This window comes from Acomys russatus, chromosome 25 (assembly GCF_903995435.1).
Source record: "Acomys russatus chromosome 25, mAcoRus1.1, whole genome shotgun sequence".
NCBI classification, from domain to species: Eukaryota; Metazoa; Chordata; class Mammalia; order Rodentia; family Muridae; genus Acomys; species Acomys russatus.
Window position 1 is genome coordinate 33,326,591 of NC_067161.1, and position 70,287 is coordinate 33,396,877.

The 70,287-nt window shown below is 48.4% G+C and overlaps 2 protein-coding genes across 2 annotated transcripts; both read left to right on the top strand.

Moving 5' to 3' along the window:
- Positions 1-29,065: 29,065 nt before the first annotated feature.
- On the top strand, positions 29,066-57,836 carry Vdac1 (voltage dependent anion channel 1). Its single transcript, XM_051167445.1, has 9 exons — positions 29,066-29,204; positions 42,873-42,942; positions 43,457-43,506; positions 45,383-45,535; positions 45,688-45,740; positions 52,073-52,300; positions 53,844-53,994; positions 55,860-55,917; positions 56,874-57,836. The coding sequence occupies exons 2-9, from the start codon at positions 42,876-42,878 to the stop codon at positions 56,963-56,965; spliced, it is 852 nt and encodes a 283-aa protein (XP_051023402.1). The 5' UTR covers positions 29,066-29,204; positions 42,873-42,875; the 3' UTR covers positions 56,966-57,836.
- Positions 57,837-62,113: 4,277 nt separating this feature from the next.
- Positions 62,114-69,013, top strand: C25H5orf15 (chromosome 25 C5orf15 homolog). The gene is made up of 3 exons (XM_051167709.1): positions 62,114-62,280; positions 65,061-65,563; positions 68,636-69,013. Exons 1-3 carry the CDS (start codon positions 62,145-62,147, stop codon positions 68,765-68,767), a joined length of 771 nt encoding a protein of 256 aa, XP_051023666.1. The 5' UTR covers positions 62,114-62,144; the 3' UTR covers positions 68,768-69,013.
- The last annotated feature ends 1,274 nt before the right edge of the window (positions 69,014-70,287 follow it).

The window sequence follows — 70,287 nt, forward strand, 5'->3', positions numbered from 1 at the left end:
TTGCTCTTGCTGAGGACTCAGATTCAATTCCCAGCACCCACGTGAAGGCTCACAACCATCTGTAACTCCAGTTCCGGCCTTCATAGGCACCAGGCATGCACATACATTAAAGGCAAACACTCACACATAGAATACTAATCTTAGCCGGTTATGGTAGAACATTACTGTAATCTCAGAAGTTAGGAGGCAGAGGCAGGTAGATCTCTGTGAGTTCAAGGCCAGCCTGGCCTACAGAGTGCAAGCCTGTCTCAAAAAAAATCGGGGGGTCTCGGGAGAGATGGCTACTTGGTTAATAGCACTTGTTTTTGTTTTTATTGTTATTGTTGCTCTGTGTGTGTGTGTGTGTGTGAGAGAGAGAGAGAGAGAGAGGGAGAGAGAGAGAGAGAGAGAGAGAAAGAGAGAGAGAGAGAACAATTAACAAAAACTGCGCAAACTAAATAACTGAAAATAAAGAAGGTGCCAGTATGCCAGGGAGAAGGCTCAGCAGGTAAAGGTGTTTGTCATGAGAACCTGGTGACTGGATTTCAACCCCCAGAACCCATTAAAAGTGGAAGAAGAGAACCTACACCACAAACAAACGCATCCTCTGACTTCCAAGTTGTTGCCAAGGCGCATGCCCTCCCCCACCCGAAGAGAGAATAGAAACATTTGGGTGTGGTGGCTCATGTCTGTAATCTCAGCACTTGGGAGGCTAAGGCTACAGGATTACTGCTGAGTCCAGGTACACACATCAGTAACCCCAGCACTGGGAAGGCCAAAAGAGTTGGAGGCTAGCCTGAGCTACATAATGAGTTCCTGGGCTGCAAGTAATATCCTGTCCCAAGAAATAGGAAGGGGGGGAGGGAGGGAGGGAGAGAGAGAGAAGGGAGGGAGGGAGGGAGGGAGAGAGAGAGAGAGAGAGAGAGAGAGAGAGAGAGAGAGAGGGAGAGAGAGAGAAAGGGGTGTTGGGAGGTTACTTTGACCAGGAGAGAGAAGGTGTGGTTTTCGGTTTTCCTGGGTACATCAACCTTAGTGTATTTAGTTCTGTGTTTCCCAAGGACCTTCCTGGTGCTAGGGACAGTGTCAGGTACTGGAGAGTGGCTGGGCTGGTGGTTGCACTGGGATGCTTTGAACTGGGTATCCTGGCACGGAAGCCCTGGGTAAGCTGTCACTCAGTGGTGGCCTCATCATGATTATGTTCCTACCTCTACTGGTTTCTGAGACATGGCGCTGAACTTTCGGCTGTGGCGGTTTGGGGCCGGCCTCTCATTAGTCCTGCTTCGTTGTAGCCGAGGCACGCTCATTAGTCTGTGTTTGGCTGCTCCCTGCAGTTGCTAAGGCTACCAGCCCAAAGTGTAAACAAGTCATCACTAGCAAAGCCCTGGGTGAGAGGCCTTGGGGGGTTGAGAGGGGGCTTCTCAAGGAGACATACAGTCTCTCTGGGCCTCTGCCCGAGCCTGGCTTTGACCCTCATTTCTTGCTCCGTGTGCCTTTCTGCATTCCCCTCAGCCACCTAGACATTTCTAACAAAAAGAAAATCCAAAGAAGACATCGGATTTAGGGCGTGTGTAAATTTGTTGCTGTAAAGAGTGGGGTCCTGAGCTGAACGGAACTTGGTTAGGATGCACCTGGCTTCTTTATATCAGTATGAAAGTTCTCAGAACCTTCTAGAAGCCCCCGATGCTTTGGCTAAATCTGCCAGAGCTCAGAAAGCCTGCCCAATGTATTGTGCCTGTGTGGCCTCAGACGCATTGCATTGGCCTCTGGCCTCCTGCTCTTGAACAAGGCAACTCCAGGTCTTGGGGTATCTTGGGGATAGGGGTGGGGCAGGCTGACGGGTGATGGAGTGGCCCCTCAGAGGCCACCCACTGTAGCACAAAGCAGGCATTCTGGCACTGCACCCTCCATGGCTGAAGTGGGAAGACTCTGGCTTTGAAATTCCACCAGGCTCTGGTAAAGCCAGTTTCCTTTTGGTCGGAGGCCGAGGAAGTCCTGTGTCAGAGCATGTCCAAGCCTAGGCGTTGGCACTGCAGCCTGGTGGCTGGTGGGAGAGAAGCCATAGGAGTGCCCTACAGTCTGCAGGCCTGTCTGGGCCTTTCTTTTCCCATGGCCCCAAGCCTACAGCTCCTGAGTTCTCTGCCAGAGTTGCCGCCTCACAGGCTGGCAACAGCGCGCTCATATGGAAGGCCTATAATTTGTGACTCATGGCCTGTCCCCGACTAGGAGTTGGCAAGCCCAGTGCCTGGAAGTGCTGACTCACCAGGCTGCATTGTTTCCTCATGGGCACTGGGAGTGGTCAGGTCCACCCGGGCTGCTGAGGACAGCTGTGTTAGCTCCCGCGGAGGGCAATGAGAAACAGGACTGTCTGTGGGGCTCAGAAACCACTCAGGTTCTTATAGCCTGCAACATCAGTGCTCTGTTAAAACCATCTCAGGAAGGTTCAGGAAGGGCCTTTTAAAACCCACGTGCCTGTGTTATAATAATAGTAAAAGACTCATTAAAACAGTGGTTTGCAGCCTGAGGGTCACGACCTCTTTGGGAGTCAAATGACCCTTTCACAGAGGTCACCTAAGACATTGGAAAACACAGATGTTTACATTACAATTTATAACAGTAGCAAAATTACAGTTATGAGGTAGCCAATGAGATAATTTAATGGTTGGGGGGGCATGGTCACCACAACACCAGGAACTGTATTAAAGGGTTATTGTATTGAATGACTACTATTTCCTTATGGTCAAAACAATGGAATCTCTGTCCTGGGTGGAGACCAGACATTTAGATAGATAAATCACCTGGCTAAAGGGCCACCCCTTTGGAAGGTGAGGCTACCCACTAGGGAGGGTGGATTTACCCTGCTAAAGAGACAGGAAAAATAATTATCTTATTAATGAGATAATGTGCCTTTTATAAGTTTTACGCTTTTATTATTTGTATATGTGTGTGTGCATGTGCACTCAAAGAGGCCAGAAGAGGGTGCCAGATCCCCTGGGCTGTTGTTTATAGCTGTTGCCAGCAGCTTGGGTGCTGGGAGCCAAACTCAAGCCCTACAGAAAACCAGCAAGGGCTCTTAACTCCCGAGCCATCTCTCCAGCACTGACATAACATTGCCCACCATCCCTGCCTCCTCCAAGTGAGTGAGCAAGGGAGTGCATTTGCGCATTTGCAGGAGAGTGCTCCAGTTGGCGGGATTTCCTGAGAGTCAGAAAAAGCCACCTTTCCTTTTGACCCCTTCCCTAAGGTTGCTTTCCGTAAGAGCTTGGCTTTACTCTTTCTCTAAAGTTCCCCCACGGCCATTGGCTGTTTATCTGCCATGTGGCTGATCCTGTGTTAGCCAAACTTAGTGTCTGCCTCCCTCCTCTTGGCAGCTCCTGAGGTGCATGGCTTTGGACCTTCTAAACTCAAATGAAATTGTCCTCAAGACTTCTTACATTTTTTTTATTTTATTAATTTATTCATATTACATCTCAATGGTTATCCCCTCCCTTGTATCCTCCCATTCCTCCCTCCCTCCCATTTTCCCCTTACACCCCTCCCCTATGACTGTGACTGAGGGGGACTTTCTCCCCCTGTATATGCTCATAGGGTATCAAGTCTCTTCCTGGTGCATTATTTTATTAACACCTGGGAAGGGCACTTTCTTCCGTCTCCCATGCATCCCACGGTGAATGGAACGTACAGTCGAGGCTGCTATGCTGGTCTGCCCAAGACTGCTTGTGAGTCACCAGCCGGGGATACATAGTACACCTGAGCCCTCCTGTCACTCAGCCATATGCTCAACGTGGCCTTTTCCTTTGCCTTCCTCCCTCCTACTTGTTTTCCTGCCTCTCAGACTTCAACGAAATGTAAATTAAAGACAAATGATACCTAGTGTTGAGGAGGCTGCAGGCAGCTGAGCACTGTGGAGCCCAGCCTGTTCCTGAAGCACCCGCTGGCAATATCTGTTAAAATTCAAATTTATTTTTATTTATGTGTATATTTATGGATTCATTTATTTGTGTGTGTGTGTGTGTGTGTGTGTGTGTGTGTGTGCGCGCGCGCGCATGCGTGCTCATGCACTTCGTGCCATAGTGTGCATGTGGAGGTCAAAGAGCAACTTTGTGGAGTCATCTCTCTGCCCCCACAAAGGTTTCGGGGACTGAACTCAGATTGTCTAGCTTGGACAGCAAGTACTTTTTTTATCTGACCCATCTTGGCAACCCTAATTTATTTATTTGTTTGTTTGTTTGTTTGTTTTTGAGGCAGGGTCTCACTATGTAGCCCTGGCTGGCCTGGAACTCTCTGTGTAGAGCAGGATGGCTTCAACACGTGGAGATCCACTTGTGTTTGCCTCCTGAGCGCTGGAATTAAAGGTGTGTGCTACCACACCCAGCGCAGTTTTTATTTTTAGAATGAGTGAGTGTGCTTTATTGAGAGGATCAAAAGTTCAAGTGAGCATCAACTGCATAGCAAGAACCTGTCTCATCAAGGGAGGGGGCTGGGAGTGCTGCCCAGGACCCCAGCCCTGCACGAGGAGGGCTGAGGCAGGAGGATCAGGAGTTCAAGAGTCTCCCCAGCTATACAGCAAATTCCAGACCAGCTTGGGCTACATGAGATCCTATCTCAAAAAACTGGAGGACATGCGCACATGAGCAATAGATAGAAGATAGATAGATAGATAGATAGATAATTTGAATGAATCATACAGGAATAAAGGCTCATTCCAAGGGCATCAGACTCTAGTGCTATGCCAGCCAGAATCTGGAAGATGTACAACATGGTAAAAAGGACTGGAGTGGCCTGGAGAGATGGCTCAGTAGGACTTGCTGCTCTTTCAGAGAACCAGACTCCAGTTCCCAGCATCCAAGTTTTGCGTGGCTCACAACTGCTTGCATGCCAGTTCCAGGAATGACCTAATGCTTTCTGCCTTCTTCTAGCCTCCACGGGCACCTGCGGTTACATGTGCACACACAACTCCCCTAGACATGCATATATATATATATAGACTAGGCATGGGAAGGCACACCTTTAATTCCAGTACTTGGAAAGGCGAAGCAGGGAGATCTCTGTGAGTTCAAGGACAACCTGTGAATTCTAAGAAAGCCTGGGCTGCATAGTGAGACCCTGCTTCAATAATAACAAAGATACTACCTGGCGTGGTGGCGCATGCCTGTAATCCCAGCACTCCAGGAGGCAGAAGCAGGTGGATCTCTGTGAGTTCGAGGCCAGCCTGGTCTACAAAGTGAGACCAGGAGAGCCAAGGCTACACAGAGAAACCCTGTCTCAAAACAATAATAATGAGAAGGAGGAGAAGGAGGAGGAGGACAACTGTAGTGAGAAAGACAGAATGTGAGACAAGTACCAGGCAGCAGTCTTCAACCCCTCCCAGGTGTACTAGTTCTTAGGGTTACTGTAACAAACCGCCACAAACAGGTGGCTCCACAGGACAAGAATACATTCTCTGAAACCTGGATCCTAAGAGACTTCACCCCTGGCATCCATTAGGTGCCCACTAAGACCTTGTCGAGTCCCGGCAGGTCAGCCCCACCCTTGCCACCACATCGGGAGGGCACCTTAAGCATTAGAAACCAAGTAATTAGTACTTCAGGGTAGCTTCATTCAGGAAATTACTGCACCAAGGATGTGTCTCATTGAGAACCGAGTTAATTAAAAGACACTGCAAGAGATGAGGATGGCGCTTTCCAGAAGTGTAATGGAATGTTTTACAGCAGACCCAGTAGTTATTAAATCCTTAATATCCTAATTCCTGAAGAATGCCATTGTTAGGGACAACCATGTGTACAACAAAGGGGTGAATTGTTCCCTCTTCTTGGCTCCAAACGCCACAGGAAGTCAGAAGAGAGCGGGCTCCTCGGAGTGTCTCCTTCTCTGCCTCCATTCTGAGCAGAGGAAATGCCAGCTCTGTGGGGGAAACTGAGGTTTATGCAGGTGTGACAACACACTGCTGTAATCCTAGCACTCTGGAGACCAGAAATTCAAAGTCATCCTCAGTTACAAGAGGAGTTTGAGGCAAGCCTAGGCTCCAGGTGACCTTGTCTTGAAATGACAGATTAAAAAAAAATTTAAAAAGTTGTGTGTAATGTTCCATGCCGTAGGGGAATTCACTAGGTTCAGGACACCAACACGGTTTCCTCTTCCTTCTGTTCCTAGCCAGCTCTGGCCTTGACCTCTAACACACACGCCAGACTCCCCAGAGCCTGAGACGTTACCTTACTCGGCTGAAGGCCCAGAGAGAGGCCATTCCCCCGAGCAGGCTCAGTGACATCATGGGGATGACAGCAGAAGCCAGGCCTGGAGATATGCTGGCACAGGGACAGGGAGGAGGTCACCAGGCAAGGAATGGTAGCAGCTGCTACATGTGAGAAAAGGCACGGGCCACTGAAGAGCCAGGGCTCTGCTGGCAGCCGGATTAGAACCTTAGTCCTCTCGGGGGTGAGGGATGCACTTTTGTCTGCTTGTTACATTGAGATGTAAAGCCAACACGCACGCACGCGTGCATACACGCATGCACACACGCACGCACTTGGTGGAGGCAGCAGATGGTGCACATGTGTAAGGCAGAAGACAGCCTGCAGAAATCAGGTCTCCCCTCCTACCATGTGGATCCTAGGCATGGAACTCAGTTGCCAGGCTTGGTGGTGGTGCGCCATCTCGCTGGTAGGAGCCTGTAGTTTTATTCACTGTGGACTTCATGGAGGTTTGACCCATGATCTGACTGAAGAGGACAAGGCACAAGGCTTTGCAAGGTGGACTTCGTTGGGAGTTGCTGGATCTTGCCTTGTCCTGGCAGCTGTTTACCAAAAGCCCCACTGGTCTTCAGCCTGGCCCTGCCATCTGTCTAGAATGGCGGGGCTAAGGGTATCTCCCAGGATGGTGAGCTTATAAGGGCTCAGAGATCTGTGGGGCTGGTCTCTTGTGTGTTCTTAGCTCCGTCACAATGTCTGGGAAGGCAGCGCTGACTGGGTGGACGAAGAGCCAGTGACGGATGCACAGAATGGGCACCAGTTTCTTCTACACACACACACACACACACACACACACACACACACACACACACACACAAGCAGAGCTCAGGTACACACATGGAATACACACCCAAGAAAGCACACACTGTGGGAGGTACGCACACAACCTGCACAGATCATGTATAAGCACATAGCTATGCACCCATAAATGCACAGGTAGAGAGCCGGGCGTGGTGGCGCACGCCTTTAATCCCAGCACTCGGGAGGCAGAGGCAGGCGGATCACTGTTGAGTTCGAGGCCAGCCTGGTCTACAAAGTGAATCCAGGACAGCCAAGGCTACACAGAGAAACCCTGTCTCAAAAAAAAAACCAAAAAAAAAAAAAAAAAAAAAAAAAAATTCACAGGTAGATGTGTTCATGGAGATGCATACAGCCATGTGCACTCATGTGTCCCAGAGGCTCCTTGTTCATTGTAGGAGCTAAAATGGCATCTGGCTGAGCAAGGCCTTGGAAGGCTTTGTAGATTCACAGACTCCTGGGACTTCCCAGTGGGCCCAGCCGCTGAGGATGCATGCAAGAAAAATGGTTCAGGTCTCCCACTGGTGGGGAGCAGACACCCGGATGTTGGCTGCCGTTGGTGGGGCCACCGTTAGCACACACCTGTGGGATGGGAGCTGAGCGAGGGTGGGAAGGAACTGAGGCCCATGCAGATGTCACCCCAGCAAGAGGGGGTGAGCCTGGAAGCTGAGGTTCCAAAGTGCAATTCATGTCAATCCTAGAGCGAGCAGGCTCCCAGAAGAAAGGGGTGGGAATCTGGCACTAACATCACAGACAGGGTGGGAGGCAGACAAGCCCCTGCTGTGTGCTCGGAAAGGCCTGCTGCTTTAGCTTATTTTATTTTATGTGTTATCGTGTGTCAGGAAGCACACATGCCGTGGTGCATGTGTGGCGGTCAGAGGACAACTTTGTGGAGTCGGTTCTCTCCTTCCACTTTTACGTGTGTCTGAGGAGTCAAACTCAAGTCACAAAGTTTGGGCAGCAATCCCCTTCATCCTCTGAGCCATCTTGCTGACCTTGCGCCTTCTTCAGCGTTATCATCTCAGAGATGGGCTGATGAAGAAGGCAAGAGTGCGGGGAGATTAGATGGAGGCCAAAGTCAAGCGTTCTACTCAGCTCCTAATAGAAACACGGTAGTAACAGCTGAGCGGTAGTGACCCACGCCAGTAATCCCAGAACTTGGGGAGGCAGAGGGAGGCGGATCTCCGAGAGTTCAAGGCCAGCCTGGTCTAGAAAGCGTGTCCAGGACAGTCAGGGTTCTGTTTCATAGAAAAACAAATCAACAACAAATCTGCCCACCGTACCCTGTACTGGCAGAGTAAGTTAGTTCCTGACTCTGGTGTGGTCCAGGGCTGATCTGGTCTTAGCCTTATTTTGGATGCTGGCTTGCTGTGTGTCCTTGAGTAACTTGTTTGGCCTTTCTGAACCCCAACGGCCTCACCCTCTCTACCTTCACTAGTCCTGAAGCTCAAATGAGATTGTGCATCTAAAACCATTAGGAGAGGCCAGGGACCAGCTGGGAGCGGCTCTCGTTCAGGCAGGAATGGAATATCACTCCACAGGCGGTCTACCTGTTGCCCCCCTGTCAGACTTTGCTGCTCACAGGGGCCTGTGAAGGCCACTGATAGGCAGTCCCCATCAACCTGTTTCCCACACCCACACACTCTGTGTATAGACCATGGGAGCCCCCAGGGGGGTGCCCTAGTCTCTGCCCTGCTCTGTGCATTCTGCTGGAGGCAGGTACCTCACGGATTCCAATTTCACCAGGAAGCCCAATCCATCAGGGCCTGACCACACACCTTGTGCTAAATGAGCTTTCACCTCTCCCTTGGGGAAGGACACCAAGCCTGAGCCTGTAGGCCAAGAGATGGAATTGAATTTGCATAGGAGCTTGTACCAACCCAATCCACTCCTGCCAGTGGTAAGAAAGTCTGGAGCCATTGACTGAGAAACCTGGCCCTATGTGGGTAAGTGGGGGTGGCCATAGCTCCAGCCCCTCCAAAACGTGAGCAGACAGCCTTGTTGCCCGGTCCCCAGCCCTGCCTGACTCATCCAGAAAGCACGTGGCCACAAGGCACTCTGTCCCCTTTGCCTTTGGTTTCTGCTCCCGCCCCCCCCCCCCACTTGAGCAACTTTGTTTTCAAGTCAAAACCCACAGAGCGCTTTCCCCAGCTCTGATCCTCTAAACAAAGGATGTTGGTCTGTGTTTTGGTTTGTTTTGAAGCTGCAGAAGAGGGTGAGGGAAATGGGTCACCTCAGGAGCCCCAAGGGCGGCAGCTGAGGGGTGTGTGTGTGTTGTGTGTGTGTGTGTGTGTGTGTGTGTGTGTGTGTGTGTGTGTGTGTGTGTGTTGTGGCCAGGGTGGTGGTGCGTAGTTCCAGAGGACTGTTTGGCAAGGTCACCCTGGGTGGGCCCTAATCCTTAGGGAATGACTTACCCACTGACAGGATGCTGTGACCTGCGGGGAGGGGAGTTATGGGGGGGGGACACGGATGTCCTTGTGGGGATCAGGAGTAGGGCCACATGGAGAAAGCAGCAGGTGCGGATCCCAGGCAAGGCTCAGAGGCCCTTTGCTGGGTGGTATCTATCTCTGAGATTTGGTTTCCAGGCTGCCATGCTCAGTCCTGAGCCATGGGGAAAGCACTGTCAGGCCCTGTCCCAAGCCAAGAAGTTCCTCTTGCCTCTCCCCGTCTCCCCATGGCTCAGAGGAGGTGCCCACAATTCCTGGGGCCCATGCTCCATGCCTTTGCCCCATGGGGCCTGTGGCTGTTCCTCAGAGGTATACAGATCCTGGAAGCTGTAAGGAAGAAGTCTAAAAAGTGTTAGCTTTGATCTCTTACCTTCTTGGCCTTGCAGCAGCCCCAACACCTGCCAGACGTTGAGGGGGTTAGGTTTTGAGAAGATGTCTCAAGTAACCAGAACCAGCCTGAAACTCACTAGGTAGCCAAAGACAAACTTAACTGTCTGATCCTTCCATTTCCACCTCCCAAGTGCTGGCAACAGAGGCATGTACCACCACGCCCAGTTTAAACCTTGTGGAAGGGTGGTTTCGAACCCAGAGCTTTGCGTATGCTAGGCAAACAATCTACCACCGGCAGCATCCCCAGTCATTTGTTATTTTGTTTTGACAGAGGTCTTTCCAGGTAGCCTGGGTTGCCTTGAACTCATGGTGATCTTCCTGCCTCAGACTCCTCGGTGTTAGGTGTAAGTCCATGCTCCGCTCAAGTCCGTGTGTTTGGCCTTTTTTTTTTGGTGTGAAAGCCACCAGAGAGATACTTGCCTACCTTTGCATGTTGTGTCAAGAGGCTCATAGGCCTCTCTGTTTAGTCCTTAGCCAGTTAAAGAAATACAAGCAGAAGCCTCCCATGGGCCAATGTCTCACCTTAATTCTTTTGTTTTGTTTTGGTGTTTTCAGACAAAACAAAAAACTGTACCCTTGGCTGGCCTCCAACTCACAGAGATCTGCCTGTCTCTGTCTCCTGAGTGCTGGGTTCACAGGTGTGTGCCAAGGCTACACAGAGAAACCCTGTCTTGAAAAACCAAAAAAAAAAAAAAAAAAAAAAAAAAAAAAAGCTAAACAGACAGCGGGTGTGGTGGTGCACGCCTATAATCCCAGCACTGGGGAGGCAGAGGCAGGTGGATCACTGTGAGTTTGAGGCCAGCCTGGTCTACAAAGCAGGTCTAGGACAGCAAGGCTACACAGAGAAACCCTGTCTGGAAAACAAAGCAAAACAAAACAAACAACAACAACAAAAACCAAAAAAGCTAAACAGACAGACTGGGCATAGTGGTGCAGGCCTTTAATCTCAGCCCTTGGGAGTCAGAGGCAGGTGGATTGCTGTGATTTCGAGGCCAGCCTGGTCTACAAAGCGAGTCCAAGACAGCCAAGGCTACACAAGTGAAACCTTGTCTAGAAAACAAAACAAAACAAAAGCTAAACAGACAAACCACCTCAAGGAGCTAGAGGCTACTGCTGCTTGCTCCCCTAATCTGAGGACTCTCAGCTTGGTTCTCCTTTCTTACCTTTTTTTGAGGGGGGTGGGTGTGGGTGTGGGGAGCATCACAGAGAAGGAATCCCTTCTCTTTAGTCATCTTCTAGCGCCACCTGGTGGCTAATTCTTCAAACAGTAAAGAAGCTCTTAATAGGCTTGGCCAGGGGAGCGTCAACAAATACAGATATGCAGAGTAGTCTTTGGGGCAAAGGTCAGCTTTGGTAATACTCCCCAGATGATGCCAACGTGAATCTGGGTTGCAGAGTCACTATGGTACCCATCGGCTGGCTTTCTGTTTCTCTTCAAACCAGCAAGGAAGGGTGTGTGGGCTGGAGGGGAGACACCCCAGGGGCCTTCTGGAGAGCTTTACTTCCCTAGTGTCAAATCTTCCTTCACTGCCTAAGGACTCAGAGGCCTACAGATGAGTGGGCAGTGACTACCAGAACGGAGCATGGCGCAGATAACCCACTGAGCCCGTGATTGACCCTCACAGCAGTGTCTGAGTGTTTCATCAAGTCCCAATTGTCCTGTTTATTTTTGTGTCTTTGAGGCCTAATGTCCTGTGATTTAGTGTGTATGTGTATGTGTGTGTCTGTGAGAGAGAGAGAGGTGAGAGAGAGAGAGAGAGAGAGAGAGAGAGAGAGAGAGAGAGAGAGATTGGGGGGGTGCTTATTCTGTAGCCCAGGCTAACCTGTGCTAACCTGTGGTCTTCTCAGCTTCTTGAATGCTGGGATCAAAGGTTTGTACCTTCGAGCCTAGAGTGGGCGGTGGTGGCGCCTTTAATCCTAGCACTTGGGAGGCAGGGGCAGGCAGATTTCTGTGAGTTCAAGGCCAGCCTGGTCGACAAAGTGAATCCAGGACAGCCAGGGCTATTGCACAGAGAAACCCTGTCTCGAAAAACAACAACAAAAACATTGAGCCTAGCCGGGCGTGGTGGCGCACGCCTTTAATCCCAGCACTCGGGAGGCAGAGGCAGGCGGATCGCTGTGAGTTCGAGGCCAGCCTGGTCTACAAAGTGAGTCCAGGATGACCAAGGCTACACAGAGAAACCCTGTCTCGAAAAACCAAAAAAAAAAAAAAAAAAAAAAAAAAAAAAAAAAAAAAAAAAACATTGAGCCTATATAATCAGCAGTCTTAAAAAAAATTATTTGCATTTATTTGTGCACATATCTATTCTCACACCCATGCATGTTGAGATTAGACGACAACTCATGGGAATCAGTTTGGAATCAGGCTCAGTGGCAAGCACCTGTTTTTATGTCAACTTAATACAAGCTGCAGTCATGGCAGAGGCGAGAGCTTCAACTGAGAAAATTCCTTCATGCTGGTTGTCGACACTATTGGTGGGCATTTTTTTTTCCAGTTTTTCAAGACAAGGTTTCTCTGTGTAGCCTTGGCTGTCCTAGACTTGCTTTGTAAACCAGGCTGGCCTCGAACTCACAGTGATCCACCTGCCTCTGCCTCCCCGAGTGCTGGGATTAAAGGCATGCACCACCACTCTCAGCTGGCGGTGGGCATTTTCTGAATTCTTAATTAGTGATTGATGTGGGAGGGCCCAGCCCATTTTGGGTGGTTCCATCCCTGGGCCGGTGCTCCTGGCGTCTATAAGAGAACAGGCTGAGCAAGCCATGAGGAGCAGCCAGTGAGCAGCACCCCTCCGTGGCCTCCAGGTTCCGGCCCTGTTTGAATTCCTGTCCTGACTGCCTTCAATGGTGAACAGTAAAATGGAAGTGTAAGCCAAACACACCCTTTCCTTTTCCAAGTTACTTTGGTCATGGTGTTTCATCACAGCAAAAGTAACTCTAAGACAACACCTTTGCCTGCTGAGCCATCTCACTGGACCATAAGTACTGTGTGTGTGTGTGTGTGTGTGTGTGTGTGTGTACACGAGTTCAAAGACCCTGAGAAGGGAGGTGTGGTGTCAGTGTAATGAAGGAAATGACCACCACCAACTTCCTGTGAAGGCGATGGCCCCCGAATTGCTTGAGCCTCTTTGTATTTATGTCATTTCAAAGTCACAAAGCACACACTTTCCGTTTTATTTCCTCAAATATGTTCCAGGTTCTTTTGGGATTGTTCACCCACCTCCTTATGTTTTGCTTTCTGTTACTCTTAACTCACCATGGCTACTGATCCTGTAACGTATGCATTAGATCAATTATCTCCTGCTCTCCCGAGTTCTAGCCACTTTACGACCACTCTTATTCTCGTCGTCACTGCCTTAATAGCTGTCGTAAGGTTAGGGTTAGGTCGTAAGGTTCTGTGGCAGCCTCTACTACCGCACTCCCCCAAGTACATACTGCACGTCACGTCACGTAAATTCTCTTTCCAAAAATTCCTTGGCCTTGTTTACTCAAGAATCTATAGGTAGAGGATTGGTTGATAGAATTAATGTTTTGGAAGAAGCTATACTCTATATGGAAACTCGGATACAAAATATTAAGGTTGGACTTAACTGTGGTGTGTCACTCTCGTTAAAAATGGGCTGTGTAGCCGGGCGTGGTGGCGCACGCCTTTAATCCCAGCACTCGGGAGGCAGAGGCAGGCGGATCGCTGTGAGTTCGAGGCCAGCCTGGTCTACAAAGTGAGTCCAGGATGGCCAAGGCTACACAGAGAAACCCTGCCTCGAAAAACCAAAAAAAAAAAAAAAAAAAAAAAAAAAAAAAAAATGGGCTGTGCTACTCCTTTGCCATATAGTGGCTCTCAATAGATTTGGAACTAGATTCAGGCTCATATTAGAGGCGTTTGGAACAACACGGATGTGTGTGTGTGTGTGTATGTGTGTGTGTGTGTGTGTGTGTGTGTGTTTTATATGATTAGGTATCTGCTATTTCACATGTCTTCCTACAAATGACATTAGCAGAAGTCTCATCCCATCTTTTAAAGTCTATTATGAGTTATGTCTCTTCTGGAAATTCTTGGAATTTTTTATGTACTCTTGCTATTATTGGAGGTATTGTTCCTCTAATTTTTATTCTCTCTCCAGTTCTCATCCACTGTGTGAAGGCAACCCAAGACATTTGAGAGCTTTTTGCTTTACAAAGACATGATCTCTCCCTGTAGCCTGATCTCCTGGAAAGAAAGCAAGGACTTTTGCATGCTTGGTCCCTTCAGGGTCCGGCACAGAGGGCTGCATGTGCCTTCTGCTCAGCACTGTCCCCTGATTCCTCATGGAGGTGGCTGTGAGGGAAGGCTGTGGGGATGCTGAGGTTAAGGGACATTGTGGAAGGCCTTTCCTGTCACTTCACAGACTATTGCTCTTGAGAGTCTGGTTAACCGATGTCTTATTGATGTTGCTATTATGGGATAGACAATTCTTTGTCGTGGAAGCCTGTTCTATGTAGCCATTTGGCAGTGTGCCTGGCCACTGCCCCAATGACTCCAGCAGCTTAGTGACTTTTCCTGGTGCCGTTACGAAGTACCTAACACATGGCTTAAGGAAGGCAAGGCTTATTCTAGCTCATGATTTGAACGTACAGTTCACCGTGCTGGGAAAGGCTTGGTGGCAGGAGTGTGAGGAGGCTAGTCACACTGCATCCCACAGGCAGAAAAAGGGAAGGAGTGCTGGTGATCAGCCTGCTTTATCCTTTCCCCCTTTTCGACTCAGTCTTGAACCCCAGCCATGGATAGGATGGTACCACTTACATCCAGGGTCTTCCCTCCTCCGAGCATCCGCCCTCCCAGACACACATGGGTGTGTTTCCTAGGTGATTCCAAACCCAGGCAATTACAGCCTCCTACTCCTGACTTGTGAGAATCAAAAATACCTCTAGTGATTGCCAAAAATACTTCCCAGAAGCAGAGACCGAACTTCCTTCAGAACCAGGCGAGAGAGCCATCAGGACGTGGTAGTGGGATGGGCTGCAGCTGCCCATCGCTCTCTTACCAGCCCAACTTTTCTCATCAGTAAATACGGGGAACTGTTGCCTATTCCCTGCAGGGAAATGAATTTACTTCAAGAGATTGCATAAGCTTCCAAGGAAGCAACCTGGGGGAGTACTGCCACCTGTTGGTAAGTGCGTGGAAGTGCGTTCTTGGATGACCCTCCCAGGGAAAGCAAGGTGTTGCCAGGTAGGCCGGTAAGGGCCTCTCTTGGCCAGGGAGCCCCAAGCAAGGCCAGGCAGAGCGTGTAGAAAGCAGAGGAGTCATCAGAAACAAGACATTCTACCTCCTCTTGCTCAAACAGTGATGTTGAAAAGAAACCTGGTCCTGGTTTGTTTCCCCTTTTCCTCTAGTCACTCCGACCCTGCTTCCTTACTGTCTCTGCCGTAAGCTTGGCTCTTTGTGTTCACACTGGGGAGGGACCCCAAGCATTGGCGTCAAATCTCGCTACTTGCTTAGCAATGGCTGCGCTTGGCTAGACCGGTGGGCATTCTAGAGGCTGTTCCCTCCGCCAAGGCTCGACTCGGTGGAAGTCAGGAGGATGGCACAGCCAGCAGCCATACCTATAGCCACCACCTTTCCTGGAGGCCACGCCTCCTGCAGCCCTTCCAGCTCAGTGTGGCCGCATACTACAGTTGGAAACTGCAGTTTCCGGCCGTGAAGCCTTTGATTTGTACTTCGCCTAATCCATCCGGGGGTCTCATTGTATAACACTGCCTGGGCTAGAACTCACTATGTAGACCAGGCTAGCCTCAGACTCACAGAGATCCACCTCTCTCTGCCTCCTAAGTGCTTCTCATCCTTCCGGTACTCCACGGCACTCGGGTTCAGGCACGTGACAGCGCAGCCAGCCTTTACGTGTTATTTGTGTGGCATTTTGAGCAAGGGCCACAAGGGAACAACAGTGCTCGCTCCTCCTACATCGTATTCGGACTCAGTTCTTAGTGCCGGGGGAGCAAGGCTTGCAGTGAAAACCGGGTGAGTGAAGGACTTCTGAGGGGGAGGGGCAGGACAGAAGCTGAGAGGTACAGAGACATCCAGGCACAGATGTGCTTCCTCCTAAGGTTAGGGTCCCTGATCCTGAAGAAGATAACAGGGCTGCAGTGACTTAAGTGAGAATGGTCCCCATAGGCATATATATATATACACACACATATATATACTTATATAAATTTATATGTGTGTGTATACACACACAAGTGCACACTTTTTTTGTTTTGTTTTGTTTTTTTTTGTTTTGTTTTTTTTTTTGAGACAGAGTTTCTCTGTGTAGCTCCAGCTGTCCTTGAACTCACTCTGCAGACCAGGCTGGCCTCAAACACACAGGTCTACCTGTCTCTGTCTCTCAAGTGCTGGGATTAAAGGCGTGCACCAACACCCCAGGCTTTGACTCATATGTTTGAATGTTTGCTCCCTAGTTGGTAAATTGTTTGGGGAAGGAGTAGGCGTAGTTGGGGAAGGTGTGTCATGGGGGTGGGGAGTGGAGTTTTCAAAAGCCCATGCCAGGCCCAGTCTCTTTCTATCTCTGCCATGTACTTATGGGTCAGGATGTAAGCCCTCAGGCACTCCTCCAGTGACGTGATGTGCCTGTGTGCTACCATGCCACCTCCTGTGATGGTCATGGACTGACCCTCTGAAACTGTAAGCAAGCTCCTTTTATAAGATGGCTTGGTCATGGGGTCTCTTCACAGCAACTGAAGAATAACTAAAGCAAGGGCTGTAGTTCATTGTCTGTCTCCTCCAAAAGTTAGGTTGAAACTTAACCACTGAGGTGACTACAGAAGCCATTGGGTCACGAGAACTCTGATCTCATGAGCACCAGTGTAGCAGGAGATACATTTTCTTGCTTGCCCAACCTTTACCCCTCCATCATGTGATGTACCGCACCATGGGAAGATGCATGGAGAAGCCCCTGCTAGGTACTGGTATGACGCTTGCCAGCTTCCACAGCTGTGAGCCATCCACTTCTCTTAATTGTAACAAACCAGCTGGGTGTGGTGGCGAACACCTTTAATCCCAGCACTCGGAAAGAAGAGGCAGGCGGATTGCTGTGAGTTTGAGGCCAGCCTGGTCTACAAAGCAAGTCCAGGACAGCCAAGGCTACACAGAGAGACCCTGTCTCAACCCGCCCCCGGCTCCCCCCCCCCAAAGATCCCAACCCAACCCAACCCAAGCAACCAACCAACCAAAATCCCAAAAAACCCCAAACTAAGGCTGGAGGGACGGCTCAGCGGTTAAGAGCACTGTCTGTTCTTCCAGAGGTGTTGAGTTCAATTCCCAGCAACCACATGGTGGCTCACAGCCATCTATGATGTGATCTGGTGCCCTCTTCTGGCCTGCAGGTGTATATGCAGATAGAACACTCATATACATAATAAGTAAATAAAACCCACAGAAATATTGTAAGGATTTTTTATATTTTAATCCTCAGTGTAGGGATATGGGGCTGCTTCACAGCAGGTGACTGTGATTTACCTCTTGTTCCACCAGGGGGTGTGGTTTTGCCAGCTGCAGATAGTTTGTGCTAGTGTGTGATATTTGGAATTCTAGGGACTTTTCAGAGGGTGTCTAAATGCTAGGGTTCTGAGAGGCAGAGTGGATTGTTGGTCACTGTTGGTTGCAGCTTGTTAAGTAGTCATGTGCAAAGAAGAAAGAAGGAAGAAGAAGAAGAAGGTGAAGGAGAAATTAGATATCCCAATGGTAAAGATCAAACTTGCCCCAAGAAGCTTGAAGCCCCTAATCCGCAGGAAGTAGCTTAAAAATACCGCCACCTCCTTCCCCCCTCTCTCCTTTTTTCTCTCCTATCTGGTGTTAGGGGGTTAAGGGTGGAAGACAGAGGAACCCACAAGGTAGAAAATGCTGGGTACAGGACCAGGCCTGGGTTTTTGAATCCTTAAAGCCCACCCCCAGTGGTACAACTCCTCCAAGAGGGCCACACCTTCTAATCCTTCCCAAACTCACATGCTCACTAACCTGGGAACAAGCATTCAAACATTTGAGCCTCTGGGCAGTTGGGGTGGGGTGGGGGGTGAGGCTTGTTGATTTTAATCTCACAGAAGGCTTTGGAAACCAGCAACCTTCGGTGTTTTCTTCTGCAGGCTGAGTAGGGTGTCCAGTCTCCTCCAGCTGGACTGCCAGAATTGCATGGCAGTCACCTCAAGACACAGCTTCTTGATTGTGCTGTCTCTGTCTGTCTGTCTGTCTGTTGTGGCAGATAGGATCATAAAGTTTGTGTGGGGGACTTTGTGTGTGGAGAGATGAGCAGGTGTTCCCAATAGAGGCAGCATTGGCTTAGTGACAGGAAAGCTTCAGGAAGGAGCTGGGGGGGGGGGTAGTGGTGGAGGGGGGAGCAGAGGTCTGACCTGCTTATGTAAGAGTTACAGATGAACTTGTTTTGTGGCCCCAGGGTGGCAGAGCTGCTAAGTTTAGACTTGAACCTGAAACTTTTGATCCTGGAAAGGCATCTGAGGCTGGGTGCTCTGGCAAGGAAAGGGCTGTGTCCTAAGCTCTACAGTGTGTGTCCTGCACCTGGGATGTGGTGACTTTAGAGAGTGAAGGGACCTGATGGGTTTGGGGAAGAAATTATAGCATGTCAGAGCAAGCCCTGGAGGCCTGTTTCCTATCTCTCTCCTCCAGGGTACCCAAAGCCAACCAGCTTAGCTGCTGACTTATCTGTCTACCTGTCTCTGCCAGAAAGAAAGTCCTCTCCCCTAGAGGGACAGAGGGCGAGGCATTATAGAAGGAGCCCCCGGTGGAGGTGCCTGAGGGGATCCAGACGTTGCAGGCAATGTAGTCCGCCTGTGTTGTGCATGGAGGTGTGACAGCAGGTAGTTCAGACACTGCTATCAAGGTAGGAAACAGGCCATATCCATACCCTCTCTGTGATGACAATCGCAAACCTAGGGATCCCCAAGGCCACCCTCACATTTAAGAGCTCATTGGGATCCCTGCCACGCCCCACAGTCACAGGTAAAATCGACCCAGGGAAGAGTAGGGTGGGCAAGGCCAGGAGGATCCCTAAAGGAGCTGTCTGCTGTCTTCTGCAGATGGAGTTCCAGCCCACGCCTGCCACTCTTAACATGTGTCAACTCAAACAGAGCACCAGTTACTGCCTTGCTACCTAGAGTGTGTGCTGGGGTTCTGTGTTCTCTGCCTGTGAGAGTCCTCCAGATATGCCAAGGCCCAGCTGCGTAAGCTTGGCTCAAAGCCAGTAATCAGGTTGTTGATTTACCTGGTATGGCCAACTTTCTCCCTGAATGAGTTGGGCAGCACTTTCTGGAAGCTAGGGGCACAAGCCAGGCCTCCCTTCACACAAGGTTAAGTGCTTTACCTGTTTGTAGATAAAGTCAGCTTCCAGCCCTTATTAGGCAGCAGAGTCCATTCTTCTAGAAGGACTGAAAACCTCTAGGGGCATGGTCTTCGCCTGTCCACACGTGCAGTAGAGTACCCAGTGGACTGGCTGCCCGCTTTCACGCTGAGCGTCACCTGTCATGCACACACCAGCCACGTGATGGAGCTCTGGAGAAGGGACATGGTGGACAAGTCAGAGCCAGCCCTGACCACCCCTCCCCCCCCCCCCCCCCCCGCAGCGTTCGTTCCAGTAAGGAAGTTAGTTCCACAAGGAAGCAAAGAGCTGAGCTAAAAAGAAAACCATGGCAGAAAGAACCTGCCTTTGAACAGGAGTTGGAAGAAGGGACCACTGGGCCGAGAGGACGCTGCTCGGAAGCAGAGTGGTTAATGTCTAGCATGCAGGAAGCCCACAGCACAAACTGTGTGTGGGAGTGCAGGCCTGTGATCCCAGCCCTAGGAGGTGCAGGCAGGAGGATCAGGAGTTCAAGGTCATCCTTGGATAACTGATAGTGAGTTTGAGGCCAGCCTGGGCTACATGAGACCATATCTCAAAAAAAGAAAATAAAACAAAACAAAGCAAAAAAACAGCTTGTGTAGGGGCATACATCTCAGCACTTGGAAAGCAGAGGCTGATGGCCAGCCTGCTACATAGTGAGTTCCAGGTCAGCCAGAGATACATAGACTCTGTCTAACAACAACAGCAACAGCAGTAACAACAACCTAACCAACGAACCACACAAACAAAAATCCAAAAGTGAGGTCCTGCTTGTTCATGTCCTTAAAGACTTGGGTCGTTAAGGTGAGTGACATCGGCAGGTCCAGCTTTGTCCCTAAGGCAAACCCCATGTACCTATTCACTTCTGTAGCCTGAGAAGACATTGCTGTCCCTTGCAGTAGTATGGGATCTTAGCCAAAGATAACACACACACACACACACACACACACACACACACACACACACACACACTGTCTAGAACATGCTGAGCAAAGGAGAAACTCTGGTCTTCTTCCCAGCTCAGGAGTGCCATCAGTTCAAAGGTCTCTGGTTGGAATGCAGCATCTGTCAATTTTACTTTCCTCACAGTTACCGGGGAGGTAGGTGGAGGCTTGGATTTGCCTCACAATAGCGGAAATGGCTGTGCTCACTCCAAATCACAATCAATTTAATGTGGCAAATGCAGAAAGAGCCTCTGCCTTTCTTAAGAAAAAAATTAATTTTTGTTGACAAGGTCTCACTATATACATCTGGCTATCCTGGAACTCACTATGTAGACCAGGCTGTCCGCGAACTCACAAAGATCCACCTGCCTCTGCCTCACCAGTTCTGAGATTAAATCTAAGAGAAGATTTAAAAATACAAGTATAGCCAGGCGTGGTGGCGCACGCCTTTAATCCCAGCACTTGGGAGGCAGAGGCAGGCGGATCGCTGTGAGTTCGAGGCCAGCCTGGTCTACAAAGTGAGTGTAGGACAGCCAAGGCTATGCAGAAAAACCCTGTCTTGAAAAACAAAACAAAACAAAACAAAAATCCCTAATAAAGTAGAATTGCTAAGAAGTAGGGGCCAACATGCCACTGTGCAGGCCGACTCTGTGCCCTTTTTTTTTTTTTTTGGCTTGAGGATGGAGGGGCAAGGTCTCATCCTATGCTGGCCTCACACCAGGATAACGCTAATTTCCTCAACAGGCTGCTTCTATAGCGGGCTCCATCTTGCTTCATACAGAGCCCTTTTCCAGTGCTGGGATTACAGACCTGCCTCACCAGGCCTAGCTTCATGTGGTGCTGGGCATGGAATCCAGGGCAGCACGCAGGCTAGGTAAGCACTCTGCCAATTTAGCTAACTCAGGGCCAGCCTGGGATACAAGATGTGTTCAAAACAAGCCGGGGCAGTTTAGCAGGCCCTTGTCTCAAAAACAAAACAAAACAAACAAACAAACAAAAACCTGTGGCCTGGGAGGTGGTGCTGCACACCTTTAACCCTGGCATTTAGGAGGCAGAGGCAGGGGACTCTCTGAGATTCGAGGCCAGCCTGATGAATAGAGCCAGTTCCAGGATAGCCTAGGGCTACACAAAGAAACCCTGTCTTGAAAAACCAAAAAGAAACAAAAAAGTGCTTTTAAAGACTGGGACTGGTGAGATGGCTCAGCTGGTAAAAGTACTTGTAGCAAGCCTGCTGAGAGAGTTAGATCCTCTGGACCCATGATGGGAGGAGAGAGCTCTAACCCAGACCTCCATACACATGCTATGGCATGTATGCATTCCCCATAAAATAAATACATAAATAAAATAAAGATGAGGGCTGGCTATGGCGTCTAGGCTGGCCCCCAACTTCTGGTCTCTGCCTCAACCTCCCCAAGCTGTTGGGATTCCTGCTGAACATCCAACTCTCTAAGGATCCTTGAGAGCATACGGGGCACACCAGATGACCCAGGATAACATCCCTATGTCACCATCCTTAACATGGATGTAATTTCACTTAACATGTGGAGAATAAAACAGTCATACCCATAGAGGCAGGGAGAGCAGCGGTGGGTTCCAGGGTCTGGGAGAAGGGACAGGGAGGTGAGATGTGATACAAAGTTTTAGCTATTCATGTTACATAAGTGCCACAGATGTGCCTGCTGCAGGGTCCATGGCTGGCAGTCCTGGGATGGCTGCTCTCCTGTCCATTTCATGGGGTTGAAAATCACCTGGGCGTACCTATGCGGGCGTTTCTAGAGTGGGCCAATTGAGGAGGGAAGACCCTAATGGTGGGTGACATCATCTCATCAGCGTGGACTAAATGAAAAGGAGAAATGGGGCTGAGCCACAGGCTCTCGTCTCTCCCTGCCTGCTGACTGTGGGTGCCATGTGACTGGCTGCCTCATGCGCCTGCCGCCATCCTTTCCTGTCTCATTGGACTGCATTCTCAAATCCTGAGCCAAAATAAGCCTGTCCTTCCTTGAGTTGCTTTTGTCAGATTCTGTGTTTCAATGAGAAGAAAAGTCACTGATACAAGTGGTATATTGTAAGTGTAAGCTAGCTGTGAGGATCCATTTAGTTTTTTTTGTTGCTTTGTTTTTCAAGACAAGGTTTCTTTGTATAGCCCTGCTGTCCTGGAACTCCATCTGTGGACCAGGCTGGCCTTGGCCTTAGAGATCTACCTGCCTCTGTCTCTTGAATGCTGGGATTAAATGCATGCATCACCACTGCCTGGCTTGTTTTGGTTTTCTGAGACAGGGAGTTGCTATGAAGTTCTAGGCTACTCTTCAACATGAAATCCTTCTGTAGCTTCCCTTGTGTTCACGTACACTGCCACTTATGTAACATAATAATTATATACTAATTTAAAAAGGTCCCCAAAGTAGGCTGAAGGCAAACTGGCTCAGTAGCTAAAAGCACTTGCTATTCTTTGTTTGTTTGTTTGTTTTTCAAGACAGGGTTTCTTTGGGTAGCCTAGGCTGTCCTAGACTTGCTTTGTAGACCAGGCTGGCCTTGAACCCAGTGATCTGCCTGCCTCTGCCTCCTTAGTGCTGGGATTAAAGGCATGCGCCACCATGCTCAGTGATTACATGCTGCTTTTGTAGAGGACCATGGTTCAGTTCCCAGCACTCACAGGGAGGCACAAGATGAACCTTAACTCCAGTTTCAGGGAATCCAGCACCCTGTTTTGGCCTCCATGGGCAATGCATGCACAGGCATTTATGCAGGCAAAACACCCATACACATAAAATAAAAATAATATATTAATCTTCTAAAAAGGCATAAAGGAGGGCCGGGTGTGGTGGTGCATATCTTTAATCCCAGCACTGGGAAGCAGAGACAGGTAGGTTGCTACAAAAGTGAGTCAAGAACATCCCTGTCTCAAAAAAAAAAAAAAAAAAAAAAAAAAAAAAAAAAGGGCAGGAAGGAGGGGCTGGAGAGATGGCTCAGAGGTTAAGAGCACTGTCTGCTCTTCCAAAGGTCTTGAGTTCAATTCCCAGCAACCACATGGTGGCTCACAACCATCTATAATGAGATCTGGTGCCCTCTTCTGGTCTGCAGGCAGAACACTGTGTACATAATAAATAAATAAATCTTAAAAAAAAAAAAAAAAAGCAAAACGCAGGAGAGAGCCAGGCGTGGTGGTGTATGCCTTTAATCCCAACACTCAGGAGGCAGAGGCAGGTGGATCTCTGTGAATTTGAGGCCAGAGTACAAAAGAAAACAAAACCAAAAACCAAAAAAAAGGGGGAAAAAAAGGGGCGCAGGGCTTGGAGAAATGGCTAAGTGGTTAAGAGTGCTGTCTGTTCTTTCCGAGGTCCTAAGTTCAATTCCCAGCAACCACATGGTGGCTCACAACCATCCACAATGAGATCTGGTGCCCTCTTCTGGCGGGCAGGCTCACATGCAGGCGGAACATTGTATGCTTAATAAGTAAATAAATCCACATAGTCTTCTCTCATCCGTGCACATTCTTCATGTCTCCTGCACCTTCCCCTCCCCCACTAATAATAAATAAGTAAATCACCTTTCCAAAGATTTCTTTAGTTTTATGTTATGCGTATTAGTGCTTGTTTGCACATATGCAGACACACCAAATACTTGCCTGGTGCCCACGGATACCAGAAGAGTGTTAGAGTGAACGGAACTGAAAATACAGGCATTTATGAACCGCCATGTGGGTGCTGGGAACGGAACCTGGGTCCTCTGCAAGAGGCTGGGCTATCTTTCTAGTTCTTAAGAAGAGTCATTACAAGAAAATGTAGGCATGTGATTGGCATTTGCACAGCTTGCTGTAGCAATGGTTTCCTGGGAATTTGTGTCTAAAGTCAAGCTGGGCGTGGTGGCGCACGCCTTTAATCCCAGCACTCGGGAGGCAGAGGCAGGCGGATCGCTGTGAGTTCAAGACCAGCCTGGTCTACAAAGTGAGTCCAGGATGGTCAAGGCTACACAGAGAAACCCTGTCTCGAAAAACCAAAAAAAAAAAAAAAAAAAAAAAAAAAAAAAGTCATGGAAATTTATGCATTAAACATGTGCAGCTTTTCTTTTTCTTTTTGTTTTTGAGACAGAGTTTCTCTGTATAACAGCTCTGGCTGTCCTGGAACTCTCTCTGTAGTCCGCGCTGGCCTCGAACTCACAGAGATCTGCCTGCCTCTGCCTCCCGAGTGCTGGGGTTAAAGGCGTGCGCCACCACTGCCTGGCCTTTATGTGCAGCTTTTTATATGCCAAACATACTTCAGGAAAGTTTTTAAGAATTATTTTTATATTTTTATTTTGTATTATGTATGTACATGTGTGTATGAGGGTTGGGAATGCCACATGTGTGCAGGAACCTACAGAGACCAGAAGAGGGCAGCAGATCCCCTGCAGCCAGACTTAAAAGTGGTTGTGTGCTGCCAGAGGTGCGTGCACGCAAACTGAACTCAGGTCCTCTGCAAGAGCAGGAGTTGCTTTTAACCACTGAGCTATCTTGAGCCCCAGGAAAATAGGTTAAAAAAAAAAAAAAAAAAAAAAAAGGACCCTTTATTAGCCTTTGACCCTAGGACTCAGGAGGCAGAGGCAGGAGGATTTCTGTGAGCTGAGGCCAGCTTGGTCTACATAGTGAGCTCCAGACAGCCAAGAGAATATAGAGAGACACTGTCTCAAAAAAACCCAAATCAAACAAATAAATAAACAAAATAAAAATATCTTTGCTGGTTAAGAGCTCTTTTCGAAGGACCTGGGCTCCATCTTTAGCATCTACATGGTGGTTTATAATTCTTAACATCTTCATGATGGCTCACAATCATCATAACTCCAAGCAATCCAACACCCCTTTCTGACCCCCAAGGGCACCAGGCATTCATGGGGGACATAGAGACGTATAGAAGCATCATAAAGTAAAATAAAGGAATTGTTTAAAAAAGAGTCTTTGCTGGGTATGATGGTACATACTTGTAATCCCAACAGTTAGGATGTCGAGGCAAGAGGATTACCACGAGCTAGTCAGTCCTTCTGCTACATGCTGAGACTGTGCCTTAGGGAATTTACTCACAGGGCCCCATGGGTAGGATGGGCATTTCCCACCATTGTCTGGCTTGCAATGACTTGCCTGCAGTCAGCAATGTGGTTACAGTGATGTAGATAGCATTAGGACTGCTCCCATGAGCACCTAGGAATGGAGAGTGCCCCACAGGAAGTCTCTGAAATAGTTAACAGGCGGAAGATGATGGGGTGGGACAGGATGGAGGGCCATTTTGTTCCATCAATCTCCAGGATCCAGATAGAGAAGAAGGGAAAGAATTGAGCCCTGCAGGCTGTCCTTTAACCTGTGCACACACATACATAAAGACTCCAACTTCTTCTTCTTCTTCTTCTTCTTCTTCTTCTTCTTCTTCTTCTTCTTATTATTATTATTATTATTATTATTATTATTATTATTTAAACAATGACCTAGTGTGAGAAAGAACTTCCTTAAGGCAGGAATTTTTGTTTGTTTGTTTGTTTTTTTGAGACAGGGTCTCATGTAACCTAGGCTGGCTTTGAACTCACTATGTAGCCAAGGACATAGTGGACCTCTGTTCTGAGCCTCTAAAATAGAACAGTCTTCACTCCTAACCCATTTCAGTATCAAGAAAACACTTCTTCAACTGAGTTTAGCACCTAAAAGAAAATCCAGTGTAAACAAACGGTTTGTGTGTGTGTGTGTCCCGGGAAGCTGGGAGCAGCAGAAGAGCCACGCAGCTTCAATGTTAGTCTATTTCTCAGCTAGAGAACTCCAGGGTCTCAGTGGTTCTCCCTAGAGTCAGTGGGGGTGGGGAGAGAGAGGGAGGGGAGGGGGAGAGAGCGCGCACGGGCAAGCGCAGGGCTTCCGGTCACACTATCCTTGGAGTCAGCCGCGAAGGATCATGTGCTCTAATCAAAGTGAAATGGGGTCATTTACCCCAAGAGAAACTAAGGTAAGGACTGGCCTGTCCCCACAAGTCAGCAAAACTTCTCTGGACTCACACGGAATTGAACTAGTTCTGGGGAACCCAAACTCGACCTTGTGTGTGTGTGTGGGGAGGCGGCGGGGCGCGGGGGGAGGTCAATGAGGAAATGCACCTCTTGCAAAACCCCCCCCCCCAGGTGCTCTGCTGCTTTTCAGGGTCCACAGAGACGCCGAGGCTGCGTGAGGAACTTGCAGACTCCAGGGCATTCCCTACCGTTTCCCTCAGACTCTGGATTTCTTAGTTCACATCTGAAGGGAAGAACCCGACTGGCCAGGCTTGGATCGGTTTCCTGTCTCACCCCAATCAACTTTGGCAGGCTGGGTGGAGGGGGAAGCTGAGTCTTGTTAAAAACAAAAACAAAAACATGTGACCTGTTGCTAACCCCCACGCCCCACCCCCCTGCCCCAAAGGCTGTGACTAGAAAAACTCAGTGAATTATATTTCTAGTGTAGTTAGATTCCAACCGGAAGGGCTCCCAGGTCCCCTCCCTATTCTAGAGACACACACACACATACACACACACACACACACACACGCACGCACGCACGCACGCACGCACGCGCGCGCGCTCTGTCTGCATGTACACTTGCAGTCCAGAAGAGGGCATCAGATGACTTTATAGATGGTTGTGAGCCACCATGTGGTTGCTGGGAACTGAACTCAGGACCTCTGGAAGGGCAGGCAGTGCTCTTAACTCCCGAGCCATCTCTCCAGCCCTCTAGTAGATATTCTTTGCCCCTTCTTGTGTAGCTAACTCCTTGGAATTGAGACATACCCATCTGGAAGATTCATAAAAGTCAGAAAGCTACGTTGCATGCTCCCTTAGTTTCAATCCCCAGCACCAGAAAGTAAAATAAAAAACCAGGAAGCTGTTGAAAGGTATATGGTCAGTTATCAGACTCATGAGGTCCCTCTCTCGGTTAAAAAATAGTCAACGTAGCCGGGCATGGTGGTGCACGCCTTTAATCCCAGCACTTGGGAGGCAGAGGCAGGCGGATCACTGTGAGTTCGAGGCCAGCCTGGTCTACAAAGTGAGTCCAGGATGGCCAAGGCTACACAGAGAGACCCTGTCTCGAAAAACCAAAAAAAAAAAAAAAAAAAAAAAAAAAAGTCAACGTTGCTAGAGAGGAGACTCATTTTTTTCCCCCTTCAAGACAGGGTTTCTCTGTGCAGCCTTGGCTGTCCTGGACTCGTTTTTTGTAGATCAGGCTAGCCTCGAACTCACAGCGATCGGCCTGCTGGGATTACGTGTGTGCGCCACCATGCCCGGTGACCGGAGACTCTTGGCTGAATTGGCGTAAGTTGTGCACTGCTCCTGGGATGCGCGCAGCTTTTGTGAGTGGCAGGCTATGTTGGGGTGGTCTTTTCAGCTACCTTGAGTCACCTTGTAAACAGCCTCCACACATTCATTGGTTTGTCAATGAGTCTCCCCAGGAAAAGTGACGCAAACCACAGCCAAAAGTGGCCCAGAGCTATCATGGGGATCCCAGCAGCAAATCCTCCTGAGGGCAGCTAGGGAGGGAGTGGAAAGTACAGGGCTGGCCACTAGAACTCTCCAGGCTGAGGGTCCTGAAAGGGTTGCTGGAGTGGTTAATTAAAAGAGCTGGGAGGACCATGCACACCGGGGCATCAGGGCTCAGGGCCAAGTGTAAGGTTTGTGGAGACAAGTCTTCCGTGTGTCCCCAGGTCTTGTCCTTCTGACTCTGCCTCACTGCACTCCCCGGGTGACTCAGCAGCTTTCCTTGCCTGCTTTACTCAGGGAGTTGGGTTGGGTGTTGCCAGGTAGATCTGCATACTTGGGAAACTATATAAAAACTGGCTTGAAATCAGGCTCTAATGTAAAGCAAGCTCTATACCACTGAGCTCATACCCCCTTCCTGAAGGGCTTTCCCTCATAGTCTTAATTAAGTTCAATCTGCCAACCATCTCTCTCTCTCTCTTTTATAATTTCTCTTATTCAGCCCGCTTGAACAGTATTTTACACCCAGAGTGGCTGCCAATGTCTCGGCTGCCTTAGTCAGCTACAGCTAATTGTGAGCAAACACCTGGTGCCTCCTCTACTGAACCCTAAATGCCTGGATTCTCCTAGGTTGAAAGGGCGTGAAGTCTTCATTCACCCGCAATTTCAAATTCTCCAAGCCTGTTTTGGTGGAACGCTGGGAGTCGCTCAGCAGGAAAGGAGGCCATGTGCTGAGACCAGGATGAGAGAAAGTGACCCTTCCGTTCTGCACTGTAGGAGGGCAGGCATACAAAGCCCGAGTGACCTCCTCACGCAGTAGGACTCCGCAGCGAGTCTCACAAAACTCACTTTGCCTCTTCTAATTTCTCAAATGCTTGGGAAATGGCGGCTTCGCCACGAGGGAAATTTGCACGCAAATTTCCAGTGCAGAGCTGGCTCTCAGAGGGGGAGTTTAATTTGCAATTCATTCGCTGACGCACGCGGGCGTGTCGAAGGCTCCGGAAACCTAGAGTAGCGAGGTTGGAGACCAGTAGACGACAGTAGCTGCTCTGCCCTATGCAGCGCCACCTCCGGAGCCCAGTGTCCCTACTAGGCCTAGGGGTGACTCGCGGCCTCGAGACTGCGCAGGAGCCACAAGACTTCTGCGCCTCTATCTGCTAAGGTCCCCAGGCCACCGCACCGTGTGCCGGAAGCTCCCCTCCCCCTCTTCCCAAATGCTTCCAGCAGCCTGGAGGCTCCAACAGTGACCCGCGTGTCCCTGCGCACGCACACACCTCACGCACGTCAGCCCCACCCATCCCGATGGTCCCGTGCCACAGAGCACGCAGGTTTTTACGCGCTGTCGCACACAATCATAGACCCGCTGAGGGTGAGAGCACGGCTCGCGGGTGGGAAGAGGACCCCGGGATCGGTCTGGGCGCTGTCCGGGGTGGAGCTGGGGCGGAGCTTCGGGGGCCGGGCGCGCAGAGCTGAGGCGTGTCCGCGCCGCCGCGTTCCGCGCCGCCCCGCCCTCGGCCCGCTCCCGGCGCTCCTAGGCTCCTAGCCGCAACCCCCGCTGTAGCTGCCGCTTCTCCCGCCGTCACCGCCTCCGAGGTAGGCGCAGCGGAGAGGGCCCGAGCTATGCCTGAGTCCCCGGGGAGTCTTGGGCCGCGCTCCTGGGGAGTCTCTAGGGAGGCGCTAAAGGGAGGATCGGGAGAGGGCACCGGGCCTAGGAGCTTGGCCCCGGGAAGGGTGAACCGGGGACGGTCACCGCGGGCCTGGAGGGTCTGCGGGCGGGCAGAGGAGGCCTAGAGGACCGGATCTTGGCGGGGGAGAGAGAGAGATCCTAGCTGGAGCTTCCAGAACACCTGCAGTTAGAAGCGAGGGACGGTCCGAACATGCGGGCGGAAAGGCAAGGACAGCCGCGTGGAGGCCCAGCGTCTAGGTGACCTTCCCCGGCTGCGCCCTCTGGCTCTAGATCGCGTCTGCATGGGTCTAGTAGAGCCCCTCCTGGGGCCCAATCCCTTCGGCGCCAGCCCGGTGGGCCTGTGCAGACCCAACTTCCTCTGCCGAAATGACGAGCTCCCGGCTTGGCCATGCCCTGGAGCCCCTGGCCCCTACACGCCCTAGCCGGCCTCACACCCGGAGTAGGTGGCGCTGGGTCCCTCCCGCGCGTGCCAGTGCCTTTCCCGGGCGGAATGGGCTGTCCTGAGTGGACTTAGGCCGCAGGAATAGGGAGCTGGGCCTGGTCTGGAACTGAGACCCCACTGGGAGCTATATGCCTGGCCTTCTTGGCCTTAGGGATGGATTCCGTGTTCTGTGTCGCCAAATGCTACTGTGCATTCGGGAAACTGTGTTTAGGGCCGGACAACAGATTGGAGGGCCACAACTCTACATGGTTTGTCCAAGGTCACACTGGTAGGAAGATTTCAAACTTCAGTCTTCTCATCTGCGAAATAGGAGCAATTATATACACTTCACTGAGTTTGGGGGAAGGATAAAATGATCCGATTAACACGAAGCCTCGGGGCATGCACAAGGAAGGACACCTTAGAAACCTTGACACCTAGGAGCGTTTGGGGAGGGTCGAACTCACCCCCCTCCCCCCACAAGACCTTTTTTTGTACCACGTGGTGTACTGGGAGGGACTCAATAAATCTACAGTCCAGATATTTTAATGTCATTATTACTATGTTAGTAAAAAGCGTTTGTGCACCAGCAGGTATTGAGTAATTGGAGGATAATTCATGAAATGCTGTCTGTTTATAGATTGACGGCCTTAGGCTGGAGCACTAAGTCTGACTGCAGACCTGGAATGCAGGAAGAGTCTTGGCTTAGCTCAGGCCTGTGCCAGCTAAGTAAAGCCCTTCTCCCCTTGACCAGAGAGATGGGCAAAGGGCTTCTCCTTTACTCAGTCTTTTTAAAAATTTTTTTAAACTACTCAGCCATGCATGACTAGTGAGGGCCTGCTTGCTTTTCTCTGGACTAACAAAACTATAGGGCCAAGCTCAGCCTGCAGGGTCTTGGTTGGAACCACTTAACATACATTAGGGGGTAAGAAAGGTCTGTGTGGGATAAATTCATTTTTTAAAATGTCTATTTAAATGTACATGTGTACTGGTGCCCTCTGAGGCCAGTGTTGGATCCCCTGAACTGGAGTTATAGGCAGTTGTGAGCTGCTCCCACGTGCCTCTGGGAATCAAACCTGGTTCCTCTGCAAGGCCAGTAAGCCCCAATAAGTGTTGTTTTTTTTGTTTTTGTTTTCTCTTTCTGTAGCACTCTTCACTACCCAGGCATGGTAGGTGCACATTAAATTGTGGAGTCTTAAACTCCTATTTAGAAGACTTAGGCATCTCACTTACTTGGAGAAGCTATCCTGGGCTAGCAAAGCCACAGAGGTTTAAAGAGCTATAATGGTACATGCTAACCTACAGCAGTAGCCGTGAGAGCTGGGGAGTATGGCTCCTTTAACAGCCCACAGCTTCCCAAGTCTTGGGGGAACTTGTCAAACTGGTGATTCTGGGCTTGAAGCTTCAGTGGTATAGGTGAATGGGATTCTGGCCAAGGCCTCGGGTCCCTTGCACCTTCCCTTTCTAAGGTGTGTGTGTGTGTGTGTGTGTGTGTGTGTGTGTGTGTGTGTCTGTCTGTCTGTCTGTCTGTGAGCTTCTAATACTGAGGTGGTTTTGAGTAAGGTGCCTGGCCTCAGTTGTCGTAGTTAGTGTACACAGGCCATGTTTCATTTCCGATTTCTGGAATAAGGCTTTAGATAGGACCTGCTTGGGACCATACAGTGCTCATGTTGGACTCAAGGCAAGTGTAAGACTCCAGACTCTTAAGCTAGTGGTGGTAATAGCAACCCTACCCCCTGCTCCGCCCCCCACCATCGAGGTGTCCTGAGGCCCTTTGCTCTTGATGAAATTTCCCACAGTATGACGCACACCTCCAGGAGCAGTGACTGACGGAAACGTGTGGCTGAGAGCTTGCCAACGTCAGGAGGTTAGCCCCCATCAGGGTTCCAGGAAGGTTGTAGTGTGTAGCTTTGCCCTTTGTCCAGGTTCCTGTGGTAGTCACCGGGAAAGGATAACAGGGCCGTGTTCAGCTGGGCATGAGCCTCCCTCTGTTTCACGGCTAGCACTTTACCTAGAACTGAGCTAGAAAAAAATTCCAGAGGGGACCCTGGGCTCTTAATACTATCTGATTGACTAGCTTAGGTTAAGTAGCTGTCTTATGTCTTAATTTCTCTGTTATAAAGTGCTGGGGTTTTTGTTGTTGTTTTGCTTTTGTTTAAAAAACTATTTGGAGATGTGAGTAGCATGTATGGAGGTCAGAGGGTACCTTTCTGCTCTTTTTCTGTCTTCACTTGGGTGTTGGGATTGCAAGTGTGTGCCATCGCACTGGGATTTGCTATAGACATATGATTGTTATTGTTGTGTGTGTGTATATGTGTGTGTGTGTTCTTTGACTCTGCTGTGTATGCTTGGGCACCAGGCCTCTGCTAGTATCCCCACGCTGCATTGCTGCTGTGTTTTGAGGAGCCCATATGTGTGAGGGTCTTTCAGAATAAGAAATTCATATCTGGTTGGGACTGGAGAGAGAGGTATGTAGCTGTTGTTGGCTTCTGTAGTGGACGGTACTCGGAGGAATCAGTCCTGTTTCCAGCAAGGACCTTGGAGCTGAGTGTAAGAAGGGCTAGTTTTCCCTGGCATCGAGATGGGAGGTGTTCCTGCAGGACCTGGCCAGACTATCCAGCTAAACAATACCTCTGTATGGGTGGGGAGGACTCTGGACCCTGTGGTTCAGGGTGAGCCTTTGACAAGATGCTCAGAAACCATTATTATAATAGTAAATATGCAAAACGAAGGCTTGGTTAGATGTCTTTCTAGACACAAATATAGCAACGGGAACTATTGTCCTGGGCATGGAACTCAGTAGGTTGCTAGCCCCTCATGCAGAAGCCCTGGGCTCTATCTCCAACAGTGCAGAAACTCAGTGTGGTAGGGTGGGGCACACACTCAGAGGTGGAGGCTGGAGGATCAAGTTCAAGGACATCTTTGGCGACAAAATGAGTCTGAGACACACTATGGGCTAAGTTAGACCCTGTCTCAAAACAAAAATAAATCGGGTGGTGGTGGCACATGCCTGTAATCCTGGCGCTTGGGAGGTAGAGACAGGTGGATCTCTGTGAGTTCCAGGACATCCAGGGCTACACAGAGGACCCTTGTCTTGGAAACAAACAAACAAACAAACAAAAAACCAACCAATCCAAGCAACCAACCAACCAACCAACCAACCAAAAAACTCTGGGAACAACAAAACTCCAATCTATTACTTACTTATCTGCTCATCTCAATCAATAAATTGACCTATCCCCTATCATCTTAATGGGAATCTAGTTATGTTTGTTTCATGCATTCTGTGTGTACCAGCCACAGCATTAAGTACTTTATATCGAGGAAAAATGAGGTTAGAGACTAACTAGGGTCTTTTACCTAGAAGGATGTGGGCCCAGATGATCTCGAGCCCCAAGGCTGAGCTCTTAAAAAGCTGGCTGCATCAACCCCCTGTGCTTCGTGAGGGCTCTTGAGGTACCTGTGGCTATGCTGGAGCCTTGGTGTGCCTGGCTAGACCCTAGATCCCTAGACTCTGGCTGCCAGCATGGCCTTCTCTGTATGGGTGGGTGAGCGAGTAGACAGGCTGCCCTGAGTCAGCCATATCCTCCCAAGTCTTGTGGAAGGGCTGTGCTGCTTGCTGCTGGTGGCCCAGCTTCCAGAGTGTTTTAAAATAGAAGCAAAGCCTGGAAAGCCAGGCTGCCCCCTGTGAGACTCTGGAAGGGGGAGGGGGATGGGGAGGGGAAGGCAGCTGCTTTGGGAAAGCAGCCTGCTTCCAGAGCAAGAGGACCACATCACCTTGTCAGCATCTGGAACCAGCGGCTGTTCCCTGGGCTGCTTTTGCTTGGAAAGAGAGTGCTGTGTGTGTGCCTGTGTGTGCCTGTGTGTGTGTGTCTGTCTGTCTGTCTGTCTGTCAGGGGAAGCTCCTGAGCTGGGCCTGCTTTCTGCTGGGAGGTTTATTTTTTTCCGCTGTTCCCTAGGGTTGGTGGTAGGTTGTTAATTTTGCTGAGATCTAGCCTGGCTTCTTTTATTTATTTATTATTTTATTTTCTGTGTGTGAGTGTTGTCCCTGGGCATATGTCTACACATGATATGCATGCAGTGCCCATAGGGCCCAGAAGAGAGCATCAGATCCCCTTGAACTGGAAGTTAGAGGTGGTTTTGAGCCCCTATGTGGGTCCAAACCTGGGTCCTCTGCAAAAGCAACCAGTGTTCTTAACCGCTGAACCACCTTTCCATCCCTCTGTACAGCTTACTGTGGTGGTTCATTTTTGCCCTGGCAAACCACCCAAAACTGTTGGAGAAGTAGCAGAGCTGGAAGTTTTCCTATGAGCCAGCCTCTCATTTGGAGGGGAATCCTGGGATGGTGATGGGAGAGTTTGGTTTCTGAGTTGCTTTGGCTCCTGATAGTATCTATGCTCTGTTGTCTGGTTATCCCTGGTGTGTACTGAGGGGATCAGAGTTAGGGTCCCTGAGAAAGTGTGGGCTGTGGGTTCTTTCGCACCCAGGGCCTCCTCTGTCAGGCTAATAATCACCTAAGCATCACCTAAGCTACCTGGATGGTTGGGAGATGCCATGACAGGGTGGCCACTGATCTTTGAGAAGTTGTACTGTTTCCCCCTTGCTTTTGGAGAGGGGGGGTGGTCATCTGAGCTCAGGGGGTGGGGTGGGTTGTTACCAATGTTCAGAAGAATCTACTTCCTGGTTAGATGTGAGACCCATAGCTTCCCACCCCCTACCTGTGTCACCCATAGGCAGAACCTATATCTAGTTTAGGGTTCTGGTGGGTGCTTGGTGCAGAGTGAGCTTGGTCTTTTTCTGTAGACCATTGCTGCCTGCTCCCAGGCTGCTTGACAACTGCCCCGGCAGTTCTCACGTAACACTGAAGTTAAAGACCTCTGCCATTGCTCTTGTCTTCTGGGCACAGTGGCCCAGATATTGGTGGTCGCTCAGGAGTGGTGGTCGCCCAGTGATAGGCCTGTGCTGTCTTTAGTTTGAATTAGTTCTTAGAACCAGTATAGATGCTGCCTAGACACCTTTTCCTTCCGGTGTCTTAAAACTTGCCTTTTATGTCAATGGGTATTTTGTCTACACGTCTGTATGTATACCAGGTGTATGCCTGATGTCCTTAGAGGGCACTGGATCTCCTGGAACTGGAGTTGCAGATGGGGCCCATCTTTCCCCTTCTCTCCCACTCATTCACAAGGTCATGAATGCATAAAGAGCTGCGTGTCGAAAGGTCGTTTTTTTACTAATTAGGCAGAAGTAGAACTTTTTTATGGCATGCAATTTCCTTTCCTTTCTTTCCTTACTATTCATTTTACTTTTTTTTTTTTTTTGAGACAGGGTCTTTACTATGCAGCTCTGGCGTTCTCGGAACTCACGCTGTAGACGAGGCTGGCCCCTCGAACTCACAGAGCTCCGCCTGCCTCTGCCTCCTGAGGGCTGGGGATCAAAGGCACGCACTGCTTGCCGTTGTCTTTTCATTCAGCTGTACATAGATCGTGTTCTATGGTCTCTTTTATAAATTCACTACTATCGTTTTGAGAAAGTCTCATAAGCCAGGCTACTCAAATTCCCTACACAGCCAATCATGGCCTTGAACTTTTGGTCCTCCCGCCTCCTTGTCTCAAGTGCTAGAACTACAGGCTTTTAGTCTCCACACCCACCTAATCTCATTTTTAAAAAAAAATATTATTTATTTATTAATTATGTATATAGTGCTCTGCCTGCACATACACCTGCAGCCCAGAAGAGGGCATCAGATCACATTATAGATGGTTGTGAGCCACCATGTGGTTGCTGGGAATTGAACTCAGGACCTCGGGAAGAGGAGTCAGTGCTCTTAACCTTTGAGCCATCTCTCCAGCCCCTAATCTCATTGTTTTTGATAACTACTTGGTGTTCCTTAGTTTGTTAGCATCCTACATTTTTTTGTTTTGTTTAGTCATTTTCCTAATGATGGGCACATTGCTCACTTCTAGGTTTGTGTGATGGGCAGTCTGTGGGTTTTTGGGGGTGCCTAGAACATGTAGTGGGTGGTGTTCCTAGGAGTAGGCTAGATGATGAGTTGCCTATCAGTTGCCACTCAAAACAGTGGACTGTATTCACGTTCCAGTTCCTGGTCTCAGCCTTGACATTAGCCAGTCTTGGGGTTGTCACTCTACAGCCGCCCTTGGGATGAATTCCATGGCTGGTTTTCAGGCCTGAAGTGGCCGGTGTTGACCTCTAAGGGTACTGGGTCCCTCAGCCTGGGCTCAGCTCCTTTCTAGTGGAGTTGCTGCTCTGGGGTCTCCTGGTCAACTCCTGAACTCTCCAGCTGCCTTGCCTCAGGGAAGCAAGCCGCCTACTTCTGGTTACATTGTAATTTGCTTGTTTCTCTTGTCAGACACCAAGTTTCTACTTTCCTCTTTTTGTGACAATGATACCTTAGAGGGAAGCTGGCCTTACAGCCCTGGTTCATCTAGAGCTCCCCCCTCCCCTTGCCCTTTCCCTTCTCTCTCTTAAATTTTGTGTATATGAGTGTTTTGCTTTCTTACATGTATGTATGCACACCATCTGTGTGCCTAGCTAGTATCTACAGAAGCCAGAAGAGGAAGTCTAGGATTTCAGAGGGCTGTGAGCCCCCATGTTGGAGCTGGGACTCAAATCTGGGTCCTGTGCAAGAACCTCAAGTGCTCTTAACCTCTGAGCCGGCTCTCCAGCCCCTCCTCCTCCTCACCTTTTTTTTTTCTTTTTTTTTTTTTTTTAGACAAGAGTCTTATGTAGCTTAGGCTGGCTTTGAACTCACTATGTAGCCAATCCTGACTTTGAATTTCTATCTCCTGAGGGCTGGGATTATAGTCATGTGCTACCAAGCCTGGTTTTATTCAGTGCCTGGGATAGTAGGCAGGGCTTTGTGCATGCTAAAAAAGTATCCTACTAACCAAGACCCATCCCACCCTTTAAACTGTTCTCTGGTCTTGCCTCTGAAGCTGCAGCAGCAGAAAGCGGGAGGCAAACCCACCTTGCAGTACTTTGGTGTGGATTAGGAGATAGCTCAGTAGGTCAAGGCGCTTGCTGCCAGCTCTGAAGACCCGAGTTCAGTCCCCAGAACCTACATGGTAGAGGGAGAGAATTAACTCCTATAAGTTGTCCTCTCATCTCACTAACTACATGTAATTAAAGATATAATATGTGGAACTCACTGCGTATTTACTCATGAATGCCCATTATGTGCCAGGCCTTGACACTTGACATCTTTTATAGACATTTGGGTAAACATATGCTTGACAGGTTCTGAGGAGCTTTGAGTTCAGGGCGTGGTGTGGGAGGAGGAGCGGAGGGTGAGTGAGCAGCTGTCACTGCCGGGTAGTTGATGAGTCAGGAAGACGTTGTGGGGGGGGGGCGGGGACACCCCCAAGATGGGTGTTATATAAGTGTGTTGTGTGGATTGCTAGGTGACATACAAGCCTTCCCCTCAGAGCTTCCAGTATGGCTGGGCGTCCGTTCCTTAGGCTGGGGTGGTGTTTGCATAATTTGTTCAAGGTCAGCCAGGGAAGGCTTGGGTTGGTAGGCTGGCAGGCTGTGGTGGTGGTGGTGGTGGTGGGGGAAGCAGGCCTCTCCTCCTTCCTACCCATCCACTCCACTGTGTTCTTGCCTCTTACTGGCATGAAACCCTCAGGCTGTGCCTCAGAGCCAACAACCAGGCAGAATATAGTCATATCTTTTCCTTTTTGTTGTTATTGTTTGTTTTTTGAGTCAGGGTTTCTCTGTGTAGCCTTGGCTGTCCTAGACTCACTTTGTAGACCAGGCTGGCCTCGAACCCACAGAGATCCGCCTGCCTCTGCCTCCCAAGTGCTGGGATTAAAGGCGTGCGCCACCGATGCCTGGCTCTATCTTTTCCTTTTGAGGCTACCTTCTGAGTGACTGTGCAGGGCTGCCTGTCTGACTGTGCAGGACCAACTGCCTGACTGTGTACAGGGCTGGGCTTCTGAAGGGGTGTGGCTGATGCTGCTGCAGAGGGAAACAGCTGTGCATCTACAGTGCATGGTGACTGATGTTCTGGTGCAAGGAAGACGTAGGAAGGGCCCCAGCCAGGCTTCTCCCTCCAGGCAGTGTTAAGTGAGTGAGGGGATTCGTCCCTTCCTTAGCTCACTCCTGCCTGAGGAGACAGAGCCTTAGTTCTACCAGGGAGGCATTTCTGAGAACTGTGTGGAAATGGATGTCTGCTGGGTGCTGTTTATTTTTGTCAGAAGTCTGTCTCAGGCTCTCAGGCTGCCCTTAATCCTGTTGGATAAATGCATCACAGGATGGGGTGTGGGTGTCCAAAGTGCAGAGTGGGGAAGCCACTGGAGTCTAGCAATGGGGCCATTTGATGAGAGCTGAGCCATCCTTATGCTCAGGGTAATGTTGCCTCAGGCCCAAGAAAGAATTTTTTTTTAAAGATTTATTTATTTATTATTTATACAGTAGTCTACATGTACACAGCAGGCCAGAAGAGGGCATTAGGTTACATTACAGATGGTTGTGAGCCACCATATGGTTGCTAGGAATTGAACTCAGGACCTCTGGAAGAGCAGTCAGTGCTTTTAACCGCTGAGCCATCTCTCCAGCCCCCTCCAAGAAAGAATTTAACCGTGCCCTGTATTTATTCTCCTCTCCCCGAAAGGTGGAGAGCACACCTTCTTGCCTGGGTGGGGACAAGCCTGCCACCTGAGGACCCAGACTGGGGACATTATGTCCCTCTCTCTGACTATGGGACTTAAGAAAGGGTGTAACGTGCATGTGTGTGTGTGTGTGTGTGTGTGTGTGTGTGTGTGTGTGTTTGAGGGAGGGGGAGCTGGTATCCACAATGGCTGATGTTAAGTGTTGGCAGTTGAGACTGTTTTTGGATTCTGCAAGTTCTCTTACACACAGCAGGTGACAAATAAAGGCAATATGGTGGAATAGTAAGGAAGGGAGATCCTGGCCTATGTCCTCAGCTCGGGCATCCCAACTCATGTCCTGGATAATAATCTCCTTAGTGCTGATACCCTAGCTGATATTTGCTGTGGGGGTGGGGGGGGAGGGGGAGTAGGTTTTTTTTTTTTCTTTTTTGACAGGTGGCTTTCTGCTTTAGAGTCGACATATGGCGTTTGGGGAACACTAAATAATGAAAGTTCAGTCTTTTCCTCTGGTCTCAATGCAAAGATGACTGCCTGCAGGATGGGTCCTGGGCACTGTCTTTTCTGTGAGGTCAGGGAAGTATAGCAGAAGACCTGGCTACTGGTAGGCCAGAGACACAGCTTAGTTGGTGGACTGCTTGCCTGGCACACACAGAGCTGAGTGCTAGCCTGCGTACATGAAACACTGCATACAACTGAAATGCTGGTACTCCCAGCATTCTCAGATAGAGGCAGGAAGATCAGAAGTTCAGGACTATTCCTGTCTCCAGAGTGAGCTTGAGCCTAGCTTGGGCTATTGAAGACCCTGTCCTTAAAAAAAAAAAAAAAAAAAGTGCATGTGTGGGCACACTGTCCAGGTGGCTCAGAGGTTAAGAGCACTGATGTCCTAACGCTGACTCTGAGTTTGGTTCCCAACTCCCACAACATACCACCAGTCCAAGGTGTTCATGACCACCTGTACCACCAGTCCAAGGGATCTGGTGCCTTCTTGTGGTCTCTGCAGGCACCTGCACACATGTGCGCCCTCTTCCCCACAGATAAATACACAAAAATAAAATGAAATCTTAAATATTGATTAGAGTGTGGGGAGGGGCTTTAGCTACTGAGCGTCCCTCTGCTCCTGCCTCTGGGACAGCTCTGTCCTCAGGTGACTCTTTTTGTTTGTTTGCTTTGTTTTGTTACTTTCTCTTAGGTTTATTTTATTTTATGTGGACAAGTGTTTTGTCTGCATGTGTATATGTGTGCCATGTGCACTGGATCCTGTAGAACTGAAGTTAAAGACAGTTGTGACCCACTGTGTGGGTGCTGGGACTTAAAACCCAGCCCTCTGGGACTTACAACCCAGCCCTCTGCAATAGCAACAGGGCTCTTAACCAGGGAGCCATCTCTCCTGTTTTTGTATTTTCATGGATAGCTCTTAATCCAGGCAGAGATGGAGAATGTTCTGGGCTCTCTGCCAAGATGTTCTGTAGGTCTGCTGGGCTGTGCTGTCTTTTCAGCCCTGGGTTACATGATATTGACTTTTCTTAGGAAGTGCTAGGGCCATCTGGCCTGAGGTATGTACCATTTTTCCAGGCCTGAATGTAAAAGTCTCCTGGCTGCCCCCGGGGTACATGTGCCTTCGGGGTTAGTTTGGAAGGAAGGGGCCAGTGGGGAGAGGAGAGCCTCCAGTTCTGGAAGAACGGACAAGAACAGTGTCAGGTAAACCCCTGCCCTCTTCTCTTGTGTCCTGACCCTGCTGGGGACCAGTTTGTCCGAGGTTCCGGCCTGCTGATGTGTAGGATGTAAAAGCAGTGACAACGACAGTAGGACAGAGTGGGCAGAAAGGTCTCCGAGAATGTGAAATATGGCCCAGACTGCAGATTCAGTTAACGCTGAAGTCCACGTTTGTTTCTTCTATAGTATTATGCTGTGTTTGCTTGCAGCCTGTCTTTGATTATCATTTGTTGATTAGATTGGTTTTTATTATGCAGTGGCCACAAGGTAACTTGTGGGAGCTGGTTCTCGCCCTCCCCTACGCAGGTTCCGGGGATCTATCTCCCGATTGTCAGGCGCGGGTGGCAGCAGGCACCTCTGTCTGCTAAATGACCTTGCGGGCCCTGCTGTGGGCTGTGGGCTCTTTGCCCCTGAGTGTCTTTGATTCAGACTTTGGTCAATTGATATTGATAAGCTTTCCTGGAGTCACCTGAAGTCTTTCCCAGTGAGCTCCCCCTTGCCAGGAATACCACAGCACATGCATGTTTGTGAATGGTTCATGTGTCATGTCAGGTGGTATGTATTCAGTTTCAGTTTGATAATTTAGGTCTACAGTTCTTTTCGTTGTTGTTCTGAACTCTCTCCATCCCCCCCCCCCCACCCAGGTTTATTTGTTTAACATCCCTGGCTGTCCTGGAACTTGATTTGTAGACCAGGCTGGCCGAGAACTCAGAGATCCACCTGCCTCTGCCTCCTGAGAGTTGGGATTAAGGGCATGCGCCACCCCTTTCCCTCGAGCAGGTATACAGTTGAGGCTGTAGTTTAGTGGGGCAGAACGCCTGCCAGTGTGCTCAAAGCCCTAAATTTGACCCCAGCCATGCACAAACTGGGTGTGATGATGATGATGTCTGTAATCACAGCAGTTGGGGAGTGGAGAAATAGAAGTTTGAGGTCATCCTTGGCTACATAGAAAGTTCCAGGCCAGCCTGGACTGCCTGAGATCCTGTCTTGGGAAGAGAAGAAAAAAATATTGGGACCACTCTTCTGGTTAGCGAAGTTAATGACCCGGAGACTTTCTCATTCATGGCTCCCTTCTCTTCCAGGGCAGAAATCACAGTGTGTGCTGTCTCAGGGTAGGATTTTAATTTTTCTATACAGCTTGTCAACATAAAACCTTCCAGGAATATAATGTCGTCCTTAGAGCAGAGATGATCAGAGTTATTCTCTTCCTCTGACCACTGTGATATTTAATACATATATGTTGAATTAGTTATGCATAACAATCAACTTCCTCTTCTGGCATCTTAGGGTACCTGCACCCACAAGTGCGTACTCACTCACCGACACATGAAGTTTTTAATCTGATGGTACTTTTGATGGAACCCAGGGCCTTGGGCATGCTAAGCAGGTGTGCTACCCCTGCGCTCCAGTCTCAGTTCCCCAGATAGTGTTTTGATAGTTGCCTTTTAACATAAAGGCCCACTGGGGCTGCAAGTGGCACAACAGGTGCTTGCTGCTCTTACAGATGTCCCAGTATCCACGTGGAGCCTCACAGCTATCTGTAACTCTAATTCTAAGGGCTCTGCCTTCCCTCTTTTGGTCTCCTCAGGCAACAGGCATGAATGTGGTATACATACATACATGCAGAAACACATAAAATAAAAATAAGGGGCTGGATGGCTCAGCTGTCACGAGTTCTGCTGTCCTTCCGTAGGACTTGAGTTCCAGGGGATCCAACAAGCTCGCACAGACAAACATGCAAGCAAAACCACCAATGCACATAACATAAAAAACACAAGTCACTGAAAAATTAACGAAGCCAGGCGGAGGTGGTGCAGGCCTTTAATCTTGGCACTCAGGAAGCAGAGGCCGGCGGATCTCTTGAGTTTGATGCCAGCCTGGTCTACAGAGTGAGTTCCAGGACAGTCAGTCAGGGTTATGCAGAGAAACCTTGTCTCGAAAAAACAAAGCAAAACAAGAAAACAACAAAAAAGAAGTAACAATATTTAAAATTTAGTTAGTGTGTGTGTGTGTGTGTGTGTGTGTGTGTGTGTGTGTGTGTAGAGATCAGAGGACTACTGGCTGGGGGAGCTCTAACATGTGACCTCGGGGATTGAACTCAGGTAGCCAGGCTTGGTAGCAAGTGGCCACTGAGCCATCTTGCTGGTCCTGGAGTTGCTTCTGTAGCATGTGGCTGGATTTCTTTTCGTGTGTGTGTGTGTGTGTGTGTGTGTGTGTGTGTGTGTGTCTGTGTGTGTGTAGATACTTAGCTAGCTTGTCACACTGTAACAGTAGTTCCCCAGGATGTAAAAGTTTTGTGAAAAACTGGCCTCCTGGTGGCAAAGATATTCCATTGATACTTGTTGAGAGAATGAAACCAGAGCCATGTGCAAAAACACATCGATTTGCCGTGGGAGACGCTGCCTTCTCCTTGCACAGTTACTGGCCAAGCAGCAGGCATTTTGTAAAGAGATATGTCTTATTGGCAAGAGTTCTGCAGTTCAGTAAAGTGGCTGACTCCTGGGAATGTGTCTTTGAAAGTTCGTTCATTCATCAAATATTGACTGACTCTCCTAGTGTTCTGGGTCTATGTTTAGGCATGGAGCCGCTAAATCCAGGCTGATAACTAAGCGCCTCTAGCTCCGGCCTCAAAGGAAGGGAGAGACTGCTCATGCCACACCCACACCTGACAGGGAAAGATGCCTGGGACTTTTAGAGCTCAGTGATTTTTATTGGTCCTTTAATTATACCACATAACTTTTTATTGGTGGTAAACTAATTTCCATAATTACCAATGCATTCATTCATTCTGGTGCTGCTTTTTGTTGTGGCAGAAAATGGCTGTGCCTCCCACATATGCTGATCTCGGCAAGTCCGCCAGGGATGTCTTCACCAAGGGCTACGGTGAGTGTTTGAAGGAGTCAGGAGTAATAGAAGGCCTTTCACCTACTACTGGGCTTGGCATGTTGGGGGCCCTTGAGGTGGTTAGTTCCCGGCTGACAATTTACATGTCCGATCAAAAGGATGAGCGTCCTGCAGCTGTGCGCCACCCAGTGGTGAGACTCAGACATTGCAAGACAAGTGGCAGAGCTAGTCTCTTGCAAGCTCCAGCATCTGCCTGCCCCTGTGTAGCACTGGCCTAAAATTAGCCTGATGGGCCCAACCAGGCCCGATGACTGTGCCTCTGCCAGCTGTGGAGAACCTTCCACTCAGGCCTGCATTTTCTGTGTCTGCCAATGTTGCACGGGCTTTCTTTAAGCATTTCCAGGTAGCCAGAAAGAAGGCAGAGGGGTCCTAGCTTCAGGATTTTACTTTTATTTTTCTCATGCTGGCAATCAAACCTAGAACCTTGACCTTGCTAGCAATCAACTCCTGGCTTTGTTAGTTAACCTGTTTATGGCTCTTTTTCTCTCTTTAGGCTTTGGCTTAATAAAACTTGATTTGAAAACAAAGTCCGAGAATGGATTGGTAAGTTGTTCCACTTGCTCAAGACATTAATTATATTTGTTCCTGACTAGTAGAGGTTGCTGTGGCCTGGCTGGCAGAGCCAAAAGCAATTGCCTACTTGAATTGTGGCTGCTTTTGGGCTGTCCCGTCATCATCATGTCTTGTGTGATAGGTGGTCTGGGACGAGGGTAGATTTTAATGCTTTTTACAAGTTATTTTGTACCGTTCATAACTGGGCCTAATGCACTGTAGGCAAGTGCTCTACCACTGACCTAACCCTCTAACCTGATCCAGCCTTCTTCATGCTTATTTTAAAAGTGATCTTTCTTTCCTTCTTTCTTCCTTCCTTCCTTTCTTTCTTTCTTCCTTTCTTTCTTTCTTTCTTTTGAGATGCTCTGTAGTCTATCAGACTGGCTTTAAATCACAGCAGCTGTCCTGCCTTGGCCCTCCCATGTGTTTGGGTTATAAGATGTGAACTATTACAGCCTGTTTTTGTTTTGTTTTTCGTTTTTCTTTTTTTGTTTTGTTTTTCAAGACAGGGTTTCTCTGTGTAGCCTTGGCTATCCTGGATTTGCTTTGTAGACCAGGCTGGCCTCGAACTCACAGTGATCCCCCTGCCTCTGCCTCTGGAGTGCTGGGATTAAAGGTGTGTGCCACCACACCCAGCTTTTATTTTGGTTTTTCAAGACAGAGTTTCTCTGTGTAATAGCTCTGGCTGTCCCTGGAATTTGCTGTGTAGACCAGGCTGGCCTCGAACTCACGGAGATCCGCCTCTGCCTCCCAAGTGTTGGGATTAAAGGCATGCACCACCACTGCCCGGCTACACCCAGCGTTGACCTGTGTTGTTTTCTTTCTTTTTTGAAAGACTTATTTGTGTGTGTGTGCGCGTGCATGTGTGCCTGTAGGAGTTTGTGTGTGCCACGTGCATCCAGGAACTTGGGGAGGACAAGGGAGGGGATCAGATCCCCTGGAACTGGAGTTCCTATTACAGGGCATTGTGGGTGCTGGGACTCAAACCCAGGTGCTCTACAAGAGCAGTAAGTGCGCTTAACCACTGAGCCATCTCTTTAGCCCTACTGACCTAGGTTTTTACTATTTATTTTTAGTTTTTTGAGACAGGATCGCTCTGCATAGCCCCGGCTGCCCTAGAACTCATGTAGACCAGGCGGGCCTAAAACTTAGAGATCTATCTGTCTCTGTCTCCTGAGTGCTGGAATTAAAGGTGTGTGCCACCTAAGGTTGTTTTTGTTTGTTTGTTTGTTTGTTTGTTTTTGTTGTTGTTTCTCTGTGTATCCCTGGCTGTCCTGGAACTCACTTTGTAGACCAGTTGGCCTCACCTGCCTACATTTTTAGTGTTTCATTATTATTTAGAAAATACTCCTGTTCTTCTTAGACTATATCTTCAACAGTTGTTGGAGGGAAGGGTGTGGGGTTTAGTTTTCTGCTCTGTCAGCAATGGCGCCTTCTTTCTGAGGCTGGAGGCAGTCTGGAAGCTGTGTGGTTTCCTGCCCAGACTTCAGGGCCCTTGGGGAGGAAAAGAAGCTCTCTTTCAACAGAAAAACTTTCCAGAAGGTTCCTTTAGGTAGCAGGCTCTTTCAATCCTTCATATATTCAGTATCTAATTGAACTGGATACTCTGTTGCTTAAGGGCCTAGCAAGGTACCAAGGGCAGAGGTACCCGGGGCTGTAGGACAAGATGCTTTCAGCTGGACGTGGTGGTGCACGCCTTTAATCCCAGCACTTGGGAGGCAGAGGCAGGCTGATCACTGTGAGTTCGAGGCCAGCCTGGTCTACCAAGTGAGTCCAGGACAGCCAGGGCTACACACAGAGAAACCCTGTCTCAAAACAACAACAACAACCAAAACAAAACAAAGACTCTCTCTATCTCTCTTTTAAGGAATTCACCAGCTCGGGCTCTGCCAACACAGAGACCACCAAAGTGAATGGCAGCCTGGAAACCAAGTACAGGTGGACTGAGTACGGACTAACATTTACGGAGAAGTGGAACACAGACAACACCCTGGGCACCGAGATCACCGTGGAAGACCAGGTAAGGCCTGCGTGCCAGAACTCCTGGCTTTGCTCAGTCCCATCACAGCATCCCCGGCCCTGCCCTTGGCTAGGCTCTGCCGGCCCTGCCCTTGGCTAGGCTGTGCTGGCCCTGCCCTTGGCTAAGCTGTGCCACCTCTTTCTTATGTGCAGCTTGCGCGTGGACTGAAGGTGACCTTTGACTCGTCCTTCTCGCCTAACACTGGGTAAGGTTCTCATTCTTGTCCCACGAGGACATTCTGGGATTTTGTGGGCCTTCGAAGTCCTTCACGACAAAAGACTTTTGGTGTTTGGACTGAAGGCATGTCAAAGGGTAGCCTCTAAGCTGGGAGGCTGGAGGGCAGAGCAGACTGTGGGGTCAGGGCCAGCCAGTACGGAGATTCTATGTGAAAGAAGAAAAACCGGCTAAACAGCAGAAGCAATAAGGCTGCCTTGGCCCAACCTTTGAGTCCTGTGGGTGTTTTGGCCAGGGCACATAGATCCATGTGGTCGTGGCCTGTGGCTGGAGCTTAATTTAGGAAATACATTTCTCCAACAAATCGTTTTGTGTGTTCCTGTGCTCATTTGGGGTATTGAGGGTGACTGGGCTAGGACGCTATTTGCCCCAAGGAACTTCCCTCTTTTCTTTTTGCACACAGGCTTCTCCTATAGTCCAGGCTGGCCTTGAACTCGTTAAGTAGGCAAGGATGACCTTGAACTTCTGACTAAGTACCAGGATCATGGGCAAGCGTTACCGTACCCAGTTTATGGGGTGCTAAGGATCGAAGCCTTGGCTTCTGCATCCCATTGGTGATGCTCTCTATACTGAGCTGTGCCCAGGCTAGGGATTGTCCTTGGTAGTGGGGGGCTCAGACCAGTGTTCAGCTGCTAAGGTCCCATAGTGCCACCGTGTGTCTAACTGTAGGCTGCAGGCTTTCTGCCCTAGTGGATCCGTTTTACGCAAGGTTGCCAGTAACAAAAGTGGCCAAGGCTAAAGGGCAGAGGTGGCGTTAGGAAGCAGGGCCTAACTGGTCACCGCTGTCGACCTATTTTGTAGGTGTGGAGGGCCCTTCTCACAGTTTTCAGAGACACTGAGATCTTGAGGAGCTTAATGACGTGACTTTTGGGGCTGCCATGTCCTCTGGCCAGAAACAGTTCAGGCAGAGAGAGCAAGATGGTCAGCCTCAGCTTCTCAGTGCTATGTTGGACTAGAAGGAAGTCTTTCCTCCTGAATCAGGGGGAGGTCGTTTTAGCTCACTGATGATTGAATCCAAGATTTTGCCAAATTTCGAGTCTTCATCTTTTGGTTTGGCAATACACAGCTTGCCGTCGCCACCGGCTCTTACCTCCACAGCTCAGAGGTACCTGTTTCTATCATTTGTGAGTCTGTGTCTATTTTTTTTTTCCCTTCCGTTTTTGATTGCCTGCCTATGCCTCTCCAGTGCTGGGTTTAAAGGTGTGAGTTGTCATGTAGGTGCAGAGAAACTGAGCCTGGGTCCTCTGTCAGAGCAGCCAGGGCTCTCAGCAGCTGAGTCATCTCTCCATCCCTCCCCAGTTTAACCTTTTATTTTGAAATAGTTTTACAGTTTTTTTTATAGGAACTTGTGATAAAGGTAATATGTAGAGTTCCCTTCCATTTCTCCCCTAGCTCCCTCTGATGTGGCAATCTTGTAGCTACCATCACATTTTAACACAATACGTAATATTTAATATACAGCCATTCACTGCATAATAATATTTCAGGGGAGTGCATATAGGACTGCGGCTCCCTTGATAGTATAACAGACCTGAAAAATTCCTCTTGCCTAGTGCCATTGAGCACAGAGCATTTCTTGAGTATGTAATAATTGACATAAATACCATTCACTCTGTTACCTCCCCATAAGAGTCTAGCATGTACAGTTATGCCCATGTTACAGTGTTTGCCAATGAAGGGGCTGAGTGTGTACCACTATATTTCCTTGTTTTTGTTTTTTGAGACAGGGTTTCTCTGTGTAGCCTTGGCTATCCTGGACTCGCTTTGTAGACCAGGCTGGCCTCGAATCCACAGAGATCCACCTCCCTCTGCCTCCCTGAGTGCTGAGGTTAAAGGCGTGCGCCACCGCGCCCGGCTCTCACTGTGCTTATCATTAAAGTGTGTTCATTCTTATGAACTATTTACTGTGAAGCCATGTGCTGTGTTACACTGCCCGCCTTGAGCATCTCATATGTGCTTTGTCTCCTGGGTACATCAGGAGGCCATGGCTGAGTGACTTAATCATGACCATCTGGGCTTCTGTAAGTGCACCCTGCGATGTTTGCTTAATGACCAAATGACCTGACGATGCAGTTTTCAGAATGTGTCCCTGTCATTAAGCAATTATGACTGTGACAAATATCAGTGCCAGCTGGTTAACATTGGCACCACGCTGTTAACTGCTGCCCTGCTGATATTTTCTTTCTGGCCCGGGACCTAGTTCTGGATCCTCCATTGCATTAAGCTATCAGGCCTCCTTGGTGGCCTCTTCCTGAGACACACGCTCCATCTTTCTCTGTCTCTCATGACCTGGACATTTTTGAGGAATGGCTGAGAATTTTTTTACAGAATGTCCTTCTACTTGGCTTGGTCTGATATTTCCTCCTGGTAATGTATAGGCTGTGTGTGTGTATTTTTGGCAACTGAAGAAGTGGCATTTCATTGCGCCCATTGATGCATGCTGTCATGTGTCTCGGCTGGTGACACCAACCTTGAGTATGTGGCTAAGGCGGCATCTGCTGGATCGGTCTCTCTACTGTCAAGTTGTTGCTCTCTGACTTTGTACTCAGTAGATGTAGGGCATCTACAGTCAGGAGATACCAAGACTGTAAATGTTCTCCCATCATGCTTTGCGTCACGTCGAAGCATCCTTTGATTCTTTTCTTTTTATGTTTTTTTTTCGGAGACAGGGTCTCTCTGTGTAGCCTTGGCTGTCCTAGGCTTCACTCTGTAGACCTCTACCTTCCTAGTGCTGGGATTAAAGGCGTGCACCACTATCACCACCAACCAGCCATCCCTCCTTCCTTACTCATGGGGTTTTACTATAGGGAAGGGCTGTCTTGCTCCTTCACTTACTTCATCTGTTTTAGTTTTTATTTTGATGTATTATCTTTATGTGTATGAGTATTTTGCCTGTATGTATGTATATATGTATATATGTATGTATATATGTATGCATGCATGTATGTATGTATATATGTATGTATGTATGCATGTATGTATGTATGCATGCATGCATGTATGTATATGTATGTATGTATGTACATATGTATGTATGTATGCATATATGTATGTATATATGTATGTATGTGTGTATGTGTGTATGTATGTATATATGTATGTATGTATATATGTATCTATGTATATATGTATCTATGTATATATGTATGTATGTATGCATATATGTATGTATGTATGTATGCATGCGTGTATGTATATATGTATGCATGCATGCATGCGTGTATGTATATATGTATGTATGTATGCATATATGTATGCATGTATGCATGCATGTATGTATGTATATATGTATGTGTGTGTGCATGTATGTATGTATGTATGTATGTATGTATGTATGTACGCTCGCCTGGTGGTCAGAAGAAGGCATTGGATCCCCTGGAACTAGTGTTACAGGTGGTTGTGAGCCACTATGTGAGTCCTGGGAATAGAACTCATGTCCTCTGCAAGAGCAGCCCTTGCTCTTAGCTGCTGAACCATCTTCCCAGCCCTTTATTATTTAAAAAAAAAATACATGCACACATATATGTATATGTGTATACACACACACTCATACACACACACACACACACACACACACACACACACACACACAAAACCACAACCACAGTTTCTTTGTTTGCACAGGTAGCTGTGTATACCACAGTGTGCATGTGGACATGAGAGAACAACTTGCTGTGTTTGCTCTTCTCCTTTTCCCGTGCCACTCGTAGGGATTTGGCTCAGGTCCTCAGGCTTGGCTGCCAGCACCGCTACCCGCTGAGCCATCTTGCCAGCCCCTAATGAGTTTTTATGTTTAGTGTAGATGCACAGACATGTGTTCTGTGACTTTATTATACTCATTTGCATGATTTACATTGTGGCTCACGTTGTCGCAGTTGTGACAGTTCGGAGCTCCTTCAGGTTGACATGCATGGGCTTTCGGGGGAGCTCTCCTTCCTTTCTTCCAGCTCATCTGCTTCTTGTTTTGGAAGCTGTATGAAGTTCATCCTAGGCTCTTTCTTCCCTAATCCTGTCAGCCATTTCTCCCAGGAGCCCTGGCTCCTCATATTGGGAATGGTGTTTAGAGGGCGTAGCTGTGGGCGCTAGGTGCGCTGGGTAGCTGAGCTTTGATGCCTCATTGGAAATCAGCACTGGTTCCTGAAGCTCTGGTGATGTCTGGAAAGCACTGCCCCCCTGAGCCCAGTGTAGGCAACAGCTGGGTGGGACTGCAGACCCCACTTAGGGGTTAGCACCCACACAAGCGTTGCCTTCCACAGATAAAGCCTGCTTGCTAACCGTCAGTGTGTGTCACGCCTCTCTTGAGTGCTTGTCAAATTAGCACTACTGCTTAAGTAGCTTAAAAAAATATCTCAGTGACATTTGAGAAAGCAAAACCTCTATAGCTGTGCTAAGAGCAGAAACCCAGGGGAATCTGAGTCCCTGCTTGTGCCCTGTCCTTTTTCTTGGGATTCTTGGCCCCCTGGCTAGAACCCCATGAGACAGTGAGTGGAGGCACTGTGGTACCCACCACTGGTCAGGGGCTCTGCCACAGGCACCACTTTGTGGTTGATGGCAGCTTTTTGTTGGTTTTGTCTTTTGAGAGAGGTTCCAGTCTGACCTTGTATGTTTCTATGTATCTAGGGCAGGCCTTGAACTCCTGATCCCCCTGCCTCCATGTCCAGGTGTGTGCCACTCATGTGTTATTGAGACGGGGATCTGAGTACGTAGCCCAGGCTGGCCTTCAAGTTGTGATCCCCTTGTGTTGGCCTCAGGAATTCCCATCTTCCATCACATGGGTCCTGGGGACTGAACTCAGGTCATTAAGCTTGCAAGCTAGTGCCAGTACCTTAAGCCCTAACTGGCCCTAAACATTTTTTTAAAAAATACTTTTATTTAATTTTAATTTGTGTGTGTTGGTGTGAGGGTGTCAGATCTTGGAGTTACAGACAGTTGTGAGCTGCCATGTGGGTGCTGGGAATTGAACCAGGGTCCTTTGGAAAAGCAGGCTGTGCTCTTAACCACTGAGCCATCTCTCCAGCCCCCTGGCCCTAAACAATTTTAAAAATATTTTTTAGTCTATTGCCAATACTGGTCTTAGCGGTGCTTTGACGTCCCTGGGTGGGAGATTTCTTGTTTTAGCAATTAGGTCTGTTTGCCCAGTTCTTGGTAAGCTGTTACAGAGCTGCTTCGGGCTTACTTTGTGTGTTTGCTGCCCTGGACTGTTAACTGGCCATTTTCCAAGAAACATCAGTGGCTCTGTTGGGAATGGGTTTAGAGCCACGGTCTGCAATGCTGCAGAGGAACCTTTAATGTCACCGTGAATAAGTCCAGGAGTGGGCAAGAATATGTTACCCTTGGAGCTCTGAGAAGACGTGGTTTCTATGGTCTAGGCTGAGAAAGCAGGTGGCCAGGAAGTCATCTCTTTTGTATCTGATGTAGTTCCAATTTTACTTGATAGACTTGATCTTTAAACGTTTTTTGTTTTTGTTTTTGTTTTTTTTAAAATTTTGATTTGTGTGGATATGGCCCACATGCCACAGTGTGCTTGTAGGGGTCAGAATACGGTTTTCACGTTCCACCTTCTTGAGGCAGTTGTGAGCTCAGGAGGGTCTCATGAGTACGGTGGCATAAGCTCTGCTAGTGTATTCACTAGCAGGGAAAAGACTTATTATTTATTTTATGTGTACGCGTGTGTGCTTGAGTGTATGCATATGTACCACACTGGGGCGGGGGCAGGCACCTGCAGAGGCCAGGAAAGGTGTCAGATCCCCAGGAACTGGAGTTACAAGGCAGTTGGGAGCTGCCAGTGTGGGTTCTAGAAACTGAAGCCCAGCGCTCGGTGTAAGCGATCTTAGCTTCCAAACCTCTCCAGGTCCAGGGTTCTTGCTCTTTTCACTGCCTATGGGCTGAGCCACAAAGATGACCATGTCCCTCCAATTACTGGGTGGGTAGCTCAGAAATCCATGCCTCTTTTCTGTAGGCTTGGAAAACAGCAAGGCTGCCCAACAGATGCCTGTGTAGGGTGTTGGGTTAGGCATAGGGAGAGGATAGAAGAGGAACATGTTTGGCTCTCAGGTTCTGGTCTCTTCCCACGGTGTGCACAGTGTTACTGTAGCCTTTTGCTGACTGGATTTGTGCTCAGGGGAAATTGTATCCTGCCTGTGTCTCAGCAGCTGTTACAGACAACTGACCACCAGCCTCACTTCTATTCCCTACCCTCCTATGCAAACTGGGATCAGGCAAAGCGTTTACAGCTCTTAGTGTGACTGTATCAAGGTGAGTTAGCTCAGCTGTAATACAGTTTCTTTCTCCTTTTTCTCTTAGGAAAAAGAATGCTAAAATCAAGACAGGGTACAAGAGGGAGCATATCAACCTAGGCTGTGACGTGGACTTTGACATCGCTGGGCCCTCGATCCGGGGTGCTCTGGTGCTTGGCTATGAGGGCTGGCTGGCTGGCTACCAGATGAATTTTGAGACTTCCAAGTCCCGAGTGACCCAGAGCAACTTCGCAGTTGGCTACAAGACGGATGAATTCCAGCTTCATACTAATGTGTAAGTGTTTTGCGGGGGTTGTCTTAGCTGTTCTCCTAGTGCTGTGACAAAGCACCACGGCCAAGCAACTTATAGAAGGAAGTGTTTAGTTGGGCTTACAGTTTCAGAGGGCTAGAGTTCATGACGCCAGAGCAAAGGGATGGTGGCAGCAACAGCTGAGAGGTCACATCTTGATCCACAACCGAGAGGCAGAGAGAAAGTGTGCAGTGGGGATGGTGGGGGTCTTTTGAAACCTCAGAGTCTGCCCCCAGGGACATACCTCCTCCAACAAGGCCACACCTCCTTCCCAAACAGGTTGACCAACTGAGGACTGAGTAGTATTTAAGTGTGTGTGTATGTGTTGGGGGGATGCGGGGTGCAATCTCATTTACAACACCATGGGATGTTCCTGTATGGGGCTGGAGTGGTTGCTTTTTTTTTTTTTTCTCCCCAGTCATTTGGGTCAATGAGCCACAGACCTGATAGCATTTTGTTTCCCACCACATGGTGGGTAATCAGGAGTGCACAGCATTCTCTGCATTAATGTGGTTGATGGCTAACTGACTGCTGAATGGAGGGGTGACGGGCAGAGGGGTTGCACGTTGGGATGGAGAGAGTCTGCCTGGATGTGGAGGTTGATGGATACTGATGATCTGAGAGAAACACAAATTTCAATCATAAAAATAATCTTTTAAAAAATGTATTTATTGGGGGCTGGAGAAATGGCTCAGAGGTTAAGGGCACTGGCTATTCTTCCAAAAGTCCTGAGTTCAATTCCCAGCAACCACATGGTGGCTCACAACCATTTATAATGAGAACTGGTGCCTTCTTCCGGAGTGCAGGTACACATGCAGGAAGAATACTGTATACATAATAAATAAATATTAAAAAAAAAAAAGTATTTATTATGTATACAGTGTTTTTGCTGTATGTACACCTGCATGCCAGAAGAGGGCGCCAGACCTCATCATAGATAGTTGTGAGCCACCTTGTGGTTGCTGGGAATTGAACTTAGGACCTTTGGAAGAGCAGGCGGAGCCCTTAACCACTGAGCCATCTCTCCTGTTCCTTCATTTTTTTTTTTTTTTAATACTTTATTTTTATTTCATGTGCATTGATATTTTGCCTACATGCATATGTGAGGGTGTCCGATCTTGGAGCTGCCATGTGGTTGCTGGGAATTGATCTCAGGTCCTTTGGCAGAGCAGTCAGTGCTCGTAACTGCTGAGCCATCTCTCCAGCCCCCTGCCTTCGTCTTAAAAGAGCATTTGGAAGTAAGCTTGAGGTTCTGTGCTGCTTTGGTAGTAGTCTGGGATGACTTTGAGAGTTCCCAGTGTTGGGTGGGATGTTTTAACTTCTGAAACTTCGAGACTCTTGGTGTCTGTCCCCCTCTTGTTAGGCTTCCAGTATTTCAGTACTTGTTTTGTGAACTTTGGCCTCGATACCCTGGCTTGGTTCAGTCCATTTCTGGCATCCCTGCTCTCTTGTTGGAGCTGCTGACTCTGCCTGGGCTTTAGCTCACCTCCCTGGACTGCTGGACATTGGTTGTTGTGCTTTCTTGCAGGAACGACGGGACAGAGTTTGGTGGCTCCATTTACCAGAAGGTGAACAAGAAGTTGGAGACTGCTGTCAATCTTGCCTGGACAGCAGGAAACAGTAACACTCGCTTCGGAATAGCAGCCAAGTATCAGGTCGACCCTGACGCCTGCTTTTCGGTGGGTGCCTGAGAATTACCCACCTCACATGGTTGACAGGGTTTTCTGTTCTTCTCTTAGATGCTCTCTCACTGGGCAAAGATGATGCTTGTGCTGAATTCCACTTGAGACAAAAACTTAAATGAATATCTCTCTCTCTCTCTCTCTCTCTCTCTCTCTCTCTGTTTTTTGACACAGGATTTCTCTGTGTAGTTTTGGCTGTCCTGGACTTGCTTTGTAGACCAGGCTGGCCTCGAACTCACAGGGATCTGCCTGCCTCTGCCTCCCAAGTACTGGGATTAAAGGCATTTGCCACCACGCCCAGCTCTCTTTCTGTCTCTCTTTTGATAGTCTCACTATGTGGCCTTAGCTAGCCTTGAACTCATTGTAAAGACCTCACAAAGATCCACCTGTCTTTGCCTCACCAGTGCTGGGAGTAAAGGTGTGTGCCACCACAACTGGCCTTCATGGTTTCTGTGTGTCTTCCCTGCCCCCGCATGGAGATAGGGGTTCCTCTTTGTTCCCTGGCTGTCCTGGAACTTGCTCTGTGGACCAGGCTGGCCTTGAACTCAGAGATCTGCCTGCCTGGGGTTAAAGGGGTGTTCCACCACTGCCTGACACCTGCATGGTTTTTATATCATTGATATTTTCACACTGGAGGAGCTGAATGCTTCTGAGGTTGATTGGGTAACTTCCTTAAAGGCACATAGCACACAGCAGATATCTGTCGGGACCTGGGATTGGGCAGACTGCTATGCTATGGAGCCTCTAGCCCGTCCCTGTAAGGAGGGGTTCCCTTAAATGTTTTATTCCTGTTCCCATTTTCATTTTGTTTTTAGAACCTACAGTACACATTTAGATATCACCGATTGAGCCGGGCGGTGGTGGCGCACTCCTTTAATCCCAGCACTCCAGAGGCAGAGGCAGGTGGATCTCTGTGAGTTCGAGGCCAGCCTGGTTTACAAAGTGAGTCCAGGGCGGCCAAGGCTACACAGAGAAACCCTGTCTCGAAACATCCCCCCCAACTCCCCCCAAAAAAATCACTGATCAGGATGATGTATCCTGTCCAGCATGTGAACAAGGACCTAGACTTCAGCCACATTATTGGGGGGAAAAAGAAACAAACCAAGACAAAGCTGAGGACGTAGCTCAGTCAGTAGAGTGCTTGCTTAGCGTACAGAAAGCCTGTGTTTGATCCCCAGCACTGCAGAACCAGCAAGCAAAAGGACCAGAAATTCGAGGCTGTTTTAGCCACCATGTAGCAGGAGTTGAAAAAGGCAACCTTGGGCTACATAGTGAGATCACGTCTCTACAAAGACAAAACCCTGGACTTGGTCAGTGGCCGTCTAGTCTTGCTTACCTCCTGCCACTGCTCAGGGGCCCCCGACTGCACAGGTCTTGTGGTGAACCCAGTTGAGCTGGCTTCTGTTGTCACACCGCAGATGGCCCCCTTTTGGGGGGCAGAGTGAGGAAGTGTCGTGTTGTAGACGTTTTTTTGCTGGTTGGCGTAACTCATAGCTGTTTTAAGTCTCCTGACCTGGGAACCAGACTCAGCTCTCTCAACACTAGTAGGCATGCATGTAGATAAAACCAAAGGACAAGAGATGGTCTTGTTGGGATGTTGGGAGCACAGAGGAGCAGTTAGAACAGCCTGCCAAGAGCCCTTATTCTCCTTGCTTCGTCCTTGGGAGATCACAGAAGCAAGAAAGCATTTGACACATCTCATATTGAGTTTTATGGGGTGACCATGAGCAGGTGCAATGGGGTTCTGATACCTGGGAGCTGAGTAAGATGCGGCTGCTTAGTTTGGCGGTAGACAAGTGGGACCCTGTTTTCACGGGCAAGGGACTCTGATCTTACTTGGGCTTATCTTTTTTTTCTTTCAGGCCAAAGTGAACAACTCTAGCCTGATTGGCTTAGGGTATACTCAGACCCTGAAGCCAGGTATGTGCCGCCTGTGTGCCAAGCTAGTTCTGTCATGTCCGTGCTGACTTCTGCTGTTGCTGAGGGACACCGCTGATGAAAATATATAAACTTTTGTAGTTAGAGGTTTATAAAGGAGTTGTGAAGACACTGTAAAAAGAAAAAGAGGGCACGAGAAGTAGAAATCCAGAAGGAAACCACCTGGGCTAACTCATGTTACATCTCTGGTTATTTCCTTCCATCCTTTTCCTGGTGGGTGATACTTGCTATTTCCAGGCTGTTGTCAAAATCAGCCTGGCATCATCCTCACTATAGAAAGATAAGGGTTTAGGAGCGGCGGGCGGGTGGCTCTGCATGGTTGTCCCAGCCTCTCACTGGTGTGTGAGAGCTCCAGGGGTTAATCCCTGGAACCCTCAGGGCAGATTATGTGATACGAGGATCAAGTTCCACCAGGGAAGATCAGCCCATTGGATCTAAAATTACAAGTAGTAAAAGTCCCAGGAAAAGAAGTTTAGTGCGTGTGAGCGCGGGCTTGTGCGTGCGCATGGGCGCATGCGTGTTACAAGGATGAATGTGACTACTACAGGATAGGGCTTCCCTGTAAGGCAGTACTGCTCAGACTGCTTACTGAGTAGCACCAGAGGTTGACAGGCTCATGGGGGGTGGGGGTGGGGGTGGGGAAACATGAGAGGGAAAAGGAAGTGGGTTCCAGAAGTGTTCTAGCATGCGGCATGTGTTTATTTGAGGATAGCTGTAGGTCAGGTCGTATTACAGAACTCAGCCTGAAGGGTCACCTCGTTTGGCCACTGCTTACTGCACCTGGAACAGAGTTTGGCTTTGTTATTAACCTCTCTTCTCTTTCTCTTTCCTTTGTCTCTCCTCCCTCCCCCTCCCCCTTTTCCTCCTCCTTCCTCCAACTGTCACCCCTCCCTCCCCACACCTGTACCCGGGTGTCTCTCTCTCTCTTCTCCCTACAGGAATCAAACTGACACTGTCAGCTCTGCTGGATGGCAAGAACGTCAATGCGGGTGGCCACAAGCTTGGTCTAGGACTGGAATTTCAAGCATAAATGAATATTGTACAATCGTTAATTTTAAACTATTTTGCAGCATAGCTACCTTCAGAATTTAGTGTACCTTTTAATGTTGTATGTTGGGGATGCGAGAATTGATAAATACCACGTTACACCTCCATGCTAAGGATGACTCGGCTTTAAGGTGTTTACCACTTCAGAGGTACAGCAGAGACCCCATTCCAGAAAGGGTTCTTTTGGCTGTAGGCATGGGTTGGGGAGGAGCCCCTCTGGAGATGCCAGGCTGCAAGTGGAAGCTGGGAATGTGTGGGCCCGTTGTAAATCTGTATCCACTCTCCAGATGAAATTGTGATTTCCTGAGTGACCCAGGTGTCCCAATCCTAACAGCCGGGAAGCATGTACACACCTCTGTGACAGGGACACTTTAGCAGATCGTGATGCCCTGTTCTTATCCTAGCCCATCAGTTACCCGGTTTACACCAAAAGTAGTTCTCAGGGTGTGGTTAGCTGTTTCTTCTGTGCCATTTTAGGGCGGAGAGGGTGGGCATGACGGAGGAAGCCATTCAGGACTTAATGCTTCCCTGTGTTGTGGTGTGGTTTCTTTTCTTTCTTTCTTTCTTCTTCTTTTTTTCAACCCTCTCCCTCTCCCCCGCTTCTTTTTTTTCTGCCATTGCACCAGAGTATGAAATAGCTTCCGGTTTTTCCAGCCCTGAGCTGGGCAGGTGATTGCGGTCACACCCTGACAACACTAGGGATCTAAACTGACTTCTGTTGTAGCCTCACCACTCTTATTTCTTAGCAGTTTAATAGGTACATTATAGAGTCTTCCATTTTGTGTGGAATTAGCTCCTCCCCTTCAAATGCTGTAATTAACATCACTTAAAATAAAACTTGAATAAAATATTGAGACCTCGGCCTCTTGTTACTTTTGCTAAGAAAGATATGGATGGCCAGGGCACTGGTTTAGGTCTGTCCTCTGGGTTGTCTGCGCCCCTGTTACTTTTGCTCTTCCCATCTGACAAGTCACCACTGACCTGCCTGGTGGCAGGAAAGACCACCCTGAAGGCTGGAGAGATGACTCTGGGGTTAAGGGTGCCTGTTCCTGTAGTGGACTTGAGGCTGCTCACAACCTGTAACTCTGGGTTTGGGGTATCTGACTCTCCCTGCTGGTCTCTTTAGGTACCCACACACATCACACACACACACACACACACACACACATACACACACAAATCTGAAAAAAAAAAAGCACTTATGGGTGTGGTTGTGCATCCCAGCACCTTGGAGACTAAGCCAGAATGATATATAGTGAGGTCTGTCAAGAGAAGAGGTGGGTCTAGCCCCTTGCCCCACCCTGCCCTGCCCACCCCACCCCCTCTCCTCCTACCCCAGTTGAGACACTATTTTGGTTGAAGGCTGTTGGGTGGGAGTCAGTTTTCTTTGGGGTCTCCATGCCCATGTTTATTCATGTGTATGTGTAAGGCTGTTTGGGTCTGTGTGTGACTATGTGTATGCACATACCCCAGGAAGCTAGAGGGTGTTGGGTCTAAACGGAACCGCAGTCACAGGCACACTGAGGAGGGTGCTGCGAACTCAACCAGGGCCCTCTGCAAGAGCACCAGGAGCTGTTGCACTCAGTGAGACAGGTTGGAGAGTTGAGGCTTGTTGGCCACATTGCCCTTGCAGTTATTATGTGAATGCTTAGAATCTGTCTGGAGATTCTGAACAGAGTGGTTTCTGGGTACATGTAGTCAAGGGCCAGGCATAGTGTTAAATGCTGTGGAGTGTTTAAAAGCCCCCCCACCCCTGAGGGGGCTGGAGAGATGGCTCAGTGGTTAAGAGCGCTGTCTGCTCATCCAGAGGTCCTGAGTTCAATTCCCAGGAACCACATGGTAGCTCACAACCATCTATAATGTGATCTGATGCCCTCTTCTGGCCTGCGGGTGTATTTACAGATACACAAAATTAATAAATAAATCTTAAAAAAAAAATGAGTATGAAGGGATTTCATTCAGTAGCTACGCACCCCATGTTAGCTTACAGTATGCAGTGTGTTGGGTGGAACATCACTGCAAATTTTCTTGGGTTCATAATACCTCATTAATTAGCGTTAGAGCACTGGTTGTTTTTGCAGAGAACCTGGGTTTGGTTCCCAGCATCTACATGGCAGCTCACAACTGTCTACGGCTCCAGTTCTAGAGGATCTGATGCCCTCTTCTGGTCTCTTATGAGACTCCACTATGTACATAAACCCCACAAGATAAGACACACATACTTAGCCGGGCGTGGTGGCGCATGCCTTTAATCCCAGCACTCGGGAGGCAGAAGCAGGCGGATCGCTGTGAGTTCGAGGCCAGCCTGGTCTACAAAGTGAGTCCAGGATGGCCAAGGCTACACACAGAGAAACCCTGTCTCGAAAAACCAAAAAAAAAAAAAAAAAAAAAGACACACATACTTAAAAAGCACCTGAGAAGTGAACTCAGCCGATTCGTCAGTGAGGATGAAAGGATAAAGTACATTAGGGAGGGCAGAGGGTGTCATCGCCCACGTCAGTCAACCGAAAGCCATCGAACAGGCAGAAGCTAGGGCTGAGCTTATTCTTTGAACTCTGGCATTTTCCAGACAGGTAGAAAGCAAAGCTCTGGGGGTCTTGGGAGGACTGTGCCTCTGCTAACTTGGATGGTTTGGGCACCATTCCATCAACACGGGCTTTCGGCAGACTGAAATGAGATGAATGGCTTCTTAGTTTTCTTAACACAGTCTGTTCTTTTGAGCAGTTCCGGGCCAGATAAATCCAAAACACAAGCCCCTTTCTGCCCTGTAGAGGGAGCTCAGCTGTCTCTGGGGAGGGAGTCACAGAGACAGCACTGAAGCTGTTGGTGGGCCCAATAAATGCCAACTTTATGCTACACTTGATTTTCCTAAAAGTCAATGAAATGGTTTATTTAGGAAACATTCACACAACACCCACAGATAGAAACTCTGTACTGAGGTCCTAAGTAAACTTTCCAAAAAAAAAAAAAAAAAAAAAAAAAAAAAAATATATATATATATATATATATATATATATATATATATATATATATATTCTTTTTTTGTTTTGTTTCTGAGACAGGGTTTCTTTGTAGCTCTGGGTGTCCTGGAAATCTGTAGACCAGGCTGGTCTTGAACTCAGTGATCCTCCTGCCTCTGCCTCCTGAGTGCTGGACTACATTTTCATATACCGAGGGTTTTGTTTTACAAAATGTAAAAAGTGTATCTTTTTTTTTTTTTAGTTTTCGAGACAGGGTTTCTCTGTGTAGCCTTGGCTGTCCTGGACTTGCTTTGTAGACCAGGCTGGCCTTGAACTCACAGCGATCTGCCCGCCTCTGCCTCCCGAGTGCTGGGATTAAAGGCGTGCACCACCACGCCCGGCTAAGTGTATCATTTTTTTAAAAAGATTTATTTATTATGTGTGTGTACAATGTTCTGCCTGCATGTGTGCCTGTAGGCCAGAAGAGGGCACCAGATCTCATTACAGAAGCCACCATGTGATTGCTCGGAATTGAATTTAGGACCTCTGGAAGAGCAGCCAGTGCCCTTAACCTCTGAGCCATCTCTCCAGCCCAGAAGTGTATCTTTAGAACATGGGAGCATATTCTAAATGGCAGTGTTTCATTCTGTTTTTTTCTGGTCAATTTTTGTTTTTCTTTTATAACACTATTGCCCTGTTAAATATTATCCGTTCTTACAGTGTCTCTCACAAGAAAGCAAATCCTGCAAAGGCAGGCTTGAGTTTACTTTGTTTATAGATATGCCTTAAGTATGGAGAAGTGTTAAATACTTGATGAACCACTAAAGGATAAACCAGGGTGGTGGCTCATGCCTGTAATTCCAGCACCCCCTGGGAGGTGGAGGCGCAGGAGTTCAAGGTTATTGTTGGGTGCAAAGGGATTCTGAGGCTAGCTTGGGCTACATGAGATTTTGTTTTAAAAACCAAAACCAAAAAGGGTGCTGGGGAAATCATTCTGCAGTTAAGAGTACTTAATTTTTCTTACAGAGGACGAGGGTGTGGTTCCCAGCATCCACATGGGGTGGCTCATAATCACAGCTAACTCCACCTCCAGTGAGTCTGACGCCCTCTTCTGGCATCGGAGGGCACCTGCAATTACATACAATTTATTTCTTATTTATTTATAGACAGTGTTTCTCTGGGTAGCCCTGGTGCACCTATGCACAATATCTACCGATCATATATTTAGCATTTATTTATTTATTTTTTGAGACAGGGTTTCTCTATGTAGCCCTGGCTGTGCTAGAATTCGTTTTGTAGACCAGGCTGGCCTCGAACTCAGAGATACGCCTGCCTCTAATCCTCCAGAGTGCTGTGACTAAAGGCGTACACTACCATGGCTATTTAATTTAGAAATGACTGCTTGCATACATGTATGTGCATCCCATGAGTGTCGTGCCTGTGGAGGTCAAAAGAGGGGGTCAGAGAGTTAGAGGTGGTGTGGGCTGTTTATCCTGACTGCTGGGAACCAAATCCAGTCCTCTGCAAGTGCTTTCAACAGGTGAACCATCATCTCTCCACATATAATCTTTTAAAACGTATTTAACTTGTGTCTGGGTGTTCTGCCTGTATGTCCCTGTATGTCTCTACATCAGTTGTATGCTTGGCATTTGAGGATGCCCAAAAAGCGCACCGCATCACCTGGGGCAGGAGTTAACACATGGTTGTGAGTCCTTACATGGGTGCTGGGACTAGGTCCTCTAAGAAATCAGCCAGTACTCTTTTTAAAGATTATTTTATTTATTATTATGTATACAGTACTCGGCTTGCATGTACTTGCAGAAGAGGGCGCCAGATCACATTACAGATGGTTGTGAGCCACCATGTGGTTGCTGGGAATTGAACTCAGGACCTTTGGAAGAGCAGGCGGCGCTCTTAACCACTGAACCATCTCTCCAGCCCCCATCAGCCAGTACTCTTAATCGACGAGCCACCTCTCCAGCCCCTAAAATACATCTCAAAGTCGACGACGAAGACAACAACCACCACCAGCTGAAAGAGAACTCATTCCATTCGCTTTTCTCAGCTCCCTTGCTAACCTCTCCCGTCCCCTCCAGCTTCAGGGGTGTGGCGTCATCACGTCGGGACGTAGTTGCTTCGGCCGCGTCTCTGACGTCACCACGCAGACCCTAGCAACAGCGCAGACTCGGGGCCAAATCCGTTATGGCCGCCGCCACCCTGGGTAGAATGAGCGGGGCTGCACGAGAGAAGCTGCGGCCGAGGCCGGGCGCCGGGGGCCTCGGAGCGCTGGCGCGGTCTCTGGTGCTGTCCTTGCTGCTCGCGCCCGTCCTGTCCTCTGGTAATGGACGCGGGGAGGCGGCGAGGGACCGGGCCGGGTCCTACGGGCACCGGGCGCCGCCGACTCACGGTGGTTCCCACCAGCCGAGTTCCCGCGGCCAGAGCTGGGCCTGGCATCGGAAGCGCCCCTAAGTGAGGTCTCCCCAGGCCTGAGAAGTGGGTTCGTGAGACTCACGGACCCGAGTGGGTGGGCGGGGACGGAAAGTGGCGTGGACAGAGTCTCTAAGAATACGCTCCCTGGAGGAACGGCGCTCGCTGTCTGGGGTGGTCCCCAAAATGCTTGAGAGTGGGGAGTTCAGAGAGTGGGGGTTTGAGAGAGTGGTTGAGATTGGGCAAGTTTTTGTTTTGTTTTCCTTTGGGAAAGGTGAGGTCAGAGATAAAGATGGGGCAAGTGACCCAGTGTTTGGGCTGAACTGATCCGATTGTTTCAGAGTGGAAGAGGAGGGGAGCTGTTTGGGGGGTTCCATCTCGGAGGTCCGGGGGGTTCTGATGCTTTGGCAATAGAGGCGGAGTCCAGGGGGCGTTGGACTGCTGAGGAGGAGCGGAGTTTAGGAACAAAGGAGAGTCTTCGGCAGGTGATACCCTTCTTTGAGCTGAGATTTAACAAGAACACCCTCTCCTCATTTTAATGAATTTGTTATATTTGAGACAGACTTTCTTTTATTGCAAATGTTACAACATAAATCAAGATTTAAAGCCTTTATTGAGAATGAAGAAGTTTGTAAACCGGAGCAGAGATTTAGTGGGGGAAAACCTGCTATTAAGAGTTTAACAATGATTAAACAACGTCTTGTTGAGTAGTCACATTTTTCTTTTTGTCCAAGGTGCAATCATTTTCTCCCATGGCTTTATTGAGTCTCTTTCAGATGAAAAATAGTGTGAACTGGGATAATTATCTTCTTTGCCAAAGGGGGACTGTCCAGCCAACCACACGTTCCTTTATGTCCATGGTGGGTTGTGTACACTGTTTTCTGAGCAGCACTGAAGGCAGGCACCTGGCTGCCCTACCTGGAGGATTTTGGAGTCCTTGGGAGAAAAGACTGGCGCTTCCAAGGCTCTTTTATAATTGGGAGAGTGTAATGAGGATTTCCCTGGTGGGTGCAGACATCATTTAAGCATCTAAAGCAACAGTCTGTAACTGCAGCTTTCGGAGTAACCAGAAACCTCTGGCCTCCGTGGGTACTGCATCTAAGTGTGACACACACACACACACACACACACACACACACACACACACACACACCACACACACACACACCCTTTAAACTAGAGGTATTACCAATTAAGAAAAGGTCAGTGTTTGTGAAGGCCAGCTATGAAGTCCAAAGGTCCCAGCAGAGTGACTTTAGTTGCTGTGAGTTCTTTTCATCCAACAGGACCCTACTCATCTCTGCATGAGGTGATTCCGATAAAGGCTTAGCTTATTTTCCTGTGCTGTACTTGTGTGTTTCTTCCACGTTTTTATTTCTTCCTTGGTGCTAAGTTTGGGCACTAATGTATTTATTTGTGTGTGTGGGGTGTGTGTGTGTGTCTGTGTGTGTGTGTGTGTGTGTGTGTGTGTGTGTGTTGGAGGTGGGGGTGGGGAGTTGGTGTGCTGAGGTGTGAGTGGAGGCCAGAGGGAACGTAGGTCCACTCTATTCCCACCGTGTCTTTTGTTTCGGTTGGAGTGTTTGTTTTCTTTTGTATTTTGAGAGTTCTTTATTTTAGGAACACATCCTTGGTTGGGTATGGGACTTGCAAGTGGCTTCTCTGTGTTGCAGCTCATCTTTTTGACTTGTAAGGCTCTTTGACAGAGTAGAAATTCTGTCTTCTGAAGAATAGTGGTTGTGCACTGTGCTTTTGCTTTTTTTGCTAAAATTTAAGAACTCCAGATTTTGAAGATTTTTTTTTTAATCCTTTCTCTTTTCTGGTTTTGTCCTTTAATATTTTACATTTTACCAGACTTATGCTTAGTTAATGTTTGTGTAACGTGTGCAACCTAGGTTCACCAGGCTTGGTAGTGTGTGGATTATACTGATGGACTTTAAACATCATGCCAGCCTTGCAGCCCAGAATAAACAGCAGCAACCCCCTACCCCCACCCCAAGTCTCTGTGTTGGGGTTGAACTCAGGAGCTTCCTGCAGCTAGGCCCATTTTACTCTGTTGCTGGCATAGAGAACCCGAGAAGACTTTAAAGGAGGCAGTGACTTTCACTAGGTGAAAAGTGTGTGTGTGTGTGTGGGGGGGGTAGTACCAGAAAAGATATTGGAAGTTTGAAGAGGCTTCGAGGAGTAGGAAGGAAAATGGACCAGGAAATTGCAGCAAAACCACTGAGGCTTCCACATTGAATTTCAGATGAAAAAGACAAAGGATAAATAAATCATTTATTTGGCCAACTGCGGACAGCTAATGGTGCACTTGAGGATAAAGAGTTTGATTTAGACTTGGCCAAATGAGTGAGCCAGTGTGTGAGCAGGAAGGCCAGGCCGTTGGACATCGGTGCAAGAGGATTAGACTTTGCTTGACCTGAAAGCTGATGCTTGCTTATTCTTTGAGTAGCAGGCTGTGCTGAAGTAGGTCCCTTAGTCTGTTCAAGTTGTTACTGAGCAAAGCAATGATTACCTGAGATAACTGACCAAGAAGAAATGTAATTGTTGTTAGCCATTGAGACTTAATGAGGCCTTAAGAGAAAGCTGCAGGAATTTTTATACTGAAGAGAAATGCTTAGTGAAAAATTCAATAAATATGGTTCTCTCATAGTAGAGAAAAGGTTGGCAATGTCGGGTACTTTTGTTTTTCAGTTACACCAGAGAATACTCCGCACAGCGTTACTGCTTCTCCTCCAGCTATGTCGACATCTGAAAACCACACTGGGAAACAGATCAGCACCACTATCCCTCCCCCTGCCACTACAGAGAAAGGGGGAGGCACCTCTTTGGCGCCCACCCCCTCTGCTGCTCCTGTGTCCCAGGACGAGGCTGATAATAATGAAGACCCCAGCATGGAAGAGGAGGATCTCCTGGCACTCAACAGTTCCCCCTCCACAGCCAAGGACACTCTGGACAATGGTGACTATGGAGAGCCAGACTATGACTGGACCACCAACCCCAGGGACGAGGAGCCCGAGGAGAGCATCAACATAGAGCTCAGCAAAGAAAGCAGGCGCTTCACAGGGTTCGAGGACTCGGTGGAGGTCGTGAAGCTCTCGCCTCCAAGCAGAGAAGACAGCCACTTCTTTTTTCATCTCCTTATTTTTGCTTTCTGTGCAGCTGTTGGTTATGTTACCTATCACAACAAAAGGAAGGTAAGTCGGGATCTTAGCCTTTCTGCAATGTTGTTGTCTCTGTTGTATTGTATATGTTTTTCCAGTCAGGTTAAAAGTGCTGATAAAATGGTGACATTTCTAATGAAGTTAGGAGTCTGATACATGAGACAAATCAGGAATAATGCTGCATGTGCTTCGAGGGAATTCCTTGCATTTTTCATAATGAACAAAACCAAAGTCCAGCAAGTTAGTATTTTTCAGATAAGGCTTCTCTGTGTAGCCCTGACTATCCTGGAACTCACTCTGTAGCCCAGGCTGGCCTGAACTCACAGAGATCCACCTGTTGCTGCCTCCCAAGTTCTGGGGTCAGAGGTAGCCACCCCACACCTGGCTTGCATTTATTAATTTGATAATGATACTTCAGTGGGAATACTTGTGGAACAAGAATATTAGCTTTACATGCCTTTTAATTTGTTGTGCACTGATGTAATGGTCTTGCAGTAATGTTGCTTTCTGGTTATACAAGGACTGGCTGAGGACGTGGTCCATGGGTAGAGTGCTTTCCTAGTGTACACGAAGCCCTCCGTTCCTTTCCCAGCACCGCATAAGCTGGGCATGGTAACACTTCTGTAACCCCAGGCCAGCTCAGGAGGGTCAGAGACTCAGGGTTATCAGGGTCAGGGTAGCTTGGGCTGTACATTTAAGACCCTGCCTTAACAACAACAATAACAACAAACAAACAAAAACAAAAAGAAAGAAAAGGACTTTAAGTATAGCCAGGTGTGGTGGTCCGTGCTTGTGATCTTGTCACTTGGGAGGTAGAAGCTGGTGGGTCACTATTGTTCAAGGCCAGCCTAGACTGTGTGGAGCTGTGTCTCAGAAATAAACCGACAGCTAGGCTAGGATAGATGGCTCTGTAGTTAAGAGCACTAGCTGCTTTTACAGAGGACTGGGTTGCAGTTCCTAGCACCCACATACTGGTACATAACCTGTAACTCTAGTTCCAGGAGATCACCCCCCCCCCCAACATGTTTAATGTAGAGACTTTAGAAATCTCAAGAATTTAGGAAAAAAAGAAAATTTAAACTGCTTCTCAGAGCATTAAAATATATTAATGTAGTTAGCCGGGCATGGTGTGGTGGTGCACGCCTTTAATCCCAGCACTAGGGAGGCAGAGGCAGGTGGATCCCTGTGAGTTAGAGGCCAGCCTGGTCTACAAAGTGAGTCTAGGACAGCCGAGGCTACCCAGAGAAACCCTGTCTTGAAAACCAAAAAAAAAAAAAAAAAAAGTATTTCTGGTCCACAAATATACATGTATACACATGCTGTAATTTAAAAATGAATGTTATCTCATGTAGAACTTTATATTTTGCTTTAAAATTTTATTTAAATTGTGAGTGTGTGGCACATGCCATAGTGTTTGTGTGGCAGTCAGGACAACTTTGTGGAGTTTTTTTTCTCATGTTTTTCTAGATTCTAGAAATTGAACTTGGGTCACCATGCTTATGTGGCAAGTGTCTTCATCTGCTGAGACATCTCTTCTTTATTTTTCGTTGTGTGTGTGTGTGTGTCTGTGCACACGTATGCATGTGCATATGAGTGCAGTGCCAGCAGAGAGGGCGAATCCCTGGGCTGGAGTTACAGCACTTGGGAGGGGCCTGAGGTGGATGCTCGGGACTGAGCTCCGTGCTCTGCAGAAGCAGCACTGACTTAACTGTCATCTGCTTTTCCAGCCTCAGTAACTTGTGTGTTCTTTTTGGGTTTTTTGGTTTTTAGAGGCAGGGTTTCTCTGTGTAGCCTTAGCTGACCTAGACCAGGCTGGGCTTGAACTCATATTGATCCACCTGCCTCTACCTCCCAAGTGCTAGGATTAAAGGTGTGCACCACCACCACGGGCTGTGACTTGTGTTTTGCCAAACAAATTGTGGACAGCACCTGCAGCATATTCTCTCCCCATTTTTCCTTTTCTTTTTGAGATTGTAATACAGTTCTATCATTTCCTGTCTCCAGTTCCTTCCATAGACCCCTCCTTGCTCTTCCAAATTCATGGCCTCTATTTGCATTAATTGTTGTTATGTGTATATATATATTCTTAAATATATATTTACATATGTTTTTAAATATACATATGTATTCTTAACTATAACCTGCTCAGTTTGCATATTGTGACCTGTATGCATGTTTTTAGGGCTGGCCATTTAGTGTTAGCCCGTGGGTGCACGCCTCCCTCTCCCAGGCCGACTGCTGTCCAGCTCCCAGCACTTCTTAGTTACCTGTATTTCTTTGTGTAGGGTTGAGGTCTCACGAGCTTTCCCTGTCCACATTGACACTATAATATATTATTAAAAATGTGCTTTAATGTCTAGATAAGTGATTGTGCTCTATTCCTTCTGGACAGTTAGGTGATTCCAAATTTGGGTTCAGAAATAGCACAGTGATGGTCGTTTCTGTGCTGGAATTAGTTTCCTGGGTTAATGGGGGGACAGGTGTCCCTTCATGCCACTGAGTAGTTGAGGCTTTCTGAATACTAAAGGGTACTCAAGCGCGCTCTGGAGAGTCAGCTCTGTGTTGTCATTCAAACTGTCTTCCTTCCACTTTGAGGCCTTAGTTTTCTGTCTGAGAAAGGACAAGATGGAGCAGTTAATTTCAGAATGTCTTCATCTTTGAGGGTCATTGAGCCAGTGACAAAGCAGCATACAGACCAGCAGGTTACATGTTAGCTGAGCTGAGTGCTGCCACTCAGGCCTGTGGGCAGGTGGCTCCCAGCTCCTCCTCTCACCCACTCAGGAGCATTGTGTAGCCTTGTTGACAAACTCCAGAGGGTGTCATCTTATTAGTGCTAATGTTAGGTTTTATTTTTTGGCTTTTCGAGACAGAGTTTCTCTGTGTAGCCTTGACTCACTTTTGTAGACCAGGCTGACCTCGAACTCATAGTGATCCACCTGCCTCTGCTTCTCAAGTGCTGGGATTAAAGGCGTGGGCCACCACCGCCCAGTGCTAATGTTAGTTTTTATGTCTCAAAGCCTAAACAAGATCCTGCATGCTTGTTACAAAACTTGTTACCAGGTAACTTTTCTCTTTGGCATGTCTAATTGTTTTGTTTGATTTCAGATTTTTCTCCTAGTTCAAAGCAGGAAGTGGCGTGATGGCTTGTGTTCCAAAACTGTGGAGTACCATCGTCTGGACCAGAACGTGAATGAGGCCATGCCTTCTCTGAAGATCACCAATGACTATATTTTCTAAGGCACTGTGATTGGAGTTTGCTTATTATGTCATTTAATTTGCTTTACTTTTATATGATGTGCAGATGTTTGCCACAGGCAGGTAGTACCTGATTGAGAGGGGCACTCTCTTTTGCCGTGGTGCTTTGGGAACTAAATGTCACAAACAAGGAGTATATAATTTTTTTTTATTTGTTCTCTAGAGCTAGATTCAATAAGGTGTCTGAAATGTGATTTAAACATTACCTTACATTTTGTGTAGTTGTTGTTTTCCACTGATTGTGCCTCTGGCAGCAGTGTTCCCTTTGAAAGACACGAACCCGAGCTAGTTCCACGGGGCCCAGCACTACTGGTTTTCCTTACTTGCTGCTGCCCAAATGCTGTTTTCCCTCTTTCTTTTACTCTATTTCTAGTTTTTGAGGTAGGGTCTCACTCAGCAGCCTGGGCTGGCCTCAGACCACGGCCGCCGTGCTTCTCAAGCGCTGGTACATTAGGTGTGGCCGCTCACCCACTTCCAGATACCATGCTTTCAAACACAGTTTTTTGTTTGGTTCCAGACTTTAATGTGCAAGGATATTGTGGCATAATGCTTGGCTTTGAAGTAACATTTTCCCTCTTTTTCAAAGCTGCACTGAAAGTTGGTGAGGTGAGCTCAGTCGGGCAGAGCTCTGTGCCTCGCTTGACAGCCTGAGTTCAATCCCCAGGGCCTGCATGGTAGAAAGGAAGAGTGAAGACTTGCAGGTTGTCCTCTGACCTCCACGGGTGGGCCGTGGCATCTGTGTGCCTACACACAGCCAAGAAGCGGAGTGAAAAAACCCACCTTGGATGTGTTAGGCACCTGAAACACAGTGTAAGATAAGTGTGGTTGCGGCTTCACCTGTCATGGTAGACTTGTTTAGGGATTCTGGCAAAAGAGACTGCAGTTCCCAGTGAACAGCAGAAATGCTAGGTAGACACCAGCTTCCTGTTTGGATTACTGAATGAAGTTTAGGGTAGAACTGGTAGAATAACCCATGAGCAGACACTTTCAGTCAGCACTTGATTTTACCGCGAGTTCCAAGGGTTCAGATGGTGAGCAGAGTTTAAAATTTAGATCGGAGTTTTTTTTAGTTTGTTTCGTGCTGCCCAGTAAAATTGAAGAGACTTTAGAAGACATTATCGCTTAAATAACACTGTGTCTCGGCCATTCAGTTCAAGTGGTAATCTGAAAGAAGTTCTGGACTCCTGGGCATGTTTTATTATGTTGCTCGCCCCGCCCCCAGCAACTGGAATTATTTACTGTATTTTATGTTAGCCTGGTTTGTAGAGTTGATCGGAATGTAACTGTGTGATCTGAACCATGCTTGACTACCAAGCTTCATCACAGCGCTCCAGAAAGCAGAGTCTTTACCGTGTGCTCAGCAACACCCGGGCAAGCCAGCATCCACGCTCCCCATGCGGACACGGAAGCAGCAGTGCTGTCCTCCCCTCAGGGACAGCTGACTGTCCAGGGGAGGGGCAGCATAATGAAATATACCTGAACTGTTTTATTGCAGTAGTTTT

Excerpts from the sequence above, each read along its gene's own strand:
- Vdac1 (XM_051167445.1), top strand. The coding sequence starts at position 42,876 with ATGGCTGTGCCTCCCACATATGCTGATCTCGGCAAGTCCGCCAGGGAT. Across the intron at positions 42,943-43,456 it reads TGTCTTCACCAAGGGCTACG|GCTTTGGCTTAATAAAACTT; the intron begins GTGAGTGTTTGA and ends TTCTCTCTTTAG. Across the intron at positions 45,536-45,687 it reads AGATCACCGTGGAAGACCAG|CTTGCGCGTGGACTGAAGGT; the intron begins GTAAGGCCTGCG and ends TCTTATGTGCAG.
- C25H5orf15 (XM_051167709.1), top strand. The coding sequence starts at position 62,145 with ATGGCCGCCGCCACCCTGGGTAGAATGAGCGGGGCTGCACGAGAGAAG. Across the intron at positions 62,281-65,060 it reads CGCGCCCGTCCTGTCCTCTG|TTACACCAGAGAATACTCCG; the intron begins GTAATGGACGCG and ends TTTGTTTTTCAG. Across the intron at positions 65,564-68,635 it reads CCTATCACAACAAAAGGAAG|ATTTTTCTCCTAGTTCAAAG; the intron begins GTAAGTCGGGAT and ends GTTTGATTTCAG.